A 53,547-nucleotide genomic window follows, 5' to 3' on the forward strand; every position below is an offset into this window, starting at 1 on the left:
AGACTGCCCAACCCAGAAGGAAGCAGTTAAGGGGCTGGGGTTAGAGGTCAGAGGAGAGTACTTCCCCAGCAGCCCAAAGATAATGCAGGGAGCTTCCATGCCAGCATGCATCTCGGAATGCTGATCCAGCTCCAGCAGATCCAGGGGTGGCACTCTGGAAACGAAAAGGGAGCTAGACTTCCATCACCACGGTACTTGGAGATATAATAACAGCCAGTTCTGGGTTGGGAGATGCCTGGCATTTAGGGGGTGGAGCCTGAGGAGGGTGGGGCTTGGGAAGGGAGAGACGTCAATGAGGCCATTAGAGTCCACCTTCCAGAGTAGCCATTTTCTCTAGGTAAACTGACCTTGTTCTCCTGGAGATCAGTTGTAATCCCAGGATTTCCAGCCACCACCTAGAGTAGCCGTTCTCAAATTTACCGCTGAGAAACCCCTGAAACATTCTTTAGGCTTCGAGAAACCCCATGCAGAATGTGGTTGGGAAGCAGAGCTGTGGACACGCCCACCCAAGGCCCCTCCCCTTCCCACCCCCTCCAGGCCCTCATTGGCCATTTTGGGAGGAGAGGAAGCAGGTCAACATGACCATATAGGGTCCTATCACCTGATAAATGTTTAACACCTTTTAAAAATATATAAAAATCAGTTACTTCCCATACATTCGGGAAACCGTTCCAGGGCTGTCAAAAAAAAAAAATCCAGGGTTTCAAGAAAGCCTGGTTGAGAAACCCTGACTTAGAGGTTGGCACCCCTAGATTATCAAGAGGATCGCAAAATACAAATGGAAGTGTTTCTTCACACTAGTCAAAGGGGAGGGAAGGGCATCAAGTCATAACTGCCTTACCATGACACCAGCAAGGGGCTTTCATGGCTCTGGTTTTGACCTTCAAGGCTATAACACAGCCTGGTTCCTGTTTATCTGCTTATGTCCCCTGCAGACCCCTGCACTCTGCGGGTACAAACTTGCTGGTTGTCCCAGGCCCCCAGGACATGCACCGGGGGCCACAACCAGGGCCAAGGCCTTTTTAGCCCTGGCCCCAACCTGGTGGAATGAGCTCCCGGAAGAGCTAAGGGACCTGATGGAACTTGGTAGGTTCCGCAGGGCCTGTAAGACGGAGCTCTTCCACCAGGCGGTTGGTTGAGGCCAGGGTAGTGACCGCTCCCAGACGGACAGGATTATTGGATCATCAATGCTGACCTGCATAGTGGAGGGGGTTGGACTAGAGGACCCTTCCAACTCTACGATTCTATGATTCTATGACCTGGCTTGAACAGTTAGTGGGTTGGAGAAAGTTGCCACCTCTTGTCTTTTGGCTTTTATCTTTAGCCATTGTATGTTTTAAGGGATTTGAATGGTTTTTGTGCTGTAAGCTGCATTTTATTGGTTTTAAAAGTGGCTAGTAGAATGTCCTCATATCTCTTTTTCTCCCCACCATCTGACTCAAGCAACGTGCTGAACAGCTGTGCAGTACTTGTGCAGATGGAGTTTCACTTCCTTCTGCCTGGTGGCATCTGCCAATAGGTGAAATAGATCTTCCCCTCACCCCCCCCCCATCCCAGGGGCCAGGTAACTAGAAAACTACCACTTCCCTGTGTCTAAGACAAATGGGCATCCATTAACTAATAGACAAGCAGCCATTAAGCTTAATCAACACAGAGGTGAACGCTGAACAGCGAGACTTTTAAAAATAACCGTGTTTAAACTAACTTGTTTATTCGTTTTTCCCTTAAGAGAATGGCAAGGAGGTGCTGGGGAGCCGATATATATAAGGGAGTTTGTTAATGGTTCAGCATCCTCTTGGAGAAGAGTGACAAGTGGAGTGCCCCAGGGATCTGTCCTGGGGCCTATGTTATTCAACATATTTAAAAATGATTTGGATGAGGGATTAGAGGGGATACTTATTAAATCTGAAGACGATACTAAACTGGGAGGGGTGGCAAACGCAATAGAAGTCAGATTCAGAATACAAGATGATCTTGATTGGCTTGAAAACTGGGCTAATCTGAATAAAATGAAATTCAATACGGACAAATGTAAAGTTCTGCATTTAGGTAGGAAAGACCACAGACACCAATATAGGATGGGGGAGACTTGGCAGTAGTATGTGCGAAAATGACGTAGTAATAGACCATACATTGAACATGAGTCAGCAGTGTGACTCGGTGGCTCAAAAGGCAAATGGGATTTTGGGCTGTATCAAACGGAGTATCGTGTCCAGATCACAGGAGGTGATGGTAACGCTGTACTGTGCTCTGGTTCAGCCTCACTTGGAGTACTGTGTTCAGTTTTGGGCACCACAATTGAAGAGGGATGTAGACAAACTGGAGCATGTCCAACAAAATTGGTGGTGGGGGGGGTTGGAGACCAACTCTGTTATTCTGTGATTCTATTCTATGATTCTATATGATGTGTATGCAGGGAAAAGTAACTGAGCAAACGGCTTGCAAGCCACTTGAACTGCATGCTAAAGAACTGACTCCCCACTCGTAATGAGAAAGCAGGACGTGAGCTAATGGCCTGGTGCCCATGAATCGCAGGCATTGAGGGTCCCTTCAAGCAGAAGAATACAATGAAACTTTCCCTCTGTTCCTCAGGGGGAGACAGAAAAGGGTGTCCCCCATACCAAATGCTGCAGATTTCTCTCACATCCCCATTCATTTCTAACACCTGATGTTCCAAATAGATGCAAAGAAAGTTCAAATTCTTGTAATATACTGAGGCCAATGAAAATAATTGTTGGGATATGCACAATCTGTAGTTGCATGATTCAATAACATATGAAGAGTATCCTGCAGGGGGCATCAGAGAAGATGCGTAGCTAGCATACTGAGCTCAGGGACTTTGTGATATTCTTCAAATAATTTTCTCCTGTGACTTGAATTCATAGAATCATAGAGTTGGAAGGGGCCATACAGGCCATCTAGTCCAACCCCCAGCTCAACGCAGGATCATCCCTAATTAATATTAGAACAGTTAGAATTTCCTGCTCCTGTTTGCCTTCAGAGGAAGAACAGCTAGACTGATAGGACTCTCATTCTCCCCTCTCTCTTTACAAAGTTATTTCTATTTTCAATAAAGCTATTATTCTTTGAGCCAGGGATTCCCGACCAGGGTCTATAGATCTCTGGGGGTCCGTGGGAGTTCTGAAGGGGGTTCACGGGAACTCTGAAGTGGTGTGGTATGGAGGGGCTGGGCTGTCTTCTCAGCTCCTCCTCTTCTTTCTGGCCTACATGAGGCAGAGCTGCCATACTAGGAGTAAAGGCAGGGGGAGGGAGCAAAAGGAGGGCTAAGGGTCCAGGTAGTGATGTCACTTCCGGGATGTGGCCAGTTGACATCACTTCCGGGGCTCCTCAAAGTCTGAAGAACTATTTCTGGGGCTCCTCCACAGTCAAAAGGTTGAAAATGGCTGCTTTGAGCAATCAGTGCTCTACTCCTCCTTTGCATTTCATAACCCTGCCAGCAATAATAACAAAACAATATTCTCCAGAACTCTTTATCGAGCTGAAATATTAGGATACCAATCCAGCCCTGTCTATGGCCAGAAACAGATCTTGAGGCTGCAGTGTTCTATTTATGCCTGGCATGGTCTGGAGACCCAGATTGTGGCATGGTGTGTGTGTAACGTTGGGGGTTGGGGAGGAAGGCTTAAATGGGAACATGGGGAAAAGCCTTTGTGCATTTGGCTTTCATAGCTTGAAAAGAAAACCAACACACCAATGAAACCATGGACTTTTCTTTTTTCCTTTTGGGTCTGAAACATCAGCAAGACAATGTGGACTTAGAATCAAAGCCGGCTGACCTTCACTCGATGACCCTGCCAAGGGAAAATGAGCTCAAATATAAGACAGACGGCGAGAGAGAACAGTCTCCTGGCTTATTGTATTCTTTTCATATTTCCCAGGGGCCTCAGCTGAAGCTGTTAACAAGTGGCTCACAAATGAATCCATTCCCCTTTCATCTTTTTTCCCCCCTCTGCCTTCTCCCCCACCCCTTCCTCGCCATTAATATAGATTTCCCTGCCGTTAGATCCCCTGCTAGTTTCTCACTGACTCAGCTTTTCTTGCACAGAGTTTGTCATTTATTTCCTCATTTCCCTTTCTTCTCATTCTTCCTCTGCCTTTTTCCACCACTCCCCAGAGTCCTTCCTTTTCCCGGGTCCCCGCTATTCTCCCTTCTGAACTCTTGCATTTTGTTGCCCTCTTTCTGCCCCAGCCTGAGCAGATTTTCTATCTGGCTTGCCAAAGCTTCCTTCCTCAGGGGGGGGAAGGGGGAAAAGAAACCTTTCACTGTGGAAACGGATGGCTGGCTGCAGCAGACCTTTTTGGGGCCTTTTGTTCATCTCCTTGTGAACTCTACCCTCCCATGCTGGGAGCATATGGCTAGCCAATAGGTGAGCTATCTGTCACATGCCGCCTGCAATAGCAAGGAAATTCTCAGAAGCGCACGGCGAAAGATATTATTTGCTCCGGTGTTCTTTGAAGCCCGGTCCTGCAGCTCATTCGTCAAGGTGAGAAGCTGCAGAATTCTCATCTGGCATTTGTGCGAAGCTGAAAATAAAGTGTGGGGCTCTGCTTTAATAGAGTTTGGTGTTTATGGGATGAGATCAGCGAGGAGCTGTGCCAGTGAATAAATAAGTCCCCGAGACGTGAAATGCTCACCGACAGCGAAGAGAAACCTTGCTCTAGATGGAGAGGAGGGAGCGTCTGTTCTGCAGCACCCCGAAGTTACTTACTGGAAGCGAGGCAAACTTTGCTTAACATTCATTTTCTCCGTAGCGTAGGGTGGCTCTGAAACAAAATGGATTTTTGGGAAGGGGGGAAAAAAACCCACAGAGACTTTTTCATCATTCCCGTAGATTTTCAGAGACAAAACGTGTAGTTCTCTCTTGTTCATAACTGAAAGGCATGCACAGCTAACACGACAAGAGAGCCCCGCGCGAGAGAGAAGGAGATCTATTCTTGTCTGTATTATAGGTCTAGGTTTAGTGAAACCCTGGGGTTTCTTGACAGCCCTGGAAGGGTTTCCCAATGGGTGGGAGTGAATTGAGATAGACAGACAGACAGACATTTATCAGTCATATGCCCAAACATGATCATGTTGACCCCATCTCCTAAAATGGCCAATGATGGGCCTGGAGGGGGTGGGAAGGGGAGGAGCCTTGGGTGGAATTAGTGCTGCTAATTAGTGCCCCCCACCAGGGAAGGGGTTACGAGATCCAGTTTGGGGCATTCCTGGAGATTCAAGGGTAGAGCCTGAGGAGGACAGCGACCTCAGTGGGGTACAATGCCACAGAGCCTACCCTCCAAAGCAGGGGTAGTGAAACAGCGGCCCTCCAGATATCCATGGACTGCTGGCAGGGGCTCATGGGAATTGTAGTCCATGGACATCCGGAGGGCCACAGTTTGACTACCCCTATTCCAAAGCATCCAATTTATCCAGGAGAACTAATTTCTGTAGTTAAATGAGCTGCAATTCCAGGGGGGAGGGGAGTTCCCAGATCTGACCAGGAGGCTGGCATCCTATATGGAACTCTGGTGGGATATAAGATTGGGGCAAATCTACGAGGGTCACATGGTGCAAATATTAAAAGACTAGTTCCCTCCAGTCTTTGAACCTTTGACTGTCATTTGTGCGTATAAACATCCAAGTATCGCCTGTACTGTTTGGGGAGGTCATTTGATACAGCATTTACAGAAGTACACTCAAATCGGCTGGCTTGTTATTTTAATAATTCCCTTCTTAAGGAGCATTCCTCCAGCAAGCTGGCCACAGTGCCAAGAGAGGCATAAATAGATTGGTTTCTCCCTCCTCACTCATAACAGGCAGGAGTATGTGCCTGTTATGAAGGCTATATAATGAAGGGCAGACAATGGTGACCTCTCAGAGTATAAATGAGGCCCGTTTAGCATACACATCACTCCCTGAGCGCCCGATTTGGTTCTCTACTACTGAACTGACTAGGCCTGACACCAGCTCTTTCCTTCTGCTTCCTGTTTGGGGATCGCTTGAGTGACTAAAGAGCTGAACGTACGCTCCAAAACATCGTTTACTTATTATAAACAAACTGCAGAGCTTGTTACAAATTCCATCTGTGCCATTTTGCCACAATCAGGCCTGATTTGGAAAGTGATGCTAGGGTATACATGGGGGGGGGGGAGCAACCAGACCTCTGTGGGGCTCCCTGCAACTGGTATTATGCAATTAAACTGGGTTGGCCTGGTATTTGCCTGGGTGGTTGCCATGCTAATGTACTAAATGCCACACCTGTAGGGGTCAGCAACCCCCTGCTGAAACAGGGCACCAGTCAGGAAAAAGCATGGCTTCTTGACAGGCCACATCACTTTTAAACCAAGATCAGAAAAGTGGGGGCAGGCTGCATCCACAAAGGCAGCCTTGTCCACTCAGTACAAGAAGGTCAAGATTCCTGCGTGAGAATTCGTGGGGCAATGGCCTGCTACAAGAGTTGTATGAGTCTCTGAAGGAGCTCGGAACAAAGGATCCTGACCCTTAGGGGGAAGAACCATTCCTGTGAGTTTGTGCAAGGACAGACAGAAATAGGAATGTGCCAAAAACCCTGTGAGAAAATGTTGCTGCCTGATTCCTGCCCCCCCCCCCTCCAATCCTTTTGGCATCTCTTAAATCACAGAGGAAGTGGTCTCGGAGTTCTTGTGCAAGTTCACTTTGTACTTCATTTTAGACAGCATCATTAATCTACTGAGCATTCTCCAGAACTCAGAACCAGTCCCAGGTTTCAGGTGGGTAGCCATGTTTGGTCTGCAGCAGAAAAGCAATGCTGGAGTTCAGAAGCACCTTAAAGACTTTGATGTTTTCTAGGGCATCAGTTTTCAAGAGTCAAAGTTTGGTCCCTGCTCTGCCCTAGAAGCTTGCAGAGTAACACTGGGCCAGTCAAATTCTCATCTTACCCTACCTTATAGGCTTGTTGTGGGGATAAAACGGAGGTGAGACACATTGCACAGGGGTGTCCAAACTGCGGCTCTCCAGATGTCTACAATAACCATGAGCATGGACATCTGGAGAGCCTTGGCCACCCCTCACTAGCACCTGAGAGACAAACAAGATCTTCAACAAAGCAGCATGTCCAAACTGCAGCTCTTCAGATGTCCATGAACTACAATAACCATGATCCTTTGCCAGCATGCTAATTGTGGTCCATGGACATCTGGAGAGCCTTGGCCACCCCTCACTAGCACTTGAGAGACAGGGGCCCATGGGAATTCATGCAAATCTCTGCCTTCGGCATACCGTGTTGCAGCCCAGATACAGAATGTCGGGCAGTACAAAGAACTAGGTCTTAATCTGGCACCAGAGAAGGAGCAGTTAATCTAATTAGTCTTCCTTTTAGGCAGCAGAAAATTTCAGAATTGCATGAGAAGAGTTTTCTATATTCCCGCTTTTCACAACCTGAAGAAGCCTCAAAGCAGCTTACAATTGCCTAACCTTCCTCTCCTCACAGTACACACCCAATGAGGTAGGTGGCGTGGAGAGTAACAGAACAGCCCTAAACAGGGCTGTGACTAGCCCAAGGGCACACAGCTGGCTTCATGTGGAGGAGGAGTGGGGAATCAAACCCAGCTCACCAGATTAGAAGCTGCTGCTCTTAACCACTATACCAACCTAGGTTTTTAACCATCTTTTCATAGAAGGAGGGAAACCCAAACCAAGTACTGAAAACTCTTCCAGGGCCTGTGCAAGGTTCTTATTATGGTTCTTATTATGGAGGTTCTTATTATGGAACCAGGTTCTTATTATGGAACCAGGAGGTTCTTATTATGGTTCTTATTATGGAGCCAGGAGCAGAAAAGTTTCTAGATTAGTCATTCTAGATTGCTTCTGCCAATCCACAGGCTGCAAAATGGGGGGCGGGGAAAGGAAAAATGTTGCCAGATTCTCGTGACTAAGAAAAACGCTTTCTGTAATTCCCATATCTAGCCAGAGCTTGTTTCATTCCAGGTCAGGCCACAAACATGGGACATAGGACTGCCAAGCTCTAGGTGGGACCTGAAGATCACCTGGAATTTCAACTCATCTCCAGGCTGCAGTTATCTATTCCCATGGAGAAAATGCTGCTTTGGAAAGTAGACTCCCTGCTGAAGTTCCTCCCCAGTTTCCTCCCCCAAATCTCTAGGCATTTCCTAACCCAGAGCCAGAAACCCTAGATCAAAATATAGCACTTCCCTGGTTTACACCTACAATGTGAGCCAGGAAAGTACCCTTCAAGCAACTACCCGGGGTTTTGTGCAATCTTTCCCAAAATGTTGGCATTAAAAGGATCTGGGAGATGAATACACCACAATGCTTGGGAGGAAGCAGAGAATAAACCACATTCCAAAAGTATCAAGCCCAGGGCAAATGTCCTGGATGGAAACAGTTTCAAGGAAATTCAGGGGGCTCTTCTTCCCAGTGACATGAGGACACAGAAGTCTTAACTAGCCAAGGGGTGCTTTGGCATGACGGATAAACAAAGGGGAGGAAGGTTGGCATCCATAGGCACAAATATGATCAGCCTGGAGCTGGAGAAAGTCCTCTTTGATTCCTCTTCCCTTCAGCAGTGATCTATGACATCTGCCTCATTCCTACTTCCCTGCTAATGAGCCCGCAGCAGAGGGAGAAAAGAAGCTGATCCCAACCAGGTTTTTCCTTTCTTTTGTTTTTTTTTTCTTCTAAAGCAAAGCTGAACTCTTCATCTGTCCTTGCCTCAGCTTCTAAATCTGGAAGTGACTGAAGCTGTAAAGAGCTCCCAAAATAAATCTTGTTAAAATCCTAGTTCTCACATACACAAAGATACACACACACACACACAGCGCCTTCATAGAGACCTTCAGGTGAGATTTCTCACACTCCAATCCTGGCTCTGTTTATAAAATAAGGGATGGGAGCTCATGCCAGCCTGCACCCTCATCCTTTGATCCTCAGGCCAGATGTGTTTTTGCAATGTTCCATGTAAACCAAGCCAGATGTGTTGGGAGGCCAGCTGCCCTCTGCAGGTACAGGTACACAGGCAAGCTGCCCTGTCGTTCATGGAGGAACAGTCTCAGTTCATATATTGGTTTGGAAAGCCAAAAGCAGCTTTTGGATACTGAAGAATTTGGCTGAAAAGAAGTGTGTGTGTGTGTGTGCATGTGGGGGGGATTTAACCAGGACAGAATGGGATCAGGTCCCTGGGTTGTTGATTAATGTCACATGGGTGAACCACAGGGTTAGCTCACCCCCTATTCTGAAAACCAGAGTCATGAAACAAGTCGACAGGGTGCCTGTTGTGGGGAGAGGAAAGGGAAGACGACGGTAAGCCACTTTGAGCCTCCTTCAGGTAGAGAAAAGCAGCATATAAGAACCAACTCTTCTTCTATAGTGGCTAAGAGCAGTTAGGGGGAGCCGGGTTTGGTCCCTTGCTCTTCATCCACGTGGTCCCTTGCTCTTCATCCATGCCAACTGGGTGACCTTGGGCTAGTCACAGTCCTGATAGAGCTATTCTCACAGAGCATTTCTGTCAGAGGTCTCTCAGCCTCACTTATCTCACAGGGTGTTTGTTGTGGGGAGAGGAAGGGAAGGCGACTATAGCAAAAAACAGGGTCCAAAAATCAACCCATTTCTTTTATACAGACTCATATCTCTATTTACATGCCTCAGCCCTGGGTCGCCTTTCTGGGTGTGATTAAGAAAAAAAAAGATCAAGATGTGAAAATGCTGGGGAGGGGGGAAGAACGCTGAGTGCTATAATTATGAGGAAAGCTGCGATCCAATGAAATCCCAACCTAGACAAACTGTACACACAGAGAGCACTTCTGTGGTTTCCTGCACTGGGGATCTGGCAGTCTGGGGAGCAATGCAGAGCAGATGTTATCTCCATGGGAAATGTGTCCTCCTCCAAAGAGTTGTTTTAGTGACCTGGGGACAAGTGCCAAATGTGTGTGTGTGCGGGGGAGGGTGCTAAGCCTGATTCACTCCCTGACAACCCCTCTCAGGTTCCAGGCTCAATCTCCAGGAATTTCCTTATTCGGAGTTGGCAAGCGTGGCAGGAGGCGTCGGCGTTCCTTTCACGGAATAACCTCGAAACGGATTCACAGGAGGCGAGTGGAGGAGACTCCTTCAAAAAAGACAAAGCGCCACTTGGGATGGGAAAGCTTCCTGGGACTGGCTCCTCTTGGAGCGTCTTATTTTGTTCAAAAGGGGCTTCCTTCTCTGCACGGAGAAAGTCGGGGGCGGATTTATTGAATAAATCTTGGTTGGTCTTTAAGGTGCCCCTGATTTTATTGTGCTACTTCAGACCAACACGGCTACTTAGTTGAATCTTTCCTGCACCGAGACTGTCTCCCGGGGGTGGATGACCCCTTGCGCAAAGCGCCTCCGACCTTGCAAGGAAGCGCTTAATGGGGCCTAATGGGCCGTAATTGCTTGATTGCTATCTGCGCAGGCAGCCTGCGGGCGAGAGGAAGCAGGCAGGGGCTGGAGGCGAGCGACCTTCGCCCATTCGCTCTCGCTTGGAGCGCCGCGTCGAGGCCAGAGCGAGCAGCGGCAGAGGGACGGTCGACCAAATGTTCCTTTTCCACGGCAGGACGACCCTACTTTGTTCGGGCCTTTATTTTAACTGGCGTCCCTCACAGCTACTCAAGATATATTATCAATGACGTTATGGTGAAGCCGGATCTGATTGGCTGCCCTTTTATTCACTAACATCTGGGGATACCATCCGATTCACTCTGTGTCCCTAGATCAGGGGTAGTCAAACTGCGGCCCTCCAGATGTCCATGGACTGCAATTCCCAGGAGCCCCTGCCAGCGGATGCTGGCAGGGGCTTCTGGGAATTGTAGTCCATGGACATCTGGAGGGCCGCAGTTTGACTACCCCTGCCCTAGATGGGCTGGATTACTCATGTGGCTAATTCAAGGAGAGAGAAGTGGAGAATCTTGCAGAAGAGGCAGCAGGCAAGAGGCAGCCGTGGACATTATCAAAGGTGAGTATTCACATACATCTTTTTGGGAAACAACAACTCTGCCAACGTTTTGAGAGCTTTGACACACACCCACACCCCAACCAGAACTCGTGATGGGTGTAGTCAAATAGCGCCTCCAAGTGCCATCTGGGAAATATGCTAATGATTGCTTTTGTGATTGGTTGCTGGCAGAGCAAGAAATGGGAGAGAAGGGGCCATCCATTTCCAAATGAATATCACAACAGACAACCCCCTCAGCCAAGATGCTGTCTTTCCTTTTGAAACGTCTACGAGTGACTTGGCTTGCTCTGAATAAACTGGATCCTGTTCCCACAGCTGGCAAGGGAAGCACCAGCTGCAGCTGCTGTGCGAAAGGAACCGCGCCTGACAATGAATAATGGGGTTTGTTTTTCTGGAAACGTGGAGGTGATGCTGCCAATCAGAGCAACTGTCTCCTCCTTGGAGAGGCTGGACCCACTGTAGGTTTGCCAAGAAAAGGAGAAGAGTTCTTGGGAACATCTCTGCTAGATGTACTATATATCCCCCCAGTTTCCTTTTCCCTTTGAAGCTGGGCCTGAGTACGGCCAATGGAGCTTGGCCCCTAGTGCTTCACTCTTGGCTTGCAGCCCATGGCCTCGCATGAACCAGCTGTGTGGATCCAGGACAAGCCCGGATGTCATTAATGGCGTTTTCATTTTTCCCCCCTGTTTGCGCATTTAAATTGCAATTTTGTAAACCAGTTTGGGTGTCTGCTGGGAAAAGCAGCAGTGATTTAAAAAGCCTCAGCAAGTAAGTAGAGTTGATTTCTTCTTTGTGCTATAGAATGACCAAATATCAATGATCCACTGATAAGATGCCTTAAATGCAGAAAAAAATAAAGCACTACCAAGACGATGCTAAGCCCTGCCAGCTGGATGGAGTGAGTTCAAAAAGAGTTAACACACTGCTAACCGATAGTTCCTTCCTCTGCAGGGAGGCCCATGCGTTGTGAAAGCGATCAAATTATCCTGTTTCTTTTTTCTTCAAGGTCTATACCCAACTAATAATTGGTTGATCCAGCAAGCTGATTGACTGTAGCTTCATTAACTGCAGACCTGGCATTGAGGGCCTTATAAAACTAGGCAGGGGGCAATTATCCAGGTAATGGATTACTTGTAGAGAAATAGTTCCTATGAAATTAGATCTAATTGGCTTCAACCGCTTTGTTAATTAGACTGTCATGTTTGCTAGCACTCGAGCTCCGTCTCCCTTAGCTGGGGGAAGGCTTGTCTCATGAAAAGAGTTCTTCCCAATTCATCCCAAGTGGCGATTTGCCTTCCAATCAACAGGGACTGCTCCCTTTCCCTTCGAAGACCCAGTTGTTGACCAGAAAGAAAGACGGCATGGATGCTTTCTGTCACAGCGGGCATGAAAGCAAAGAATATCTGCCCATGCTCCAAAAGGGACCTGTGTAATAGTTTAAAAATTTAAAAAAACACAGGAGGTTTTCTTATAAAGGGTTTCTCATAAATGCGATCACCAATCAAGTCAATGACAGTCAACTAGACACACACGTTTCTGCAGCTCCAAGGGTTTTAATGGTCAGTGCATGGAAGCCCAATTCAAATTGGAACCACTACAGCATAGGGGAGCTGGGATTAAGTCTTGCAATCCTGCTGTTTTGCCCTCTTGAAACAGACTCTGTGCCCTTTTGGGAAAACTTGCCTGTATCCTTGACACTTCAAGTGAGTTTTCCCAGCAAGGAAACAGTGGCTCTCCCAGTCCATTTCAGTAAAATCAGACTCTGGCAGCACCTTTAAGACCAACAAACATTTATTCAGGGCATGAGCTTTCGAGTGCAAGCACTCTTTGTCAGACGAAGAGTGCTTGCACTCGAAAGCTCACGCCCAGAATAAATCTTTGTTGGTCTTAAAGGTGCTACTGGACTCTGATTTTATTGTGCTACTTCAGACCAACACGGCTACCCCATTTGAATCAGTCCATTTCTGGTTAGAGAAACCCTGCTCTCCTAAGCTGTGGTCCCAGTGTAAATCAGGTCCCCACATACTTGGGGGACAGGATACTGAGGGCTGTAAAGACCTGTATACCTGGCTAAGCCCAAGAAAACCCCTGGGGCCACTCCTCATTTGTCAGGATGGGGCTGCTCCCAAGCAGAACCTCATGTCTCCTCAATCTAGTCAATATTTTTTATTGAACAAACACCAGCCCACTTACGTCTTCTGGGAATGGCTCTGTTTCCCAGGCAATGATTTGTGCCTGGAAGACAATTTGCCTCATTGAACCCAAATGGTCCAGCTTCATCAGCTTGCCACCACCTAGCATTAATGGCTTCACAGAAATCGAAGTGGGGTAGGCAGGCCAAGCAGTTCCTACAGGCCGTGTGCAAACTGTGTGGGCTCTCCCATCTTTGCTTTATAAACTGAGTGGCCTACAAAACCACTCAAAAATTTGGTAGTTCTACAAGAAGCAGAAAAAAATGGTTCTGCAGCCCGATTTAGGGTTGGAGCCAGGTTTAGGGCTAGAACTACCTAGGTTTGCCAATCTCCATGTGACGGCTGGAGGTCTGCTGGAATGGTAACTGGTCTCAGAATTACAGAGGTCAATTCCCCTGGAGAAAATAGCATTAGAGGGTGGACTTCATGGCATTGTAACCTGCTGAGGGGTTGCTGAGCTCCTTCCCTTCCTTCCTCAGCTCCACCACCTGAATCTCCAGATATTTCCCAGCCCAGAGCTGGCAACGCTAGTAGCTATTTTGGTCCTGTGGGTCTGCACACTCCACCCCCAGATATTCAGGGATTTCCCAACCCAGAGCTGACTATCCTAGATCCACTCCAGTTTTCTGTTGTTGAAAAAGGAAAGGCCCCTTCTGAGCACCAAAAAAAGGGAACCGGATGGACAAAAGTAATGTGGCCCAGGGACTGGAGTAAGGAGAGGGACGGGATGAGACGGAGTGAAAATCTGGCTAGCTCCAACCTGCAGGTTACAAGTAAACAAATTCTAAATTCTAAATTCTCTCTCTCTCCCTCCCTCCCCCGTCCCCGTGCAGTACAGATGATTGAAGATTAAATTAATATAGCGTACTGCCGGTGAAGAAAACCTTTCTGAAGGCTGTCCATGTTTTCCATTATGAAATATTGGGTGATGGACTCTGGAGAAAGGGCAAACAGATCTCTGCCCTATGCTCTCTCATCTGCAATAGATGAGCCCTGCTGGGTAAAACTAGTGGTCCTTCTAGTCCCGCACCCTGGTTCACTCAGCAGCCAGCTAGTTGCCCTGGCTCATCCATGAACAGAGCACAGAGACCCTTCCTGGATGTTGCCTCCTAGCACTGTTATTCAGATATTTTGCTTCCTCTGTAAATCTAAAAGGATGTCTCAATGTCATTGATCAGCTAAGAGACAGAAATAGCTTAACAACCATTCTGGCAGTTGGCTCATTCCAAGCAGAAAATTGTGATCCCTGCAATGTCTTTTGAAGTTAGCCTTGATTCCCAAAATCGAAGAATTTGGGAGCAGGGAAGAGATTCAGCAAGAGAATTCCTCACGCATGGTTGGGGAGATGTACAGCCATCTTTGAAGCAACTGTCTAGAGGAAAGGGTCCTGGATCAAAGCCTCTGTGATGGTTCAGATGAGTTTCTCAAGTAACACCCTCATCAGGAAGTAGGTGGGAGTTGATCAAAGAGATTTTTTTCCCCCTGTAAGACAAAATTAACTCTTGTTAATAGGGGTCAAACAGTGTGAAATGCCTTAATTGAGTTTGCTCATTCAATATACACCATTGAGGCCATTGTGGTAATTTCCAAAGGGGGTTCGATTTTTAAGTCTGTATTCGAGCTCTTTGAAGGCAAAACCTGCCCAAAGTATAGAGGTAGGAACCTCCTGTCTTGAATAATTTTCCTAAACACATAATATCTCCTGGGGCTGTTATTTGACTTTTCTCAGATGTGTTATCTCAACAGGAACCTACAAATTAGCTCCAAATGTTGCTTTAGGCAAAAGCTAGTGATACCACGGAAGTGTGCATTACTTCCTAGAGAATTTGTACCAGGCTCATCAAAAGGCATTTTTGGCCTTCCTTGAAATCTTACAGTCATAAAGGAACTCCCAGTGCCTCTACAGTCAAAATGTTAGCAGCAGTACAGATCCAATTCGGGTATCATTAGCTGAAACTACTTCCTGTGTCCTATTTTACACGAGAGAACTGGGTTAAACTCTTGTGTCACTTGAGCCCCCAGTGTTTCAATTTTGATGTCCACCAAAATATTTGAGGCTCCCTTACCACAAATGAGGCTTCATCCAGGCATGGTTTTGCCACCTTTGTATATATTGTTCTTGCTCGATAGCCACAGTGAGCACAAACAAGATAACAGCAATACAGAAGAAGGCAGCACTCGTCATTATACTGGAGCTATTTGTTTCATGCCGTTGAGTTAGAAAGTGGCACAATATATTGCAGCATTGAGAGGCACAGTACTGTTATCGGGTCCCTGTTGGTTAAGGATTAAGGTAAAGGTATCCCCTGTGGAAGCACCGGGTCATGTCTGACCCTTGGGGTGACACCTTTTAGCGTTTTCTTGGCAGACTCAATACGGGGCGGTTTGCCAGTGCCTTCCCCAATCATTACCGTTTACCCCCCAGCAAGCTGGGTACTCATTTTACCAACCTCGGAAGGATGGAAGGCTGAGTCAACCTTAAGCCGGCTGCTGGGATTGAACTCCCAGCCTCATGGGCAGAGCTTTCAGACTGCATGTCTGCTGCCTTACCACTCTGCACCACAAGAGGCTTGTTGGTTAAGGATTAGCAGAATTACATGCTGCCACCACAACAGTAACCCAACTGCAGAATCTTACTTACTGCTGTGTAAGGAATGGGTGGTTGTTTGTTCCAAAATGAATTGGGGAATGGCTCAAATGGACCCAGTAACAGGCTGGGGATGGGAGTGAGTTTCTGTGGAATGGCCACAACTCAGTGGTAGAGGCCATGGTTTGCATACAGAAGCTCCCCAGTCTAATTCCTGACATTGCTACTTAATAGATTTTTGCTAGCTGAACGGGAATGGATCTTAGCCTTGGCATGGAACTAGCCATGGAATAATAGGATTTAAAAATTTGGAAGGGGCTTAAATACCATCCAGTCCAACCCCCTGCACCATACAGGATGACTTTAAGCCTTCAGACTAGTTATCTTCAAGCCTCCACTTAAACCCCTGACTTGACTAGGTGGACCAATGGTCTAATAATTCAATGCAAGTTTTGTTCCTGTGTGTTTGTATTGCTCTGCATTCAGAGGGATTGAAACTGCTTTTGCTAAGGGTCAGCCTTGTCAATGTGCCCTGTCCATGTTTGGAGCTTCTAGCCATTTTTTCTCTGTCAAGATGAGCCACATGAACCTATTAGGACAGGGGTAGTCAACCTGTGGTCCTCCAGATGTTCATGGACTACAATTCTCACGAGCCCCTGCCAGCAAACGCAATGCTGGCAGGAGCTCTTGGGAATTGTAGTCCATGAACATCTGGAGGACCACAGGTTGGCTACCCCTGCTTTAGGATGTTTTATACTTGACACCAGTTTTTGGTCTGTCTAAGTCAGTACGGCCTTCTTCTCCAGGGTTTCAGGAAGAGGCACTTCATATCATGATCCTTTTAACTTAAGATGCTGGAGATTGAACTCGGAGCCTGCTGTATGCAAAGCAGATGCTCTGGCACTGAGTTGCAGACTCACCCCATCTTACCATGGGTTTCTAGTTTGGAATAGGGGTGGTACAGGGGGAGGGCAGGTAACAATTTTCTGCCTTTCCATTTTCCTAGCCTGAAATGGTCTCACAAAACTGGTATTTGCCCCATTGGAGGAAAGAGAGGGCAATATACAATTGTATTGTTTGCTTCTTGGGCCTTTCCAAGATGGCATGAGGAGTTCAAGTGCAGAACCTTCTTCAAAATCTTGCAAACTTGTTAGGATTAAGTGGTCAGGTGTGCCCCACTCGGCATCACTACTGCCTGGCACTTCCCGCTTTAATGAGTGGATTAATCAGCTAACACTTTAGTTGATTAATTGGTAGGCACCAATCTTAATCAGTGAAGATGGATGTCTTGTTTATATTCTGAATCTCTCTCGCTTCTGATGCATCATTGCTATGGTGGGGAATTTTAAAAAGAAGACATTAAAAGGAGATGGATCTTTTCCAGCAAAAGAACCATAGTGGTAGATCTTTCATTTTGCTACCCTAATTTTTGGCCCACTTTTGTTGGAGTTTCGGTGGTATCACCGTTTATTCAAATCTAATCCAACAGATGAGTTGGTTAAGCAAAAAGCAGGGAAGCATCTAAAAAATTCTGACTACTCATGAAACGACTTTTCCCAGAACTGTTCCAAGAACAGCAATTTCTAATTGTTTTTTTCTGCAGTGGGATGACTTTAGAGTAGATTTCTTGCAAAACATTGACAGGCTGAGCCAGCAACAGAGGCTGTGGGCAATGTGGAAAAAGCAAAAGTACAAGCCCTCCCCCCATCTCAAAAAATATCCAAATTTTAGCTTGGCAAAGAATGGAGCTAGCCATACTACTGGAGTATTTGTGAAAAGATTATCACTGATGGGATTTGTCTGTTTAAATTTTCCAGGTTGATGGGTCTTAGCAAAACAAACCACAAAGAAGAAATGAAATAGAGTTTGCAAATACAAGCTAGCTAACACAGTTCAAAGGTAGAGCCTAGTAATTAAATACTAACAATGGATTGTTCATGTATTCTGATCTGCTCCTCTTCAGTTTCAGAGTGCAGAGGTCCTGCTGGTTTTCAATCTACTCAATGCTGATGGTGGCAAAGACAAGATATGTTTCTTCTGCCATTGTGTCCATCCAATAATACAACTTTCCTGGAGAGAAAACCTTAGACAGTGATGCTCGAGAACTTCTGTTCTCTGTGTTGATGATACCCAACTCTTTCTCCATTCTGCCTAGTTCCAAAGGGGGGGTATATATTGTGAATCAGTGCCAGAAGGCAGTGCTGGATAAGACCAATCCATCCAGACAATTCGGTCCTGGTCCCAACCTGGAGGAATGAGATCTGAGGGCCCTGCAAGAATTGTCATGGTTCCACAGGGCCTGTAATGGAAATTTTCCACCAGGTCTTCCACCAAGGCACAGGAGATCTGGGGGGCCCTCCACAACCAAAATGTCTACAACCTCTATTGCAGTGTTCCCCAAGATATATGGCCCCAGCAGAAAAAGAAGAGGGGGGAGACATGGGGAGGAGAACCCTCTCAACATCACTAACCTACCAGCAATCCAGTTAGCCTCAACCGAGAAGCAGGATTGGGTCTCAAGTCAGATTGAACACATGACCTTTTATGGAAGTTGCCTGGGTACTGTCCCCATGATCTTCTTTCCTGGCTGAAGGCAAATTTGGTTCTCTAGGTCTGTGACGAACGGCACTTATTCAAAACCCTCTTGGAATAACTGGTGACATCTGTGTCCTCAGTCAGATCAATAGTGAAACTTTCTCTCTGAAATGGAGCGGGCAGCACACTGAGGCCGGATCTCTTTAGCAAATGAAAAGGCAGAAGAAGGGATTTGCTCAATGCGCTGAGTGTCAGGACAATTTGTCACAGGCAGCAAGAGTGAAATGGAGAGGGCCAGGCACCTGCACTAGCCAGCCCAAGCTAATTCCTGCAATCCCCACAGAAGCCTGGCCTGTCCCTATTTACCAAGGACAACGCCAGCCCCAGGTGGATCCCATGTGCACAAGTGAACAGCATTTTTTTCCAGCAGTATCCTAAAACTGGGGCAAATTGAATCCGTGTGTTACCATAAAGGTTGCCGATAGTGGAAGAGTGCCTCACATGGAGACCCCTTCAGGTACAGAACCCATGATGGACTCTGAGAAACCAGCCTGGCAGAGACTATGGAGTCAGTAGGGCCTCTTAACAAAGCTAGGAAGCCAGTCCAGGTCTCTATCTTGTTTTGGATTTCTTTTGTCTTGCCGAGAAAAGCCAGGCCAGATTTCGATCTGGTCTGAACTGGGGTAGAACCTTATCTTCTACTTCCTGCTTGCCCAACTGACTGAGCCAAATGTGCACATTATGGAAATAACCCTCTCCCAACCAAAGACCATTAGACTATCAATTGAAAAAGGTATATTCCCCCAGTTACTAACTGCAACTTCTTTTGTCCAGTGCAACTTCTGCCTAGCAACATCTCCTGCCCCTAAATGTCTCCTATTCTACTCCCCCCAGCATCCATTAGCAACACATTATACCTAGCCAAGGTATTGTTCCACTTGATGGCACTCCGTACGTCCCAGTCTAGTGACCTCATGCCTACCATCCTATCAGATTTGTCCATAACCCACAACCAATCATCAATCACATATCTCTTAGAGGCCGTCACTGGGCTGGCCCGGGAATTTCAAATTCTATATCAACTCCTGCACACACCTAAATGTGTGTGTGTGTTATGTTGATCCCTCCACACCTGGATTCTATGTAGTGGCCCATGCCTTGTGGAATGTCCTGCCTGAGGAGGCCAGGAAGGCTCCTGTGCATCTGGCATTCTGCAAATCATGTAAAACAGAATGGTTCAAGGAGGCATTTTCATATATTATAACAGATTGGTCCCTGAGCTGTTTTGAGGAATGGAATAAGTCTGTGGGTTTTATTGCTATGAATGATGGTGATGTGTGCTGCCTGCTGTTGTATTTTATCTTGTTCTTGGTGCATTGCATTTCAGCTTATGCAATATCTTTGGCTACTTGTTTAACACATCATGTTACTCCCCCTTGGGTCAGATTTCTGCTTTGCTTCAGATTTGTGCAATCCCAGTCCTATTACACTGTTTATTGGATGTCTCATCCTCTTGATTATATCAATTTACACCATGTAATCCTCCTCCAGTCTCCAGAAAGGCAAACTATAAAATAAACAAAATGCTCTTCTCGGGGAAATTGCGTTTTTTGTTTCTCTCATGGAGGGAGCCTGCTTCCTTGATACAGTAGCTGGAGAACGTAAGGTATGAAAAGCTGAGAACCAGTGGCCTAGAATACACCCTATGCAGCCATCTCTCAAGTTTTCATATATTGAATCAGAACTTTAGCTTACCTGCCTAGAATTACCTACCCTGACTGGCCAGGATGAGGGAGAATGTGAGAAAGGGATCTTTTCAAGTTATTGTACTTGGAGATCCTGAAGACTGAATTTACAGTCTTGAGCATACAAAGCTTTTATCTATTAAACAACGAATTGTTTACATTGCAGAATTCCATCTGCAGGAGTTTTTTAACTTGACTGGTAGTGGAGGTGTTCAAATGGGCATTTCAGCCATATGCACCAAGACCTCACAAGCAGAGTGTTAAGATAAATATTCTTGTGTGTTCCTAGCACTTGCCATTCAAAAGTATTCTGCCTGCTTAAGTGGAGGTTCATACAGACATAAAAGCCATGCTGGATCAAAGGGCCATCTAGGCCAGCATCCTCTCTCACACTGTGGCCTACCAGTTCCCCTGGAGGGCCAATAACAGGGCACAGAGGCTGAGACCTTTCCCTGATGTTGCCTCTGGGCTTTGAAATGCCTCTGAATGTAGGGCTCCCCTCTGTCTCCATACCTAGTAGCCACTGAGAGACCTATCTTCCATTTAGCTATCATGGCCCTAGCTTCTAAAGCTGCTCTACAGAAGTCGGTGCTTTTTCCTCTCTTACCATCTGACAAGCTTATTTCCTATGTCGGAGGCATCAGACTCATTTGTTAAGAGGGCTGGATCTGACATAACTGTCACTTTGGCGGACTGGGCTATGTGTGCCGTAAAACGTAATGCCAAGTACCAGAAATATAAGGAAATCAGCAAAACCAATCAATAATATTTTTTACTCAAAATACAAACACACTAAACGCACAACACTCTTACAGTATTTCCCTGATGCCCATTGTGATGGACCGCACTATAAAAAACACGGTTTCAAGTGTTGAGGTAAAAGTAACAAGTGAAGGGTTAAAAACCTTCACTAAACAGAGAGAGCCAGAGTAACAGGCTGCTCTAAGCACTGTGTTTGGCCAGCAAAAGCTAAGATGGAGCTGATATTCAAGCCGAGTAGTGGAGATATTTCATTCTAAATCTTGATTCTTATTCGGATGATGGTTCAGAGAGCAGCCTGACAGATCCTTAACTGATCATCTGCTCTGAGGAGAAACTTTTGTTAGAGTGCTGAGTTTTTACTGACAGCTAATCCACACAGTGCCTGGACAACTGGGGCGGATATTTGGCTATGGGAATTTGGGCAGTAAGATTATACTCCCAATGCAGGCCAAATTGAAAGGAGAATTCTTCTATGGAGAGAAGGAGGATCCCTGCCCAATTAAAAAGAGGAAATCAGGTGTAAAGATTTCCTCAGACTTTTGTGTGAGAAAGTGCTTCAGACTTTTCAGTAAATAGTGAGATGCTGTTTTTTTTTTCTAGGAAGGTGAACGTTGATGGTACTAGCTGAAGCCAGGGGAGTTCAGTGAAAGTCAAAAAGATTTTTTTAAAAAAACACAACAGAACTTTGACATTTAAAAGAAAACTTAAATTATAAAAAAGCCTCTGAACTATTCTAAAATCTGTAACTAAGAACTTCTAAACTGTAAAACATCTGAATTGTAAGAAAAAGCTTAATCTCCACATTCCATCCATCCTTTTCCTTCTTGTGCAATAAAAAGTTCAGTTTGTTATTAACAATGCCTCAGTGCCATTTATGATAAAGAAAGAAGGCTCTTAAAACTTCCTCCCAAAGTTCCAAGGCTGAGTAAATCTTAAAAGAGTGGATAGTCACAGGGTGGGATGGTGAGCTCCATATTACCATGTTACAAGGCTAGCTCAATCTCTGAGGGAACATTTTATTTTGGAGGGAAAAAATTGCCTCAGCAAGGGGGTGTGTCTTACCCACCCTCCCACTTCTACCACCTGTTAGGCACTAGCGCTGGGACACTATACATGGATATAATACACAGCCTCTGTTATCTGGCAGTAATGGTACTCATTGGCTAGGTATGAGCCCTGGACAGGCCAGTTCTGGTCTGGGCCATATGTCTGAGACCCCTGGTAGTGAATTTCACAGATTTATTATTTGATCAATAAAGAAGTATTTCCATTTGTCTGTCCTGAACCCATTTGCCAACAGTTTCATTGGGTGCTTCCAAGTTCTAGTATCATGGGAGAAAAAGCTCCTCCTCTCAATTTTCACCCCATGCATCGTTATATCTGATTCTGAACAGTACACTATAGAATATGATCAATAGAGCTGCAATAGGAGGTTAAATTAGCCTTGTGAAGATCCTGTCCCCCTCCCCTTTCATGTCCCACATGCTGCTGGTGGGCCTTGATCTGACCCCTGGAAACACATTCTAAGATTGCCAGCTCTGGGTTGAGAAATACCTGGAGACTGGTGACAGGGGAGTCTTGAGAGGGCAGGATTTGCTTTAGGATGATTGAGCTGATCCTGCGTTGAGCAGGGGGTTGGACTAGATGGCCTGTATGGCCCCTTCCAACTCTATGATTCTGTGATAGGATTTGGCAAGGGGATAGACTTCAGTGGGGTGTAATGCCATGCAGGTGTGGCCAAATTGTGGCTCCTTGGACTACAGTTACCCTTCAGCATGGTACAATTGGCAGGGGACCATGGGAATTGTAGTCCATGGACATCTGGAGAGCCACAATTGGCCACCACTACATGAGTAGACGCTACCTTCCCAAGTGATCTGATATCTGTTACCTAGAGATCAGTTGTAATAGCAGGAGATCCCCAGCCACCTCCTGGAGGCTGGCAACCCTGTTTGCTCAAGCATTGTATGATCCCATACCAGGCATGCCCAGTTGGTTCTGAGTGCCCATTATAGCCAGCCAGAGAACAGAGACAACTTAACCTTTTTTCCCAAACAAAAGGGAGAACAGCTTTTGCCTTTAATCAACAGGTTTTTCCCTTCTCTGAAGGGCTTTAACCCACTCAGAACAACATAAATCATTTTCACTTAGTGAATGTCAAGGATTCAGGTTTCTCTTTGGATTTTTAAATAGTTCTTTTTTTCCCTGAGTTTGCCTAATATGTATTCTGAATGATTTCTGTGAAAAAATAGGCCAGAGGCCTGTATTTTAAAAGCCTAGATCCTAATTAACACTGGCGCAGAGTAATAAAGAAGCTTGAAAGGACTTCTTAACTGATTCATGCCCAAAGGCCTGAGGACTGATCTGCTTGCTCAGAAGGCTATGAGATGTGGTAGAGTTGTCAATCTCCAGGTGGGGCCTGGAGGTCTCCAGCTGATCCCTAGATGATAGATTGATTCCCCAGGAAGAAAGGGTAGCTTTAGAAGGCGGATTCTACAGCATTATAACCCCCTGAGCTTTCTCCATGTTAGAATACTCAAGATCTGTAGTGTGCCTGATTCAAAAGGATATTAAGAGTATCCTACCAGGAGGGGGATATTTGGAGGAGATGTGTATTTAGTAGAGTTAGCTTAGGGACTTCCTGATAGCTTTCAAATCATCTCCTCCTATGTCCTCACTGGCTAATTTGGAGACTTCCTGCTCCTTTGAACATACTGCTTTGCTTTTCTCCTGAACAGACTGAATGAAGACAACAGTTAGACTGTTTGGAATCTCTCTTCACTCTTTCTACATAGTTGCTTCTCTTGTGAATAAAAGTATTTTACTATTTTAAGCATTCTGCTCCTCTGGTCCTCTTTGCATATTTAAACTGCCAGCACTCTCCCAAATCTCCAGAAATTTCCCAACATGGAGATGACACATGGGATAGGGGTTTGGCTCACTGGAAGAGCGGCTGCTTGGCATGTAGAAAGTCCCAGGTTCAATCCCTGGCATCTCCAGTTAAAAGGACCAGGAAGGAGGTGATCAGCCTGAGACCCTGGAGAGCCGCTACTGGCCTGAATAGACAATGCTGCTGACTCAGATGGACCAAGGGTCTGATTGAGTAAAAAGCAGCTTCATGCAGTCATGTGTTCACTCCAACACCTTGGAAGTGACTGAAAGTTGATTACGTCTTAATGGTGAATGGAACCCTAAACAAAAATCTGACGTGCATTCATATGTTCTTAAGCAAAATAAAAAGGACCACTTTTCCCAGTAACTTTACAACGAAATGCAGGAATCAGACAAATGCTAAGCACAGCCTCATATGGCCTCATATGGCAATAGTTTTTTTTGTAATACACCTCATTGTTTTGGGCAGATGAGAAATGAATTAACAAATATCTCTGGGTGCACTGCTCGTCCTCACAGGGCTCCTATCGATGCTGAGAGCCACTCCGTCCTGTTTTTATCTCACCCTTCCTCCAAGCAGCTCAGACAATTATTTCCTGGATATTTTTTTATCCTCGCAAAAGACTTGTGAGGAAGGTTACACTGAGATCTCCCAGCAGGCTTCGTACGTCTAAATGACAGGGGCTCTTTGCCACAGTCCCACTGCTTCCTCTTCATACCCCAAGTTCTAATGGTTGGTCACACCAGAGCATGACAGATTGCTGGGTCCTGGCTTGTATGCAAATGGAATATACGATGGGGAACGTCTTATGTAGCAGCAAGCAGACCTCCAAACGGTAACCAGCTGGGGAAGAAATGGAGGGATGCAACCCAACTCATCTGTTTCCATGAAAAGAGAATTGCTTCAGACAGGTTCCCTTTTGCTGGCAAGCCCTGGAGCATTAATTGTTCTTCCAGGTAACCTGTTCCTCCCCCTTCCTCAGAGGCCTGCACACCTTGGGCCTCTTGTTCCCCATTTCCACTGCTGCCCACCCCATGCTGCACCAACAGAGTGTAAAAACAGCCGTACTCTGGGAGCTGGGAAGAGCCAAGCGCGCTCCTCTGAAGTTCAGCGATCAGCAGGCTGATGTGCCAGGCGGCCCCCATCATCCACTCCTCACGCTGATTTTTCCTTGGTTTAATTGGGGCAGATCCCACTTGATGTTGGCGGGGGGGCGGTACACAAAGAAAGGTCAGTCACGGCGCAACAGATGCAAATCGGAAATAATGATCTGGAGGGATGCAATTGCAGGACAAGAAGTCGGGGCTGCTGCTTCGGCTCTCAGCAACAGTCTGCCTTGAGCTGGGGGAGAGGGCCCTGCTTGGGGAGCAGGAGGGACAAGGGAGACACAAAGAACCCTGGGCCCCAGAAGAAGGCATCATGGCCAGGGGAGAATCAGGCAGCAGATTGGAAGCAAAATTAAATTGTCTGCTGGAACATTCATTGCTGTCTCTTTCCACTGTGGGAGGTTGAAGAGGGGAGATTTGGATCCCTTTTCTGTCTCTGATTATGCTATGACATGATCATTTGCAGGTACGGAGATCTGGGGGGAGAGGAGGGGCAATACATTATCAGTAAAGCCTTGCAGGGGGACATGCTCTCACTGTTTTCTACCCAGATGACTTGAGTAAGCAAGCCAAACCACATCCCAAATTCTTTTACGAAAATCTTAGAAACCCCACACATGTGTTCTCCCAGCAACTCAAATAGTTATAGTCTCAGGTTTGGGTCATTAAAAAAATAGGTGTGCAGAAGCAGAGGGAATGGGAGGTGATGTCACTTCTGGTGACATAACACTTATGGGGGTGTGGCCAGGGGGTGTGGCCAACTTGCATCACTTCCGGGGCTCCTTGAAACCTGAAAAATTATTTCAGAGGTTCTTCCATGGTCAAAAGGTTGAAAAGGCAGACCTAGAGAGTTGATATTCCTGGAAGCAGGGGAAAGGGGCAGCCTTCAGACTTTACTAATGTCATGGACTAAGAGGGAGCAGGGCTTCCATGACAGTTTTCTCACAGCTTGGATGATCAGACATGAGTTGATCACCAGGTCCATTCAGTTTGGTACAGAATGACTCAAACAGTAGCCATTTTCTCTCCCCAAAATTGCATACGTGTGAAAATATGGCCATTCCAAATGTATCAGTGGCCATTAACATTAATTGTCAACTCCTATTAAGGTGTAGTACCTGGAAAGTGGTGGTTACGGGAAGAATTTTGTCTTGCTGAATGGCGTGATGATGGGAGGAATGGGAATTGAGGAAGGCAGGTGAGTCGATATTGTGCTCGTTATCTGATCTGTCATCTCATCCAAGATATGTATTATTTCACAACTTGCTATTAGTGAACCATGAATACCAGGTTTGCTTGACAGATACTTAGCTGGATGAATCTGTTAGATGCTATTCCATAACTACAGGTAACTGTTGGTATTCCCAAATGACAGAAGATGGAAAATCAGCTCCTTCCCAACCCAAACCCTACACACACCCCTGCCTGGAAATCTAACATAAGGGGCATTAATTACATTAGCTATGTTACAAGCGTTGTAATTTCTTAAATTTTGAATGTCATTTTAATGCTGTTACTCACCCTGAGCAATGCAGAAAGATGGGATATAAATAAAAAGTATTATTATATTTCCTCTTGAGGCATTTCAGTCTGTCTTCAGCACTGGTTTTGCAGCTGACATAACTTTAGTTGCACTGGTGGATTTTATCAGTTTATTACACCTTGAACAAGTCAATCAATCTTTGATTGTTGAGCCTGTTGACCTTTCAGTGGCCTCTTGGCTACAAGAGGCTACAAGCCTTTGACATGGTTTATTTATTATTTATGTATTTGGATGAGATTTTCTGGAGCTTCAAAGCTGGGTGCCATTAATGTGCTGATGACATCCAACTCCATATGTCTTTGTTTAAGCCAGCCTTTCTCAACTTTTTACCATTGAGAAACTCCTGAAACATTCTTCAGGCTTCAAGGAAGCCCAGAAGTAGTGTGATTGGGCAGAATGTAGTTGGGAAGCAGAGCTGTGAACATGTCCATCCTGGGCCCTTCCTCTTTCTGCCCCCTCCAAGCCCATCATTGGCCATTTTGGGAGGGGGGCATATTGACATGGCCATGTATGGTCATATCACCCAATAACTGTATAACAAATTTAAAAATATATATAAAAAGTTAACCCACTCTTCCAGGTCACCAAGAAACCCCAGAGTTTCATGAAATCCTGGCTGAGAAAGGCTGATCCCTCTGGAACCTACTGCATGAGTCAAGTAGCTACTTCCTGATCAAGCTGTGATCCTCTCTGGGTTGGGGTTCATTGAGCCAATAAAGATTTCTGAGTTCAGTCCTCACCACCTCAACGAAGGAGGGGGAAAGAGCCTAGCAGCAACAGCAAAGCACCCCCAAATAGCAGAGCAGCCCCAATAAAACCGATAGCAAGCAAGCCCCTGCCCCCAATCTGAAAGAGAAAAAAAGAAACCTGAAAAGAACAGACAATCCCAAGTACACACAGCACCCTCCCCAACCCAAAGAAACCCAAAAGGGTGATTGAAGGGTAGAAAATGAGTTTAAAAATTAAAAAGCAACTTAAAAATAAGAAGAAAAGATGGAGAGAAAAAGTTTCAAAGGAGAACTCCTCAGGCCAAACTGGTCAAAGTCTTCTCCAGCAATGAGGATCCTCCAAGGTCCAGTGCAGCAAGCAGCAGAAGCCAACCAGTCTTTGGGAGTCATAGACGAACCTCCACTCTACCAGAGCAGCTCAGCCAGGCAAGAAAGCAGCAATGGTTCCCCCCCTAAATTTATAGCCTCACTGGCCATACACAGAAGAGTTACAAGAAGGAAAAACATTCTCTGACTGGCCAAGAGCTGTTCTACCCCCCAAACTTGCCCCCCTATTGGCTAAATCTCCCCATGCCTCCTCCCCTCACTTACCTTGGCTTACACCTGCAGCAAGCTTAGCATGCTGCAAGACCTCATTGCAATGCATTTGCAAAAATGGATTGCAGTGATTGGCTAAGCTCCTCTAGGGAGCTTAGCCATTGGTTGGCCTCCTTCCACCAGAGGACGGGAAAGCTGAAAGGCAGTTCCCACTCTCCCTGTCTCTTTAAAGTTTAAACAGCTGCCTCTGAAACACCAAATCATGTCAAATTGAATTCAGGTGTTTCAGACAGCCTCAATTCACCCATAAAAACCAGTGGTGGAGGCAGATTTGGGCTGTTTTCAGCTGATCCATATACAAACGTATCCAGGAGCCAGCTTAGTGTAATGGTTAGGAGTGCAGAGTGTTCTAATCTGGCCAGCCGGGTTTTATTCACTGCTCCCCCACATGCAGCCAGCCGGGTGACCTTGGCCTCATTACAGCACTGATAAAGCTGTTCTGACCAAGCAGCGATATCAGGGCTCTCTCAGCCTCACCTCCCTCACAGGGTGTCTATTGTGGGGAGAGGAAAGGGAAGGTGAATGTTAGTGGCTTTGAGACTCCTTCGGGTAGAGAAAAGCGGCATATAAAAACCAACTCTTCTTCTTCTTCTGCATGCAGAGCAGATGCCCTCCTCATAGAAAAAAGCAGCATGTAAGAACCAACCTGATTTGGGTATCTTTCAGCTGAACTGGGTTGAAATGCACATGCTTAAGAAACAGGTCACTGTTGCTAGAAATGCTTCCTACTCATGACATCTGAGCTGTCAGCTCTCCCCTTCATTAGTTGTGCCATCCATGCAATTATCACCTCAGTAGAGATACTATAAGCCACTTTACGTGGGTCTGTCTTTAAAGACAGCTCAGAAGCTTCACTTGGTATGAAACGTGGCACAGGCCCATCAACATGAATATGTTACACCTGTTCACAAGCAATTACAATGCCTGTCTGTTTCAGTTTAAAGAACAAGTTCTTACATTTATAAACTTTAATGAATTGAGATTCTCAGATCTGAAGTGCCATTTCTCCACAGGCTAGTTATTCTCAGCAGGTGAGCTTCTCATTTTTTTCTCTGCCGGAGCCCCTGCTTTTTCAGGTGCCTCGTGTAGCGGATGGGCTACTGGAACAGGTGAAGGTGGCTTCTTCTTTAGAGATTTATAGTAAGAGGCATGAGGCCATTGTGATTTTGAGAGCATTTGATGCTGTGTGAGGGTTTCCTTCTTGACTGGAGGGATTGTAAGCTGCTTTGAGACTCCTTTGGCTAGAGAAAAGCGGCATATAAGGACCAACTGTTCTCTCTCAGCCTCACCTTGAAGGCAATTGTAAGCCGCTTTAAGACTGCTTTGGGTAAAAGTGGCATATAAGAACCAACTCTTCTTCTTCAGTAATATCAGGGCTCTCTCAGCCTCACCCACCTCACAGGGTGTCTGTTGTGGGGAGAGGAAAGGGAAGGCGACTGTAAGCCAATTTGAGTCTCCTTCGGGTAGAGAAAAGCGGCATATAAGAACCAACTCTTCTTCTTCTTCTTCTTCTTCTGCATGCAGAGCAGATGCCCTTTCTCTGAACCAGGGGCCTTCCATTGGCCTTCTGCTCAGTATCCTGGTATTCTTTTGGCAATGATAACTGCCATGTCTTCCAGATGTGCACTTGTTTTGGGAAGTGCCTCCTGCCTGCCTGAAGCACAGCAAGATTTAAATAGTCTACACTCCAGTATGTAATTTCTTTACCTTCTTGCTGATGATTATTTAGAGGGTTTGGACTTTGCTTCTTCGGAAAGCTTCAGCTTTTTAAAAGGCATCAATATTTAACTGGGCCTTGGGGCTTCCACACACTTGCAACAGACCTGAGCCAGTTTTACACACAGGTCTCTCTGTTATTCTGTGAGAAATGGTTGTCGGGGCTTTTCGTCAGGTAAGTCAGCTATGTGTAATCTTTTTTTTTCTTGTTTTGAAAGAAAAAGCACTTCTTGTTTCCACAATGGCTTGAGGGAAAGACAAGGAAGAATGTTGGGTGCTTAATAGCTCTCCATTCCAGAGGAGGTGCTGTTCTTTCTCTTTCTTCCGGCCTGACCATCTCCTTGATCAAGCGCTTGACTGCAGTTTGGGGAGGCAGAGAGTGACCTTCTGGCCATTCTCTGGCAGAAATGTGAATGAGAGCAGTGTTAACAACTTTTGGGGCTGAGAAACAGAACAGAGGTGGGGATGAGCCAATAAGACCATTTTCCTTTCTTTTCTCCTTCCGTGTGTCATCTCCATCATCAGTCTGAGAGTCCACCTCATTTATGTTGCGGGCGCAAATGATTATTTTTACTACTTTGGTGACATTTAGATGTATGCCCCGCTCACCTACCATTGGTGTACAATTTTGCCCCCGCAAATAATGTTGAAAAATAATGTATGGGAGAAATTCCAGCTCCTGAAAATAGAAAGCAGTAGGCACGTCTCTTTCATACAAGGGGGGCTTTACAAAGTGAGGGTATTGCAATTGAACAAGCAAACTTATGGGATTTGTTATAGTTTCTGGTACTGGATGAGAACAGGAATCAGCTTCTCCTGAGCCTGGCTGGTGGGACTAATGGATTCTTCTACTGTACAGGGTGTCCTTAATGTTAAAATGGTTTATGTTCCCACTATCCCTCTGAGCCCAAATCAGTCCCTCTTTCCTAGTACTTCACCCTGACAAATCCTCTTTTATTTTCGTTGGGGGCTTGGAGACATGGCCCATGCCTTTTAAAAATGTTGTCTATGTGCACGAGAATTATTTAAGTCTCAGTCCCCCTGCCCCACCTTGGTTCTTTGAATAACACAATCTACTGAGGGTGATAGAAGACTCCACGGCTTCAGAGGGCAGTGGGGAATCTCTTGGCTTGGTCCAGTTATATTAGAAACTCTCTAAAATTAGAAAACCAGCATGGTAAGCTGTATAATTCCTTCTTAATGTACAAGTTTTCTTTTTGCATGGAAGGTGTTTAATGGGGTTGGAGGGATTAAAGGGTGTGTTCTGTACTGATTGCAATAATTTCTTATGAGTAGGACTCAGAAGGTTGCTATAGGGCAGGGGTAGTCAACCTGTGGCCCTCCAGATGTCCATGGACTACAATTCCCATGAGTCCCTGCCAGCAAACGCTGGCAGGGGCTCATGGGAATTGTAGTCCATGAACATCTGGAGGACCACAGGTTGACTACCCCTGCTATAGGGGACAAGTTTGCTACAATATGGGGCTTGCCTTGTTGGGGTTCTACAAGGTTTCCCGACAGGATGTCGCCAATATTATCTATGTTTCTTTATCCTGCTGATGTTACAGTCTCTGAACCAGAGCCTGGCAGCTGTAGTTGAATAGCTATGGGTTAAACAAGCTGAAACTGAATCCTGAGGAGACAGAGGTAATATTAATTGGGAAGGCCAAGGCCCTAAAGCACATGGAACTCCCCACTTTTGACGGAGTCCAATTATTGTCACAGATGCAGGAAAGACTTAAGTAATCACCTAGGTGAGAATCTGGATCCTACTTTACTACTGGTAAAGCGGGCTTAAGCAGTGGCAAAATAGGCATTCTGTCAACTCAGTTTAATTTGGAAAATGGCTCCCAACCTTGAATCATCTGATTTGGCCACATAGATCCATGCTATGGTCCGGCTGCGGAGTCTATATATAATTACCACTCTGCAGAAACTCCGCTGGTTACCAATCTCTTGTAGCCTCAGTTCAAGGTTCTTGAACAAAGCTCTTAATGGTATCGGACCCACATACCTGCAGGATAACTGCTCCAGCTATGCTCTACTGTGTCAGCTTCATTTATTTGAGCAAAACCTTCTAAAGGTGCCTCTCTGCAAACAGGCAGAATCAGCAACTGCCCATTCACAGGAATTCTCTCTGGTGGTTGCCACAGTATGGAACACTTCAGTCATTTCACAAAATGTGCAAAACCAAATTGTTCCAGAGGGGATTCTTATACAGGTAGTAAAGCTGTGGTATAATGGATCAGCTCAGGAGGTGACCTCCATTATGGATAATGGGTTTTATTCCCCCACCAGTCTTCAGTCCCTGGCTGACTGCATTATGTGGTCTTATTGGGAATCTTTGCTGTTAGATCCACTTGCCGATTGACTAAATAGCTTTGGTGTTGGACTCCAGCATTATCATTCAGTTATTATCACATTTTGCACTCAGCTTATTGACTAGCTGAATAGTTTTACCATACTTGGAAACCACCTTCAGACCCAGTCAGGTAGGTGGACTACCAGTGAGGACAGACAGAAGAGCCTGCAGCCTGAATGGGCGCAGTCTGTTCTAGCCGCCTGAGGAGTCATCCGCCTCACTGGTGCCTTGTTCTGCTGCCTGTACACACCAAGGCTAAGTTTGGTCCTTGAGGGGGCAGAGTGAAGGTCTCATGACTCAGGCATGTATGCAAATGTACAGGCACAATATGCCAGAGCACTGAAGCCTCTTTTCTCCTCCCACCATCCCATAATAGCATATTCAGATAATAAATGTGACTGTATTCTGCATTTCAACTATTCTATGCTGTGTATAATGCTGTCTATGCCTTTGGAAGATGGACATATTCTTAAATTTTAGGGGGTGAAAGGAAAAGATACTTGTGTGGCCAGCACATGTGGACCAAGCAGAAAAGAGCCTTCAGAGAGCTGGACTGAGCATGAGAAAGGGGCACTCAGATTCTTGATGTGCAAACTGGTGTTTGAAAAACAAATTAATCTGAACATTTTAGAAGTATAAAAATGCATTGTCAGTATTCTGAGACACCGCCGGGTACCAGCTTGGGGGGATGGGGGCAGGCACAAGGTTTAAATACATGTCCCTATGTAAGGACCATCAAGTGTCAGGAGCCTGGACTGTGTTGCAGGAGCAGCCCTCTCTTGGAAGAAATCCAGCACAACTCCACTGAGTAGAAAGAATTCAGCCTTTATTGAGAATAACAGCAGTGCACATAGGAAGCCCTAGGTACAGGAACATAAGTGTTTGTAGATAGAAGGTGGGTGCTTTCCCCAGCCTATATAGGGTGGCACAAATTCAGGTGGGAGAAAACTTCCTCTTGTAGGTGCAAACTCAGGAGACATCTAGTCTCTTTTCCCAGGCTTTAGATTGCTCACAGCTGGCTCTAGCTGGTTTTCTTCCAAACCAAGGACACTAAAAGGTAGGAGGGGGGATGGAGCCTCATATCTCCTGGCTGTAAACAAGGGAGCCGAAAGAGTGAACAGAAATCTGGGGAGCCGGAAGTTGAACCAAAGGGTTTGAATCTTCAAGCCACTTCTCCGGGGCAGTCTGGGAGGTGGAATATGACAACAAGCAATTTATGGTGACCCTGGCAAGGACTTTCTGAGACAAGTGGGAAGCAGAGCTGGTTTGATGTTGTCTTCCTTGGTGGTCTCCTATCCAACTACTGACCTTAGCTTCCAACATATAATGGGACTTAACTAGATCATGCCCCCTTCCCATTCTTAAGTATAGTCAAGATTAATTTCCATGTTAACAGTATTGACTTGCTGTGTTGGCTCGTCAGTATGTCAGAATAGCTGTAGCGATGCTAACTCTACAGTTCAGACTTTCATTCTGTGTTGTGTTTTAATTTGGGGGGACTTCTATCTCATAGAATCATAAAGTTGGAATGGATATCCAGGGTCCTCTAGTCCAGGGGTACTCAACCTGTGGTCCTCCAGATGTTCATCGACTACAGTTCCCATGAGCATTTGCTGGCTGGGGCCCATAGGAATTGTAGTCCATGAACATCTGGAGGACCACAGGTTGACTACCCTTAGCTGCCCACCCACTGTGACCCCAATTCAATGTCCAGATGATGCCCCCCCCAAAAAAAACAGATTCCCTGGTCAGTCTGGTCAGGAAGAAATTTGCCTTCTGACCCCAAAATAGCAATCGGCATTTCCCTGGGCATGCAAGAAAGGGCCAGAAGAGCCAAGCTCAGACACAATCCCTTCTGCCCACCCTCTTACAATCTGGTACTCATAGCTAGCTTCGGAGGACCATTTCACTCTTTCTAACATGAATCATGTAGACTAATGCAAAACTACTGAAGTTGCCAAAGACTGAGTTACTTTTGGAGAACCTTCCAATCCAGCTTGGTACTCAGCAGGGGCAATGTGGCTTGCCTGGTTCCAACTGGAAACGGCTTCTGCAAGCAAGCTCTAAATGCCCTTCTAGGAAGGCTAAATTTCATAACAAGCAAGACAGGTGAGAAGAGCCCCGACTCGTGAGCAAAAGATACCTGGAGTTGTACAGGCAATGGCCACTGGGCCCTGCCAAGTCCCCATGGGTGGTTGGAGCCACAAACTCTGACCAGCCTACACTCTGACATCAACCCTAGAGAGTAGAAGATAGCTTGGCAGCATGCATGCAAGCCCGTCCCCCAGAATCCATGGACCTGAGGCTGGCCGTTGCAGTACAATGCCCAACACAACAAACCCCCATGGCCTTCCCCATGACACAGGAATCAGTGTGAGACAGCCCTGATGGCCACCAGTCTCCTGTCCTACCTCCCTGGCAACAGGAACTAGCCAAGAACTTGCAGCCCCTCCACCACTGCCCTCAGGGGGCTTGTGGGATGTCGGGCACCAGGGGGGTCATTTGTGGGCAGGTGTTTCTCTGCAAAGGCCCCAGCTCCTGTGTCACCAAGCCCCACCTTCCCCAGGCACCAAATAGGGTAGGAATGCATCTGTGCAGCATGCTGACTGGGAAAGACACATCTCCTCTTGCAGTGGTTTTAGCTTTTTGGACATTAGTGTGGATTTTAATCCATTTGGCATGTATAAGAAATGTTATTTTGCAAGCTGCCTTCAGGTCCCAGCTGGGGCTGTAAGGCACAGAATGCATTTTAATGAACAATAATATTTATATCTAATACCGGAGCTGGAAGGATCTGGCTGAAGTCTCACTTCACCTGAGGATGACTTAAATCATCCAGAAGCAGCATGCTGAAAAGGGCCCTGTGGGTGGCCGGTCATTTACAGAGCACCCGTCTGTAGCCAGCGCAGCTAATGAACTGGCTCCTTGGACAAGCTTTGTACTCCCATGGGCAATTAGCCAGCGCTGTCAACTCAATTTGCCGAGCAAATGCATGCGTGCTTTCCATGGACATAGCGCTAGGTTGGGCTCTCCTAGCTCAGGTGGGCTCGTGATGAAAGTCCGAGAGCCGCCTTGTTATTGGCTTGCTTGCTCCTGGAGCCCTCAGAAAAAGTTCAGCCCACGTCATGCTGGTGTTATCACACCTACAACCATTATGACATTGCCCCTTGGGAAAGCGGGTAGCAGCGATTTAAAACCACTAAGGTGCAAATTGTGGCACGGTACATTATTATGCTGTCAGACTGGATTGCTGCAAATCAACTTGGAATAAACTGATGAGTTTGTAAACACAAACTTTGGTTGTAGCCAAATTTACCCATTCTGAAAGCTCTTGTAGTTTCTCATCAACTAATGTGAGTTGTAGGGAGTCAGAGTTTGGGTCATTCTAAAGATTTAATGCTCACGGGCCTGCAAAATAGGTGGCTTGGAGCACCTGGGTGGAGTCTGCATGGAGCTTTTATTCCAATCCCAGGTCGATTCAGTCCCTGTCATCTCCCCTGAATGCGATTTCCAGTTTGATTCTGTCTGATTTAAATTTTCCCTCTGCAACAAGCATGATTGATCCGGAGTGACCCCACCTTTATCCTGCAATATCCTAGAGTGGTTTTAACCCTCAATATTTGAAGAATTGGGTTGAGAAAGCATGCGGAGCTCTGCCTGCTTTGAATCTGTTGCTGACTCTGTGGTGGAGAAGCCCTGATTGGCCAAGGCTGCCCAGGTGACAAGCTTGCTTTAAAGGGGAAGCCCTAATTTCTCTCAGCAGAAGCTCCCAGAAGCCCTAACTTCTGTCAGTAGAGTTTTGCCTCTTGGTTTTTTTCTCCGCTGTCTCCAATCCTCTCCTCCCCCCCCCCTTCAAGAAAAGAAAGAAAGTGACTCCTGCTGTGCTTGGCTCCCCCCTTCCCCTTCTGAGGTTCCCTAACCATATGCAGAATACTTTTCTGTTTCAATGGTGGTGTGTGGGGGGGGGAAGACCTGAGTTCAAATCGATCTGGGTTCAGCAGGATCCACAACGGAATAAACAAAGGAAATGCAGATTCAGCCCTGGTCTGCTGAACGCCGGTCAAGTGCACCAAAAGCTCCTTCGCCATTCTGAGATGGAGAACTTCTCAGGCAACTGATAACATTTCATTAGGAACTTTGGCCATTATTAATGTGAGTGAAAAAGAGCGGCTGACTTCCTTGTACTGAGATTATTTCTGTCCACAGCTGTGCGGGGGACAGGATGAAGCAGGTAAACGTGAGCTGCAGGAGGGACACTACCCAGCCTTAATTTTGCATGTGGGCGATCTTTTGAGTCTCTTGTGTAGGGCTTCCTTTGAATTCCTTTCAGTCCAGGGCAACGAAGCCAAATTTCCGTGATAACAGCAGCACAGCACAATCAGCAGATTGTATGGCAAACCTGTCCATGAACTTTCCCACTTCGGTCTTGTTTCCTTACTGCTCTATTGGATACTGCCTACTGCTATTACTGCAACTAGTATTGTTATTTATACCCATTGATTCTCTGTACTGTTCCGTTCTGCCAAGTTTTATGAAAACCACCCTGAGCACCAGGGGGAGTGCGGTATATAAATGTAAAAATAAATAAATAAAAACCTGTGTCAGGTCGAGTCTTTATTATTACGGTACTAGACCAGTAGTCAAATTACAAGGTGCATAAAAACATCTGGCATTAACAAGATAAAAGAATCATTGATGACTTAAATATTATAAAAGATAAAAACATTCCAGCTATAAGAATCATTCTGGTTTTAAAACTCACAAGCATTGTCTCAAGCAATTGAGACTAACTCTACCTAAGTTGCTCCGAATCCAACCAGCTCTTCCTTGTTTTGATTGCTCTCCAAGCAAATCTGGCCACAGCAGAAGTTATTTCTGTGCTTTTGTCTGACAACATGTCTGTGATTGCCTCTGAGTTGGGCTTATTCTGTAGGGAAGATATAAGTTCTCCCCTGAATTGATCGTATAGCCTAAAAACCTGTGTACACCATTTTATTTTGATTCCTTGCTTGGAATAAAACAATGAATGCAGTGAATGTTGAGGGAGTTAACGTCTCACCTTGTCCTGCACCCTTACTGAAAAGTCTTACTGGGTACCTGAGCTGATGGTTGCAAGACTCAGAAAGACACCCATTTTAAAACTGCCAGAGCCTCGTTTCCATGGTTCACAGCTTGTTAAGAGTGAGATTTTAACACTGTTCGCAGCGATGTCTTGGCACCACATGTTCAAATAGCTGCATACATAGTGCTTGCCTGGGTAGACCTAGCACTTCCGCTTGATATTTTAAAACTGGAGATGGTGTGAACCTCTCCAGAGATTTTTTGGAAATGTTTGCGTTTTGCGAAGTTCTTTCTGTCCAGAAGACTATTGATTCTGCCTCTCAGGTTTAAAAAAATATTTACTGCTGTTCAAGCCCTAATGCATTGAGGGGCAGGAGATTCCCATACAAGGTTCCCCTGGAACACTGTCTGTAGGTTTTTCTTAACCAAACCTTTCTCTGTCTGCTTAAGAATTTCCTCTTCTAGAACAAAAATTATTTTCCAATCTCGCACTAAGGTGATCAGACTGGGGGAGAGGTGTACTAAAAACGGGCACCCAATATTTATTGCTTTAATAGCACCACCTCCCCCACTGAGACTCAAGGCTGGTTAGAGAGTGTTAAAACAATGCAATCGAATAGCATGAGACGCCCGACAGACAATGCCACAGGGCTGGGATCACAAAATGAGACACAGTGCAAAGGAAAAAGACATGTCAGGCATGGCATGGTGTAAGCCAGGGGTAGTCAAACTGCAGCCCTCCAGATGTCCAGGGACTACGATTCCCAGAAGCCCCTGCCAGCGAATGCTGGCAGGGGCTTCTGGGAATTGTAGTCCATGGACATCTGGAGGGCCGCAGTTTGACTACCCCTGGTGTAACCTGTGTGCGAAAGGATGGGCTTGCAAAAGAAAGACTTTTGGTGTGATGCCAGCATTTGCTGGCAGGGGCTCATGGGCATTGTAGTCCATGGACATCTGGAGGACCACAGGCTGACTACCCCTGCTGTAGCCCAAAGAGACATTAGGACCTTGATTCCAAGGATGGGCTCTTTTCAGGGGCATTCTTTCAGATGTTGGCTGCAGGCTGCAGTTCACAGGTTTCAGTGGGCAGTGGGATTTCAACATAAAGACCCTTGATGGATATATGCGTGATTCAACTGCCAAAACAAGCTGCTTTTCTTTCTTTTCAAAGCATATGTTGTGTTACTTTTATATACTTCGTTAATCACGATATCAATGTCATTATAAGCATAGATGAAACACCACCTGTTTTTCTAGCAAAGGGCTTTGTCGTGCAACACCTGGCATCTGTGCCCATCAAATTCCTCATCATCACTATGACTCAGGGTTGAAATGGTCATAATAAGGATCACGGATCGCCATTTGCTGGCTGAAGAGGGAATTGCAAGCCTGCTGGTCCACTTGGGAAGGGGAGATGAGGGCTTAACCATTCAACTCCTGTACTGTTTCACTAATCAAAACTAGCCTCTTCCCCCAGTGTGCTGTCATTGACTTTAAAGAGTCCCTTTAGACACTAAGAGCTAGCAATGCTCCAGCTGACACCAGAAGAGCTCCTGCTATTAAAATTGACATCCAAGGTAAGTTCCTCTAAAACTGAGGCTCTCCAGATGTCCAAGGACTACAATTCCCATGAGCCCTTACCAGCATGTGCATGTGCTGGCAGAGGCTCATGGGAATTTTAGTCTATGGACATCTGGAAAGCCACAGTTTGGCTGACCCCACTCTGAATAAAGTAGCTGCTTTGAAGGGTAGACCCCATGGCATTCTATACCAGTGATGTCCCTCCCTTCTGCAAATCTCACCTTCCCCAGACTCCACCCCAAAATCTCCAGGCATGTCCCAGCCCAACTAACAGCACCTGTTGCAGCTGCAATTCCCAGTACTGAATTTTTTATTGTATGAGCAGGAATGTCAGTTCTGGCTTGGGAAATATCTGGAGATTTTATGGGAGAAATCAAAATCACACACAGAGCTGGAAAAGACTGTAAAAGGTCATCTAGTCCCTCCTTCACGGGGACGTAAAGATCACACACTAGGGACAGGGCCTTTTTGGTCCTGGCCCCTACCTGGTGGATTGAGCTGCCGGAAGAGCTGCGGGAGTTTTCGGCAGCTGCGCAATGCCTCGCTGAGGGGGAGCCCCAGCCATGGTGGCCGCTGGGGAGCAGCAAAGGTGAGCCGGTGGCAGAGTGGCAGGGCAGCCCCTGAGGCAGCAGCCGGGGAGGAAGACGAGGAGGAGCCGTAGCCCGGTACCGACTGATCCATGTACCGGTACCGGTCTCTGGCCCGGGGGTTGGGGACCACTGGTCTAGTAGACTCTGAGTTCTGGTATAATGAGGGGTCACTCTCTCAACTTCTCTCACCAGCTTTACCATTTAAAAAAAAATGTCTACCACCTACCACCTTCTTTATGTTCCTCTTTCTAAGCAAAACAAATGTAAATGAACACCTTCCCCTTTCTTCGTGCAGCAGAGCGGCAAGGGAGTAAGCCTGAAAAGGCAGATGTTTCCCTCGTCTCCTTATGAGGCCACATCCCTCTGCAACAACACGGCCCAATCCTGTCCCTGCCTGGCACATAATTGGCTTGCAATAACAAAGTTCGACCTGAATTAGACTAATTTGGGAGGACAACTTCATTTGCCCTCTGAGTCAGGGAAAGAACAAGCTAATTTGGGACAAGGCATAGAGGATTATTAAGCAGTGCTCATACTGTGGCCTCTCTGGCACATTCCCACTTTATTTAAAGGAAGTCTGTATGAAACAAGCCCACAGCAAGGGAGCATCAAGGGGCGAGATCAGTCAGGAACTGGCAGCGCAAGGATGTGAATGCCATCAGATGACGAGAGTGGCAGGTTGACAGTGGCATCTACTGCCCAAGGGAGTCATCAGCTTCCCCTCCCTGGCAGTTTTCGAGAAGAGGCTAGAAAGATACTCATCATGGATACTTTAGGTCAGCCATTGGGAAACCCCTGAAACATCCTTCAGGAAACCCCAGAAAGGCATGATTGTGCAGAATATGGTTGGGAAGCAGAGATGTGGACACGCCCACCCAAGGACCCTCCCCTTTCCAGCCCCTCCAGCCTCATCGTTGGCCGTTCTGGGAGGGGGAGGGGGAGGGGTTCAACATGGCCATATAGGATCATATCATTTGATAAATGTTTTAACACTTTTTAAAAAATGTAACAAAATTTTTAAATTTTGAAAAATTAAAAATTAATTAACACCAACCCATTTGGGAAACCCTTCCAGAGCCATCAAGGAACCCAGGTTTTTACAAAAGTCTGTTCCTGCACTGAGCAGGGGTTCGGACTAGATGGCCTGTATGGCCCCTTTCCAACTCTATGGTTCTATGACATCTCGATATTTTTTTTCTCTTAAAGTGGAATGAAGGAGTGAGGGTGGGCCACCCTCTGGTCACCAAATCCCTGGGCAGCATGATCAAACAAGCCTTTTAGTTGCTTCCCTTTTTAATATGACATGAGCCTCAGGATAGCCCTGTTTTCCTGCTTCTCCTAATGCCACTCTTGCATAAGAGCGAATGCAGATCAGGTTCCTGAGCAGGCATCACCTCAGAGAATGCCGAATCCATCAGGCAGCCATGCCTGCATGGACAGTCCGATGTGCCTTGGGGTTAGCCCTAGCACAAATTGAAATCTACAATACTGAGGCAGTATGAAAATCTAATATCGCCAGTCAACGTGCAGGAAGGGGGAAAGTGTCTTCTAGTTTAGAGAGTCAGGGTAGTTTTGAGTCTTCGCAAATGGAAAGAAGTAATTTAAATATCAAAATTTTGATAATTCTACTTATTTCTTGGAGAGGGGTGGCCTAGATATCCAAGGAATCAAACAAATAAACTAGTTTTACTCCACTGTTATCTCCTTAGTCTCAAGGTGTCTAGCAAAGAAACAACAAGCTGCAAATGCATAAATAAAATGTAATGATGCAATTCATTGAGTAATTAAAATAATGTAATAAACAAGCCATGAGATGCAAGCAGAATACAAGATAACACAGCACAGCCATATCAGACAAAACAATTTATCCTCCACCAAGGGCCCTCTTAAGTCTGACATGCCTTCCTAGATGTCAAAAGCTTTCTCCGCCCCCACTCTGATAAGCCATATCCATAGGGCTGATCCTGCTGTAGCAAAATGTATTTTTATATATATTTAATTCATTAACATCCCACCTTTCTCCCCAGTAGGGATCCAGGGTTGCTTGCATAGTTCTCCTTTCCTCCATTTTCTCCCCACAACAACCCTGTGAGGTAGGTCAGACAGAAAGAGTTTGAGTGGCCCAAGGTCTCATAGTGAGTTTCCAAGTGGGGATTTGAACCTAGATCTCCCAGATTCTAGTCTGATGCTTTAACCTCTACACCACACTGACTGTTACTAAACTGGGTACCCCAAGGAGCAAAACTTGGATGACTGAAGAACACAGCTAGAGTTGGAGATGAGAATACTCTGTAAGATAGGGATTGGGATAGGGATAGGGATGTTGGTTCTGCCATCGGTTGGAGTTTTTAGATTGTATTGTTATTTATTGGGGATTAATTAAAAGCTTTTATGGGGATTCTTGTATTTTACCTTTTATCTTTTGTAAGCCACCTCGGGCTAACTTTGTCAGGAGGGGTGGGATATAAATTAAATAATAAATACATAAACAAATAAAATAAGATGCAATGCAATAAAGCATCTCATGTTTCACAGGAGTCTTCACCCACCCCTGCTAAATGAGCAATTTAGCAAAATCCCCTGGCTGAAATACCGCTTCAACCACAAGGTGGCCTTATGCAAGCTGAGCTTCAGATACATGTCTGGAAGGTAGGAAGAAGGGTGGCCTAACTTTGCAGGGTTGTTGTCAAATCTTATAATGCAGCTCATGTATGCATGCATGTGTAGCAGTCTAGGGACTCCAAAGACAACAAATAAAGGAGAAGAAGCAACAAACAAACGAGACAACAAACAAGTGAGAAGAATAGAGAAATTCTGTTTCTGCAGGAAGAACTACACAGAAAGAATCTTTGACAACTCATCGCCATTTTCCAGAATTGCTGACACCCCCCCCCCCCCGGCATCAGTCAGGTACCAAAATCAAAATGATAAAATGTTATGTTGAAGGACTATACACTAATGATGTGCCAGTCTAGTTATTTAGCACACAGGCTGCGCATCTTCCGGCCTTGGAAGCAAGAGGGGTGTGCAATTCCTGAGTTGGTTTGGTCGAGCTCTCTGGCTGGGAGTGGGGGAGAGCATTTGGACAGCTAACATTCGTGTCTAGGACAGAAACCAGGGCAATCCCTTTTCCTGGGGGTTGCTTACCAGCTTGGCCTAAAGTTCTGCCCCTGCAGACTCCTGCCTTTCAACCCCAAATCCAGCACTTGCAAAAATGTGGCTCAGCTGCAGCGGCTGCCCAGAGGGAAACTCATGCCAGCCCCTCTAACTTGTTTTCCTTCACTCCCAATGCCTCAAGTTCTTTCTCAAGCACGATCGCAGCAGAAATGGCCACTTGGAGGTTGTCCACCCTAATTTAGTAAGGCAGCATTCTCAGGACAGGAGGCTTCCTCTCAAAATACCCACTGGCAGGGCCCTCCGAAGTCAATGGGTGTGGAAGAAGAGTTGGGGAAGACACTTGGACTTTAATGATGTCATCAGGAGTACAGTGAAGAGCCTAGACTTCATTGCTACCATGGTAACCAGCTCTGGGTTGGGAAATACCTAGAGACTTTGCAGGTGGAGCTGGGAGTGGGTGAGATTTGGGGCAGGGCGGGACCTGAGGGGAGTATAATGCCATGGAATCCACCCTCTAAAGGAGCCATTCTCTCCAGGGGAGCTGATCTCATTAATCTGGAGATGATTTGTAATTTTGTAAAATGCCAAGATCCCACATGGAAATTGGCATCCCTAGACCATTGCAAGGTCCGAAACCATGCATCTTCTTTTCCATGAAAAAGGGGATAAAAGTATGTTAGTAAATCCCAGTTTGACTCCATATGGTGGTCATGGGGGGCAGAGTAGCTTTCCCATTATCGGTGGCAGGACCTTGTTCTCCCAAAGGGAAATTGTCCGAGTAGCCATTGGCTGTCAAAAGTTTGTGCTTTATCAGAAGTCCCAGCGCCTTCCCTAACAAAAGCTGTCTCCCCCATGAGGTTTCACTGTGTTGCCAGCTGACATTTTGAATCCTTGACAAGTTCCCTGTACACTCATTTTGTCTCCTTCTGCCTGTAAAATGTCTTGGCATGAAACATCTATTTTTATAGGTGGAGGGAAAGGAAGGCTTGCATGCAGATTTCCAAGAGCCCTCTTGCCCTCGTTGAAGGTGCCATAGAAGGATGACTCATTGGAAACTCTCCAAAAGATAACGGAGGAGGTTCTCCAATAAAACAGAAACCGGAGAACCTGCTGGCATTTTGCTTGGCTTCGTGTCCTTCATGAGTTCGGGACAGAAGTCTGAGTGCACATGCCAGATTTTTAAAAAGACAATAAGTTTACATAGAAATCTGTGTCTTTTTATTTTATTAGTTTTTTTTTCCACATTCACCATGAATCAAACAATCTATCGAGAAGACTGACTTAGGCCACTCTTTCTCTCTCCCCATTTAACCTGCAAGAATAAAGGAAACAATGGAAGTAGCTTTGCGGAGAAAAACAGGGTATAACTGGAGTAAATAAGCAAATCTAAAGTCGCCTCTTGTAGCTTGATGGAAGCTTTTAGTAGCAGCACCACTGTGCCAGTATTAGCATTTCTGCATGGGGGGTAAATGGTAATGCCTGGGGAAGGCACTGGCAAACCACCCCGTATTGAGTCTGCCATGAAAACGCTAGAGGGCATCACCCCAAGGGTCAGACACGACCCGGTGCTTGCACAGGGGATACCTTTACCTTATGCCCTGTAAAGCAGGGGTAGTCAACCGGTGGTCCTCCAGATGTTCATGGACTACAGTTCCCATGAGCCCCCTGCCAGCGTTTGCTGGCAGGGGCTCATGGGAATTGTAGTCCATGAATATCTGGAGGACCACAGGTTGACTATTCCTGCTGTAAAGCACTGCTTGGTAAATCCTGAATTTTTGTTAAAAGCTCCAGAGAATGGAGGGATACCAAGGACCATTCTGCACCCGGGAAATAAAGTGAGACACCCTCTGCAGATGCCATATTTTTGGCGTTTTAAATGACGTCGTCTGCATCCAGCGTCCCAGCAGCAATCCAGCAGCTATATCCTCCATTTTAATGCACGAGTTGGGGAATCCGCAGAATTGGATTCCCCCAACTATGTTGCATGTGCAGGAGGAGAGCGACCAGTACCAGTTGTTTATTCTCCAGGTTATCCTACAATCTCAGCTATACAAACTCCTCACCAGTAATCTGCAGAGAAACTTGTCTGTTAAAAAAAAAAAAAAACGGCCTTCAGAGGAAGAGACGCCTTTGGTTTTCCTTCCTAGGAACATGAGAACGATCACAATTTCTACTACCGCAGCCCTCAGTGCAGACTTTTAATTAGCAACTCAAACATGTGTTCTCCATCTTTTTAAGCTGCACTAGGAAGGCTCAGATGAGGTTTCTCCTGTGCCTCTGCTGCAGTGCGGGTGTCTTTAACATGACATGAAGGGAGAGATGAGTCAAGAAGAGACAACTAACCTTGTCTTTTGAAGAGATTTGTAATCCTCCTGTTCTTTCATTAGTGCAGCATTCAGGGGTTTCGCGGGGCCAGCTCCAGAGCACGGCAAAGGCAGGCATTTCTTTGCTGGCACCAGCAAAAGACCCACCAACAATGGACTGGGATGTGTATACAGACCAGCACAGTTGCCCCAGGACAGCTGCCAACCCTGCATAGGCTGACATTCATCAACAGTGACTAGGGTTGTCAGGTGCCCTCCAGTCACCGGCTGGGGATGGGTAGGTAGGTTGCCAGATCCTGGAGATTTGGGGATGGAGCCTGGGGAGGTTCAGTGATACAATGCCACAGAGGTTGAGCGATAGGGATGTGAGTGTCCTGCATAGTGCGGGGGGTTGGATGAGATGACTCAGGAGGTCCCTTCCAACTCTATGATTCTTTAGTTCTATAGAATGCACCCTCCAAGGCATCCATTTTCTCCAGGGGGAGTGGTTCCTGTGGTCTGGTGATTAGCTGTAATTCCAGGGGGTCCCCAGGTCCCAATTTGGGGCTGGCATCTCTACCAGTGACCCTGAAATGGCCAGAGGTCCCTAACCTGTGGGCATCTTTGGAATTCCGGCGCAGCATAGTGGGTGCAGCCACCACATGGCTGCCAGAGGAGGCAGAACCAGCCACAAAATGGCTGCAATTTATCTTTAGTCATACAGTGGCTTCTCTCCACAATCTAAGCCTTTGGATATAAATGGAAAGAATTCCTGATATGGGGGAATTATACCAACATAGTGGCTTGTAAGCTACATGTGGTTCTTTGAAATGCCTCCTGTGGCTTGTCTAAACACAATTCTCCAGTATTGCAGCCACTTAAGGTTCCTAGAAAGTGAGTGAGGACATTGCACAGTATTTATATTTATGTTTATGTTTATATTTATATTTATGTTTATGTTTATGTTTATGTTTATGTTTATGTTTATGTTTATGTTTATGTTTATATTTATATTTATATTTATATTTATATTTATATTTATATTTATATTCCACCACTCTCAAATGTCTCACAGCAGTTTACAAACATCCATGAATACAATAAAGTCCTGTAAAACCCATTAAAACACAATATCAATATGGCGGATAATAAATAATAAATATATAACCCACTCCCCTCCCCTGTTCAGCAAGGGTCTATCACTCTCTATCTGGGAGTGAGGGACTTAGTTGGTCTCAGCTCCACAGCTGACAGCGCCCGGGAGCCGCTCTGGCCTCAACCATATGCCTGGCGGAAGAGCCAGTAGAGTCTATAGTTAGTAGATGACTCCCTCCTTGAAACTGTCATACAGGTAAACAAAGCCTTCTGCTGAAGAGGACCGGCATGAATGTGAAGCCCTGGACAGAAGTAAAGAGTGTGTCCTTTCCAACAACCCCCTTCCCTTCTCTGCAGCCTCTGTGTTGTCATCCTAGCACCTAGATAGCTGCCAGGAGAAGAGCAAAAGAGGTCCCAGGGAATAAAACCACCACCACCACCCTGATGATAAAAGCTGGGGTTGGGAGGTTTTACTCCCTAGCCCGGTGCCTCCCTGTAGAATGCTCATGTCCCAGACCCAAAGCTCTTTAAGGAGAAATCCTGAGTGTCCTTTAATTCCATCTCTGCTGTCTTCCTCTCTCCCCAGTATGAGACAGAGCTGGCCAGGCCCACGCACAGGGGCCATGCAGGGAAGAGACAGGCAAGTCTCCCATCCTTCTGCAGAGCCAATGTACGGCAGCTGTGTGGCTCTTTAGGTTGAGGGTAATTCTAATTGTAGCTTTCTGCATACCACCGAGGATTGTGTAATGGGATGCTCTTTAAAAAAGAGGAACATTTTTTCAGGATGTTGCTTGGAGGCTGTAGCTCAGGGCAAGGACCATGGCCCAGTAGTGGAGCATCTCTTTGTCATGCAGGCAGTCCTGGATTCGATCCTCAGCACCTTGAGTAAGGTGGTAGTTGGTAGAAATGCATGAGATCCTGGGGAGCAGCTGCCAGTCAGAGTAGACAGAAATTAATGATCCCAGAATAAAACTGCTTCGTGTGTCCATTGGTTTCCTTGCCCTCGACATGCCTGGACTTTCCATTCCTACATCACACAGCACTCCAAAGCATACGAGGGTGAAGCCTGCTCTCCAGCTCCGAGTTTGTCTGGGCAGGAACGAAAAGCCGAAGGAAAGAAGTTCTCGCATGCAAGCCTCATTGATATGAAATAGCTCCATGCCCGGGAAGGGTAACTTCACAGCGAGACTGTCAGTGGCTGCCTTGCACGACAGAGGGCCTGTCAATTAGAGCCACCAGTCCTGGCTGCCCACAATAGAACTGTCATCAGGTTCGTAATGATAAAATGGATTTTCTGATGTCATGGGCCTCCCACGCTAACGAGCTCCTGGCTGAATGTCAAATCTTTATAAGGCAATTAAAAGGGGTAGCTCATCTGACTTGTACGGAAACCCCAGCATCCTGGCATTTCTAAACGCTGCAATTAATAGATTCAAGGAATGGAATGAAGCCAGCCTCTTGCTATTGTGCAGCATTCCACCCAGCCCCGTCCTGACCTCAAAGAAAAGGTGAGATTGAAGACGTGGTTGTTCCGTTTTGCCTCATTAACAAAAGCCGGTGTATAAACTTCCTCTCGGCTGCTTCTGCTGGCATCAAGTGGGACACAAATGTCCTGACCCACACGAAAAGGTCGCTAGGCTTTACCAAAGCTACTTAAAAAAAATTATCCTCAGATGTTTTTCAGGAGGAGATCCTCCTACGTCTAGCTGAAGATGTCATTTTGGTGAAATCTGGCTGCGGAGCCCAGGTCTTTTCAATTTCACTTCTGCCATGTGCTGTTGTTCCTTCTTGGGAGCAGGATACGGTGAGGGGAACAGCACTGTCCTTTAAAGAAAAGCAATCGCTTTAAAACTAACTAAAAAAAATGAAAATCCGTATTCAATATTGCAATCCAAATGATCTGGAGCTCAGCCGGAGGAACACATGCCATTCATTTTGATTGGCTGCACTCAGTTCTCCTGCAATCTGGGAGATATTGTGTCTGTTGCAAATAGTGAGAAAGGTCAGAGGAAGGAGGAGGTAATCTGGGGGGGGGGGGGTGGAATTAAACTGGTAGGAAAACTCCCAGTTGGAAATGTTAAACAGTTGGTGCAACAAAACAGAATTGCCTCATAAGACCTCCTCTCCCGAGTTTGTCTGTTTACCAGTCACAGTGCTGAATCAGGGAGATTTTCTGCATGAAAAGGTTGCATGTTTCAATCTAGATTTAGAGGATATCCTCCTTGGTTAGCAGGGGTTTCCCAATGAGGACTCAGCAGTTTATTTTCCAGTTGCCAATTGCTTCAGGCTTGTCCACAGTCAAAAGTGTCATGGCCATATATATGTAGAGGGCCAAATTGAGACCATGGAGCGTGTCTTATTCGAACGAAAACTGTATAACCAAATTCAAAAGGGTGTATTAGCAACAATGCTTTGTTGTTAATATGAGGCTTGAGGAAACAATGCCTTCCACTTCTATCAGACATTAATAAAACTTACATCAGGTATCACTAGATTTGCTTGGCTAGCTACTGTTATCAGAAGGAAATGGGCTATTCTTCCGTAAGCACCGAAATAAGAAATTTCTGTAGCAACCTAAAATGCATTCTTTTAGCAATTTTATTGTCTTTAGCTTTTGATAGGTAACACTGAAAGATGTAATTTAATAGAATCTCAAACAGCAGTTAATGGTTCTTATGAATGCTATATTAATGTTATATAATGTTTATTAAAATTATTTTACAAATTCTTGAACACCTTTTAGTGATTCTTATGAATGCTATATTAATGTTACATTTCAGGATGACATGATTAGATTGTTCTTATTTGTAAATTTGATATCTTATTTGTATCTTGTCTATACTGTGACTACTGGTCTGTGACTATGAATAAATGACTTTGTCTTTTTAATGTTTAAGAAAAAGCCAGACTTCTTGCTTTCTTCACTGGTTTTTGTAATCAGCTGTTTTATGCCTTCCTTAGTTTCTGATGGGAGGGTAACGTTATCAGCATACCAAGGATTATTTCTATTCTTTCAGCTACTAGAATGAAAAAAATCAAACAGGAAGAGAGATGGTTCATTTGAACTCTGGTGCTGCAGAAGACTGCTGTGGATTCTACCAGCAGCAAAAGTCACAAACAAGGAAATCCTACAGCGCATAAAGCCTGATCTATCACTGGAAGGCAAAAATCACAAAACTCTGACTCACTCACTTTGGCCAGATCATGCAATCCAACTCAATGTAGAAAGCAATTATGCTAGGACTGAGCAGTGATAAAAAGAAACCAGGCTGACAACAAACACAGTGTTAGACATGATCAATCTGGACACTCACCAGAGCAGCAGTCAACTAAAAGAAGCAGTGCAAGATCAAAAAATGTCATGACAGTTGAGCCATAGGATCACCAAAAATCGGACACGATTGAATGGCCAACATTAGTGTCCTGATTGGATATTTAGAGAGCATCAGCTCCTTTGAGCACATTTCCTCCCAATTTGTCTTCAGAATAAACAGACATATGCTCCTTTGCATATGTAACCTCTGCCAACAATTTATCCTTTGCTTTTCTCCCCACGAGGACCCACAATGATTTTGGTTCTCTCATTTTCCTTGGGTGGGCCTCTCTGTTGAACCTTTGATATATAAAAGAATAAAAGTATTGCTTAAAGAAGATGGGGAGATGGCAGAGAGAGTGGATTAATACTTAGTACGTTTTCATACCCATACAAGAGCCACTGTTGTTGGAAAGGGTGTCTGAAGAACACAGTCAAATTAATGTGATGAGAAATGAAGTTCTAGGACTACTAGGTGAACTGAAAAGTATTAAGTCTGCAGGTCTATGATGGCATACATTTGAGGGTTCTTAAATAACACACATGTGAAATTGGTAAGCTACTAACAAAGGATGCTACAGAGCTGGAAAAAGTACAAAGGAAAGTAGCCAAAACAATCAGGGGCCTGGAGCACCTTTCCTATGAAGAAAAGCTGGAGAGTATGGGACTTGGCTGTCAAGAAAAAACACAGCTATGGGGAGGCAGGATAGAGGTTTATAGGATTATGCATTTGTGGAGACAGTGAAGGTTTATCTTCTTCTCCCATAATATTTCAGCATGTGGGCACCCCATGAAATTATAGGACAATCGGTTGAGGGTCTTCTTGTGTTCTTGAATACTTTCTAAGTAAAAAGTTACTGGAAAAGGGAAAGCCAGAAATATTCTTGGAATCATAGAATCATAGAATCATAGAGTTGGAAGGGGCCATACAGGCCATCTAGTACAACCCCCTGCTCAATGCAGGATCACCCTAAGCATCCTAAAGCATCCAAGAAAAGTGTGTATCCAACCTTTGCTTGAAGACTGCCAGTGAGGGGGAGGCTGAACTACTCTGACTGTGAAAAACATTTTCCTGATATCTAGCCTATATCGTTGTACTTGAAGTTTAAACCCATTACTGCGTGTCCTCTCATCCTGCCCTCCTCCAAGTGACAACCTTTCAAATACTTAAAGAGGGCTATCATGTCCCCTCTCAACCTCCTTTTCTCCAGGCTGAAAATTCCCAAGTCCTTCAACCTATCTTCATAGGACTTGGTCCCTTGGTCCCTTCTTGAGAAACAATAGGTTTGATCCAGACTATTTTTTATTCAATCTTACCTCTCTGCTTACTATAGCCCTCCCCCTTCCCGCAATGATCCAAGATCCCCAACACAACTTGTTGGTAAAGCTGCCAGATGCAATCTGGTGCCTATTTTTGGTGTGGTTTTACCATTCACATTTAATTGAAACAATCTCCCTTACTGAAGAATGATTCTACACAAGGAATCAACCAAATTTTTAATTCAATAGGGGCTTTCCACAGAAATCCAATAAATATAGTCAGGATAACAAAGCTGAAAACAAAATTCCAGCTGCGGATTTTTTCACATGGCTGGGGGGGGAACATTCTCTTTAAGCTTCAGTTAGTAATTTGGAGACTTGATGGTATGCAATTCATCCAATTCCACATGTGCTTTGAAGTCCTCTTTCTCAATTTAATTTATATAACGTTTCCTCAAATATATTATGGCAGGTCAAAATCTTTCACATGGAAAGTTTCCCCAGTGCAAAAATGTGTGTTCATCAATATCCCATTTCTTCATAGAAAAAATGTCAATTTTAACAAAACATGTTTACTAGCAAGAAATGTTAAAACAATTTGTCATACTCAGTTGACATTTCAAAATGATGTGATGATTTTTTGTTTTTAAACTAAGATCTATTTTTGGTTCAAAAATGCGCAGCAAAGGCAAGATGCCGTCTGAAACTAATAATATAAATCTCCAACACAAAATATCATTCCATTTTTCAATATGCATTAATTATTTGACTTCCTTTGAATTTCTTCTAAAATCTTTAATGAGTAAGATAGTTGTTACTTATTGCTGAGTGGCACCTTTCCTGAACAAGGGGATATTTTCAAGATTTCTACTCAATGGGAGGACATATTTTCTGGAATGTTCAGGTTTCCAGTGGATTTTGTTCCATATTTATAACACAAATGTGCATTTTACATATGAGGACCCCACAGATCAGGGGCTCTGGAATACTGCATGTTTTTAATTATCTGCAACTTTTCATGTTTCCCATACTTAAAAGTACAGATGTGAATGTTTGTCATACATTGCATGCTTCACTGTGCATCATGTTCTCCCATCAAAAGTACAGTTGCTGGTGCATATTGTGAAACGGATGAAAAACTGATAGAAAGCAACAGCTGAAATGAACATGGCAATCCTATGCAGGGTTAGTCCGGTCTAATTCAATTGAAACTTGTCTGATTTGGACAACCACCAAGAAAAAGTAAACTTTTGTTTGAATAAGGAGGCATCAAATCATAAATTTCATCCATCAAGGAAAAAAAACCATCCATCACTGTCAATTATAATCTGCAACGGGGCTGGTCCCTACTGAATTGTATAATCCATCCATCCATTCATCCATCCATCCATTTGATTCACCCACCAGGAAGAATAAACACTGGATTGTTAGCTAGATTTCAGCTTCAAAGTACATGTGCTTCGACTGAAAAAAATGGCAATTAAGTGGAGCACTGACATTGTTGTATTTGTTTCTGATGCTGCAAATGTTCGAGTCGATACCCATCTGCCTGATTAAGAAATATGGCACTTGGATCCTTGCTGGGCTAATTATAATTATGGGATGTTATTAATTTTTATGTGCTGCTCAATACAAACATTAAGCCATTGGAGTGAGAGAACATGGACTTTCCTCAGGAAACATGTGCAGAAAATCATTGTAAAGGAGGATTTAGAAACCACGGGGTTAGGAGCTATGAAATTCAGATGGAGACGTAAAATTTTGTGTAGAAGGTTTTGCATTGTTTGATTCTTTAAGAATGCCAATGCAGGGGTTTGCTCTTGTGCAAAAGTAGCACTTTTCAAAAACCCTAGAAACAGTCAGGAGAGAGGAAAAGTATTAGGATGGAGGTCTAGGTAAAGTTCCCTGCAAAGCTCTGTTACTAAAGAAAAGGTTGCTGCTTCTGGTAAGCAGGGAGGAAGTCCTCTCAGGAAAAACAGCTTGACTGTAAGGAATTACTTGCAAGCAAGGCAAAGCAGAAGACAGGGAATGGGTGTGGCTGGAAAGCAGATAAAAAAGGAACTGCTATGTAGGGCAGGGGTAGTCAAACTGCGGCCCTCCAGATGTCCATGGACTACAATTTCCAGGAGCCCCTGCCAGCGTTCGCTGGCAGGGGCTCCTGGGAAATGTAGTCCATGGACATCTGGAGGGCCGCAGTTTGACTACCCCTGATGTAGGGTATGACTTGCTATGTGATGTTTGCTTCTGGAGGTGTGGCCCTGATCGCTAGTTATGGCATCTCAGGGATTGTCCAGTCCAGGTGTGTGTCGTATGTTGAGTGTGTTTGGTGAGTGTGAGGTCAAGTCGAGAGTCGGGAGAGGGATCTCAGGTGTAATTAACGGGTAGGTACTATTGTATTAAGGAAGTGAATTGATTGTGGGTTGATTGGATTGATTAAGGGTAGTTACGTGTTAAGACAAGAGTGATCATTGGGTTAGAGTAGAGAGGGGTGGGTTCAATTGATTTGGTATGATTGAATTAATTAGGTATGAATGGGCTGGAGGAGGGCAACTGATTGGATTGACTGGGGGTAATCGCTATGGGGTTATGAGAATCAACAGATTTAATTAATAGACAATAGCTTGTCTGAGTACAGGGTACAGAGTGATCACTTTGAGATGGGAGGGGGGAGGTGGATGTGTTGAATTAACTGGGTTGTATAATCACTGAGGTAATAGCAATTTGGGGTGAGTGCCTTTCCCTCCTCCCTTCCCTCCCTTTCCCCCTTTCCCTTTTTCTCCCATCATACAACTAGAGTTATTTATTTATTGATGTTTATGTTTATATATCACCTCTCTTGAATGTCTCACAGTGGTTTACAAGATCAATAAAATACAATAAAATCCCCTAAATACCCCATTAATATAATGGGACATAGCAAGAATAATAACATAACTAGATGGTGGATAATAAAATACCAGCCCATTCCCCCATTCAGCATGGGTCAACAACTCTCTATCTCCCTGGGAGCAAGGAACCTACTTGACCTCAATTTAGAGATCTTTAGATGACAATACTGGGTATCGAGTTCCCGCCTGCTGAATTATTCCCACTCACTGGGATATTTCCTGCCTAAATGATGTTGCTTGTTGAATTTATTCCCTTTCCCTTAACTGATTCCCACCTAAATTGGATCCTCATGTTGATTTGGCCTAGTCCCCCCCACACGCACACACACACAGAAATAAATATTTTGCCCGGCTTTGTCCTGGTAAATCTTCCTGCCAAAATAGCCCCCCCCTTGAAGTGAAGGTTCCCCCCCCCCTGCCAAAACCTGCTAACTTTTTCCTGCTTGGGTTTGTTTCTAGATCTTTGAAGGGTTTGGTCAACTTAGCCAGATTTTGATGGGATTTTGGTGGTCTTTTAGTATGTTAAGTGGGAGCTGTCAGAGTATTCTGGGAAAACTCTAGGTCCCACGTTGAGATTGGCATACTAGGCCAGAACTGGGGACC

General features: G+C 45.4%; 2 long non-coding RNA genes across 2 annotated transcripts; both read left to right on the plus strand.

The window, feature by feature from the left end:
• Positions 1-10,854: 10,854 nt before the first annotated feature.
• LOC143822806 (uncharacterized) lies at positions 10,855-19,825 on the plus strand. Its single transcript, XR_013226265.1, has 3 exons — positions 10,855-10,970; positions 11,142-11,738; positions 17,713-19,825. It is a non-coding gene; the product is annotated as an uncharacterized LOC143822806 (long non-coding RNA).
• A 9,615-nt stretch (positions 19,826-29,440) lies between these two features.
• LOC143822970 (uncharacterized) lies at positions 29,441-48,339 on the plus strand. Its single transcript, XR_013226339.1, has 4 exons — positions 29,441-29,549; positions 41,504-41,617; positions 41,696-41,878; positions 46,070-48,339. It is a non-coding gene; the product is annotated as an uncharacterized LOC143822970 (long non-coding RNA).
• Positions 48,340-53,547: the final 5,208 nt, after the last annotated feature.

Source organism: Paroedura picta, chromosome 13, assembly GCF_049243985.1.
Source record: "Paroedura picta isolate Pp20150507F chromosome 13, Ppicta_v3.0, whole genome shotgun sequence".
In the NCBI taxonomy this organism is placed as follows: Eukaryota; Metazoa; Chordata; class Lepidosauria; order Squamata; family Gekkonidae; genus Paroedura; species Paroedura picta.